The sequence below is a fragment of the Arvicanthis niloticus genome, unplaced genomic scaffold, assembly GCF_011762505.2.
Source record: "Arvicanthis niloticus isolate mArvNil1 unplaced genomic scaffold, mArvNil1.pat.X pat_scaffold_273_arrow_ctg1, whole genome shotgun sequence".
In the NCBI taxonomy this organism is placed as follows: Eukaryota; Metazoa; Chordata; class Mammalia; order Rodentia; family Muridae; genus Arvicanthis; species Arvicanthis niloticus.
The window spans coordinates 3493-75581 of record NW_023045935.1 but is presented as its reverse complement, the minus strand read 5'-3'; the positions used below and the strand labels follow the sequence as shown (position 1 = coordinate 75581).

At 50.7% G+C, this 72089-nt stretch overlaps 2 protein-coding genes and 1 pseudogene across 5 annotated transcripts; 2 read left to right on the top strand and 1 right to left on the bottom strand.

Annotated features, from left to right (window-relative positions):
- Positions 1-31048: 31048 nt before the first annotated feature.
- Positions 31049-42020, top strand: LOC117701845 (F-box/WD repeat-containing protein 4-like). Its single transcript, XM_034493263.2, has 4 exons — positions 31049-31226; positions 40505-40645; positions 41027-41168; positions 41357-42020. Exons 2-4 carry the CDS (start codon positions 40566-40568, stop codon positions 41474-41476), a joined length of 342 nt encoding a protein of 113 aa, XP_034349154.2. The 5' UTR covers positions 31049-31226; positions 40505-40565; the 3' UTR covers positions 41477-42020.
- A 525-nt stretch (positions 42021-42545) lies between these two features.
- LOC117701847 (protein DPCD) lies at positions 42546-59708 on the bottom strand. Of its 3 annotated transcripts, none has more exons than XM_034493264.2 (6): positions 59552-59708; positions 55519-55599; positions 48213-48337; positions 47678-47811; positions 43221-43323; positions 42546-42832 (listed from the first exon to the last, which is right to left on the bottom strand). In XM_034493264.2, exons 1-6 carry the CDS (start codon positions 59613-59615, stop codon positions 42728-42730), a joined length of 612 nt encoding a protein of 203 aa, XP_034349155.1. In that variant the 5' UTR covers positions 59616-59708; the 3' UTR covers positions 42546-42727. The 3 variants fall into 3 exon arrangements, with proteins under 3 accessions (XP_034349155.1, XP_034349156.1, XP_076562417.1); XM_034493265.2 differs by having other exon boundaries at positions 48224-48337; positions 59552-59624; XM_076706302.1 differs by lacking the exons at positions 55519-55599; positions 59552-59708 and adding an exon at positions 55452-55465 and having other exon boundaries at positions 48224-48337.
- Positions 59709-59795: 87 nt separating this feature from the next.
- On the top strand, positions 59796-66867 carry LOC117701846 (DNA polymerase lambda-like; annotated as a pseudogene). The gene is made up of 9 exons (XR_013070270.1): positions 59796-60104; positions 60518-60656; positions 61391-61685; positions 61843-62002; positions 62292-62607; positions 63523-63696; positions 64384-64512; positions 65903-66071; positions 66420-66867. The product of XR_013070270.1 is annotated as a DNA polymerase lambda-like (transcript).
- The last annotated feature ends 5222 nt before the right edge of the window (positions 66868-72089 follow it).

The window sequence follows — 72089 nt, the reverse complement described above, 5'->3', positions numbered from 1 at the left end:
ACAGACACACTACAGGAAAGCACAGGCACACTACAGGAAAGCACAGACACACTACAGGAAAGCACAGGCACACTACAGGAAAGCACAGACACACTGCAGGAAAGCACAGGCACACTACAGGAAAGCACAGGCACACTGCAGGAAAGCACAGACACACTACAGGAAAGCACAGACACACTACAGGAAAGCACAGGCACACTACAGGAAAGCACAGGCACACTGCAGGAAAGCACAGACACACTACAGGAAAGCACAGACACACTACAGGAAAGCACAGACACACTACAGGAAAGCACAGGCACACTACAGGAAAGCACAGGCACACTACCACACTACAGGAAAGCACAGGCACACTGCAGGAAAGCACAGACACACTACAGGAAAGCACAGACACACTACAGGAAAGCACAGACACACTACAGGAAAGCACAGGCACACTACAGGAAAGCACAGGCACACTACCACACTACAGGAAAGCACAGGCACACTACAGGAAAGCACAGACACACTACCACACTACAGGAAAGCACAGACACACTACAGGAAAGCACAGACACACTGCAGGAAAGCACAGGCACACTGCAGGAAAGCACAGGCACACTACAGGAAAGCACAGACACACTACAGGAAAGCACAGGCACACTACCACACTACAGGAAAGCACAGGCACACTACAGAAAAGCACAGGCACACTGCAGGAAAGCACAGACACACTACAGGAAAGCACAGACACACTACAGGAAAGCACAGACACACTACAGGAAAGCACAGGCACACTACAGGAAAGCACAGGCACACTACCACACTACAGGAAAGCACAGGCACACTGCAGGAAAGCACAGACACACTACAGGAAAGCACAGACACACTACAGGAAAGCACAGACACACTACAGGAAAGCACAGGCACACTACAGGAAAGCACAGACACACTACCACACTACAGGAAAGCACAGGCACACTACAGGAAAGCACAGACACACTACAGGAAAGCACAGACACACTGCAGGAAAGCACATGCACACTACAGGAAAGCACAGGCACACTACAGGAAAGCACAGGCACACTACAGGAAAGCACAGACACACTACAGGAAAGCACAGGCACACTGCAGGAAAGCACAGGCACACTGCAGGAAAGCACAGGCACACTACAGGAAAGCACAGGCACACTGCAGGAAAGCACAGACACACTACAGGAAAGCACAGGCACACTACAGGAAAGCACAGACACACTACAGGAAAGCACAGGCACACTACAGGAAAGCACAGGCACACTGCAGGAAAGCACAGGCACACTACAGGAAAGCACAGGCACACTACAGGAAAGCACAGGCACACTACAGGAAAGCACAGACACACTACAGGAAAGCACAGGCACACTACAGGAAAGCACAGGCACACTACAGGAAAGCACAGACACACTACAGGAAAGCACAGGCACACTGCAGGAAAGCACAGACACACTGCAGGAAAGCACAGGCACACTACAGGAAAGCACAGGCACACTACAGGAAAGCACAGACACACTACAGGAAAGCACAGGCACACTACAGGAAAGCACAGGCACACTGCAGGAAAGCACAGGCACACTGCAGGAAAGCACAGGCACACTACAGGAAAGCACAGGCACACTACAGGAAAGCACAGACACACTACAGGAAAGCACAGGCACACTACAGGAAAGCACAGACACACTGCAGGAAAGCACAGACACACTACAGGAAAGCACAGGCACACTACAGGAAAGCACAGACACACTACAGGAAAGCACAGGCACACTACAGGAAAGCACAGACACACTGCAGGAAAGCACAGGCACACTACAGGAAAGCACAGGCACACTGCAGGAAAGCACAGGCACACTACAGGAAAGCACAGGCACACTACAGGAAAGCACAGGCACACTACAGGAAAGCACAGGCACACTACAGGAAAGCACAGGCACACTACAGGAAAGCACAGGCACACCACAGGAAAGCACAGACACACCGCAGGAAAGCACAGACACACTACAGGAAAGCACAGGCACACTACAGGAAAGCACAGACACACTACAGGAAAGCACAGGCACACTACAGGAAAGCACAGGCACACTACAGGAAAGCACAGGCACACTGCAGGAAAGCACAGGCACACTACAGGAAAGCACAGGCACACTGCAGGAAAGCACAGGCACACTGCAGGAAAGCACAGGCACACTGCAGGAAAGCACAGGCACACTACAGGAAAGCACAGGCACACTGCAGGAAAGCACAGGCACACTGCAGGAAAGCACAGGCACACTGCAGGAAAGCACAGGCACACTGCAGGAAAGCACAGGCACACTGCAGGAAAGCACAGGCACGCTACAGGAAAGCACAGGCACGCTACAGGAAAGCACAGACACACTACAGGAAAGCACAGACACACTGCAGGAAAGCACAGGCACACTACAGGAAAGCACAGACACACTACCACACTACAGGAAAGCACAGGCACACTACAGGAAAGCACAGACACACTACAGGAAAGCACAGACACACTGCAGGAAAGCACAGGCACACTACAGGAAAGCACAGGCACACTACCACACTACAGGAAAGCACAGACACACTGCAGGAAAGCACAGGCACACTGCAGGAAAGCACAGGCACACTGCAGGAAAGCACAGGCACACTACAGGAAAGCACAGACACACTACAGGAAAGCACAGGCACACTGCAGGAAAGCACAGGCACACTACAGGAAAGCACAGACACACTACAGGAAAGCACAGACACACTACAGGAAAGCACAGGCACACTGCAGGAAAGCACAGGCACACTGCAGGAAAGCACAGACACACTGCAGGAAAGCACAGGCACACTACAGGAAAGCACAGGCACACTACAGGAAAGCACAGACACACTACCACACTACAGGAAAGCACAGGCACACTACAGGAAAGCACAGGCACACTGCAGGAAAGCACAGGCACACTACAGGAAAGCACAGACACACTACCACACTACAGGAAAGCACAGGCACACTACAGGAAAGCACAGGCACACTACAGGAAAGCACAGACACACTACCACACTACAGGAAAGCACAGACACACTACAGGAAAGCACAGGCACACTGCAGGAAAGCACAGGCACACTACAGGAAAGCACAGACACGCTACAGGAAAGCACAGGCACACTACAGGAAAGCACAGACACACTGCAGGAAAGCACAGGCACACTACAGGAAAGCACAGACACACTACCACACTACAGGAAAGCACAGGCACACTACAGGAAAGCACAGACACACTACAGGAAAGCACAGACACACTGCAGGAAAGCACAGGCACACTACAGGAAAGCACAGGCACACTGCAGGAAAGCACAGGCACACTGCAGGAAAGCACAGACACACTGCAGGAAAGCACAGGCACACTACAGGAAAGCACAGGCACACTACAGGAAAGCACAGACACACTACCACACTACAGGAAAGCACAGGCACACTGCAGGAAAGCACAGGCACACTACAGGAAAGCACAGACACACTACCACACTACAGGAAAGCACAGGCACACTACAGGAAAGCACAGGCACACTACAGGAAAGCACAGACACACTACCACACTACAGGAAAGCACAGACACACTACAGGAAAGCACAGGCACACTGCAGGAAAGCACAGGCACACTACAGGAAAGCACAGACACACTACCACACTACAGGAAAGCACAGGCACACTACCACACTACAGGAAAGCACAGGCACACTACAGGAAAGCACAGGCACACTACAGGAAAGCACAGACACGCTACAGGAAAGCACAGGCACACTACAGGAAAGCACAGACACACTGCAGGAAAGCACAGGCACACTACAGGAAAGCACAGGCACACTACAGGAAAGCACAGGCACACTACAGGAAAGCACAGGCACACTACAGGAAAGCACAGACACACTACAGGAAAGCACAGGCACACTGCAGGAAAGCACAGGCACACTGCAGGAAAGCACAGGCACACTACAGGAAAGCACAGGCACACTACAGGAAAGCACAGGCACACTGCAGGAAAGCACAGGCACACTGCAGGAAAGCACAGGCACACTACAGGAAAGCACAGGCACACTACAGGAAAGCACAGGCACGCTACAGGAAAGCACAGGCACGCTACAGGAAAGCACAGACACACTACAGGAAAGCACAGACACACTGCAGGAAAGCACAGGCACACTACAGGAAAGCACAGACACACTACCACACTACAGGAAAGCACAGGCACACTACAGGAAAGCACAGACACACTACAGGAAAGCACAGACACACTGCAGGAAAGCACAGGCACACTACAGGAAAGCACAGGCACACTGCAGGAAAGCACAGGCACACTGCAGGAAAGCACAGACACACTGCAGGAAAGCACAGGCACACTACAGGAAAGCACAGGCACACTACAGGAAAGCACAGACACACTACCACACTACAGGAAAGCACAGGCACACTACAGGAAAGCACAGGCACACTGCAGGAAAGCACAGGCACACTACAGGAAAGCACAGACACACTACCACACTACAGGAAAGCACAGGCACACTACAGGAAAGCACAGGCACACTACAGGAAAGCACAGACACACTACCACACTACAGGAAAGCACAGACACACTACAGGAAAGCACAGGCACACTGCAGGAAAGCACAGGCACACTACAGGAAAGCACAGACACGCTACAGGAAAGCACAGGCACACTACAGGAAAGCACAGACACACTGCAGGAAAGCACAGGCACACTACAGGAAAGCACAGACACACTACCACACTACAGGAAAGCACAGGCACACTACAGGAAAGCACAGACACACTACAGGAAAGCACAGACACACTGCAGGAAAGCACAGGCACACTACAGGAAAGCACAGGCACACTGCAGGAAAGCACAGGCACACTGCAGGAAAGCACAGACACACTGCAGGAAAGCACAGGCACACTACAGGAAAGCACAGGCACACTACAGGAAAGCACAGACACACTACCACACTACAGGAAAGCACAGGCACACTGCAGGAAAGCACAGGCACACTACAGGAAAGCACAGACACACTACCACACTACAGGAAAGCACAGGCACACTACAGGAAAGCACAGGCACACTACAGGAAAGCACAGACACACTACCACACTACAGGAAAGCACAGACACACTACAGGAAAGCACAGGCACACTGCAGGAAAGCACAGGCACACTACAGGAAAGCACAGACACACTACCACACTACAGGAAAGCACAGGCACACTACAGGAAAGCACAGGCACACTACAGGAAAGCACAGGCACACTGCAGGAAAGCACAGACACACTACAGGAAAGCACAGACACACTGCAGGAAAGCACAGACACACTACAGGAAAGCACAGACACACTACAGGAAAGCACAGGCACACTACAGGAAAGCACAGGCACACTACAGGAAAGCACAGACACACTACAGGAAAGCACAGGCACACTACAGGAAAGCACAGGCACACTACAGGAAAGCACAGGCACACTACAGGAAAGCACAGACACACTGCAGGAAAGCACAGACACACTACAGGAAAGCACAGACACACTACAGGAAAGCACAGGCACACTGCAGGAAAGCACAGGCACACTGCAGGAAAGCACAGGCACACTGCAGGAAAGCACAGACACACTACAGGAAAGCACAGACACACTACAGGAAAGCACAGGCACACTACCACACTACAGGAAAGCACAGGCACACTGCAGGAAAGCACAGACACACTACAGGAAAGCACAGGCACACTACAGGAAAGCACAGACACGCTACAGGAAAGCACAGGCACACTACAGGAAAGCACAGACACACTACCACACTACAGGAAAGCACAGGCACACTACAGAAAAGCACAGGCACACTGCAGGAAAGCACAGGCACACTACAGGAAAGCACAGACACGCTACAGGAAAGCACAGGCACACTGCAGGAAAGCACAGGCACACTGCAGGAAAGCACAGGCACACTACAGGAAAGCACAGGCACACTACCACACTACAGGAAAGCACAGGCACACTACAGAAAAGCACAGGCACACTGCAGGAAAGCACAGACACACTACAGGAAAGCACAGACACACTACAGGAAAGCACAGGCACACTACCACACTACAGGAAAGCACAGGCACACTGCAGGAAAGCACAGACACACTACAGGAAAGCACAGACACACTACAGGAAAGCACAGACACACTACAGGAAAGCACAGGCACACTACAGGAAAGCACAGACACACTACCACACTACAGGAAAGCACAGGCACACTACAGGAAAGCACAGACACACTGCAGGAAAGCACAGGCACACTACAGGAAAGCACAGGCACACTGCAGGAAAGCACAGACACACTACAGGAAAGCACAGGCACACTACAGGAAAGCACAGACACACTACAGGAAAGCACAGGCACACTACAGGAAAGCACAGACACACTGCAGGAAAGCACAGGCACACTACAGGAAAGCACAGGCACACTACAGGAAAGCACAGACACACTACAGGAAAGCAGAGGCACACTACAGGAAAGCACAGGCACACTGCAGGAAAGCACAGGCACACTACAGGAAAGCACAGGCACACTACAGGAAAGCACAGGCACACTACAGGAAAGCACAGACACACTACAGGAAAGCACAGGCACACTACAGGAAAGCACAGACACACTGCAGGAAAGCACAGACACACTACAGGAAAGCACAGGCACACTACAGGAAAGCACAGACACACTACAGGAAAGCACAGGCACACTACAGGAAAGCACAGACACACTGCAGGAAAGCACAGGCACACTACAGGAAAGCACAGGCACACTGCAGGAAAGCACAGGCACACTGCAGGAAAGCACAGACACACTGCAGGAAAGCACAGACACACTACCACACTACAGGAAAGCACAGGCACACTACAGGAAAGCACAGACACACTACCACACTACAGGAAAGCACAGGCACACTACAGGAAAGCACAGACACACTACAGGAAAGCACAGACACACTGCAGGAAAGCACAGGCACACTACAGGAAAGCACAGGCACACTGCAGGAAAGCACAGACACACTACAGGAAAGCACAGGCACACTACAGGAAAGCACAGGCACACTACAGGAAAGCACAGGCACACTACAGGAAAGCACAGACACACTACAGGAAAGCACAGGCACACTACAGGAAAGCACAGACACACTGCAGGAAAGCACAGGCACACTACAGGAAAGCACAGGCACACTACAGGAAAGCACAGACACACTACAGGAAAGCACAGGCACACTGCAGGAAAGCACAGGCACACTGCAGGAAAGCACAGGCACACTACAGGAAAGCACAGGCACACTACAGGAAAGCACAGGCACACTACAGGAAAGCACAGACACACTACAGGAAAGCACAGGCACACTGCAGGAAAGCACAGACACACTGCAGGAAAGCACAGACACACTACAGGAAAGCACAGGCACACTACAGGAAAGCACAGACACACTACAGGAAAGCACAGGCACACTGCAGGAAAGCACAGGCACACTACAGGAAAGCACAGACACACTGCAGGAAAGCACAGGCACACTACAGGAAAGCACAGGCACACTGCAGGAAAGCACAGGCACACTACAGGAAAGCACAGGCACACTGCAGGAAAGCACAGACACACTGCAGGAAAGCACAGACACACTACAGGAAAGCACAGGCACACTGCAGGAAAGCACAGACACACTGCAGGAAAGCACAGGCACACTACAGGAAAGCACAGGCACACTGCAGGAAAGCACAGACACACTACAGGAAAGCACAGGCACACTACAGGAAAGCACAGACACACTACAGGAAAGCACAGGCACACTACAGGAAAGCACAGACACACTACAGGAAAGCACAGGCACACTACAGGAAAGCACAGACACACTGCAGGAAAGCACAGGCACACTACAGGAAAGCACAGACACACTGCAGGAAAGCACAGGCACACTACAGGAAAGCACAGGCACACTGCAGGAAAGCACAGACACACTACAGGAAAGCACAGGCACACTACAGGAAAGCACAGACACACTACAGGAAAGCACAGGCACACTACAGGAAAGCACAGACACACTGCAGGAAAGCACAGGCACACTACAGGAAAGCACAGACACACTGCAGGAAAGCACAGGCACACTACAGGAAAGCACAGGCACACTGCAGGAAAGCACAGACACACTGCAGGAAAGCACAGACACACTACAGGAAAGCACAGGCACACTGCAGGAAAGCACAGACACACTGCAGGAAAGCACAGGCACACTACAGGAAAGCACAGGCACACTGCAGGAAAGCACAGACACACTACAGGAAAGCACAGGCACACTACAGGAAAGCACAGACACACTACAGGAAAGCACAGGCACACTACAGGAAAGCACAGACACACTACAGGAAAGCACAGGCACACTGCAGGAAAGCACAGACACACTGCAGGAAAGCACAGGCACACTACAGGAAAGCACAGGCACACTACAGGAAAGCACAGGCACACTACAGGAAAGCACAGGAACACTACAGGAAAGCACAGGCACACTGCAGGAAAGCACAGGCACACTACAGGAAAGCACAGGCACACTACAGGAAAGCACAGGCACACTACAGGAAAGCACAGACACACTACAGGAAAGCACAGGCACACTACAGGAAAGCACAGACACACTGCAGGAAAGCACAGACACACTACAGGAAAGCACAGGCACACTACAGGAAAGCACAGACACACTACAGGAAAGCACAGGCACACTACAGGAAAGCACAGACACAATGCAGGAAAGCACAGACACACTGCAGGAAAGCACAGGCACACTGCAGGAAAGCACAGGCACACTACAGGAAAGCACAGGCACACTACAGGAAAGCACAGGCACACTACAGGAAAGCACAGGCACACTACAGGAAAGCACAGGCACACTACCACACTACAGGAAAGCACAGGCACACTGCAGGAAAGCACAGACACGCTACAGGAAAGCACAGGCACACTACCACACTACAGGAAAGCACAGGCACACTACCACACTACAGGAAAGCACAGGCACACTACAGGAAAGCACAGGCACACTACAGGAAAGCACAGGCACACTACAGGAAAGCACAGGCACACTACAGGAAAGCACAGACACACTACAGGAAAGCACAGGCACACTACAGGAAAGCACAGGCACACTACAGGAAAGCACAGACACACTACAGGAAAGCACAGGCACACTGCAGGAAAGCACAGGCACACTGCAGGAAAGCACAGGCACACTACAGGAAAGCACAGGCACACTACAGGAAAGCACAGGCACACTACCACACTACAGGAAAGCACAGGCACACTATAGGAAAGCACAGGCACACTGCAGGAAAGCACAGACACACTACCACACTACAGGAAAGCACAGGCACACTATAGGAAAGCACAGGCACACTACAGGAAAGCACAGGCACACTGCAGGAAAGCACAGGCACACTACAGGAAAGCACAGGCACACTACAGGAAAGCACAGGCACACTACCACACTACAGGAAAGCACAGACACACTACAGGAAAGCACAGGCACACTACAGGAAAGCACAGACACACTACAGGAAAGCACAGGCACACTACAGGAAAGCACAGACACAATGCAGGAAAGCACAGACACACTGCAGGAAAGCACAGGCACACTGCAGGAAAGCACAGGCACACTACAGGAAAGCACAGGCACACTACAGGAAAGCACAGGCACACTACAGGAAAGCACAGGCACACTACAGGAAAGCACAGGCACACTACCACACTACAGGAAAGCACAGGCACACTGCAGGAAAGCACAGACACGCTACAGGAAAGCACAGGCACACTACCACACTACAGGAAAGCACAGGCACACTACCACACTACAGGAAAGCACAGGCACACTACAGGAAAGCACAGGCACACTACAGGAAAGCACAGGCACACTACAGGAAAGCACAGGCACACTACAGGAAAGCACAGACACACTACAGGAAAGCACAGGCACACTACAGGAAAGCACAGGCACACTACAGGAAAGCACAGACACACTACAGGAAAGCACAGGCACACTGCAGGAAAGCACAGGCACACTGCAGGAAAGCACAGGCACACTACAGGAAAGCACAGGCACACTACAGGAAAGCACAGACACACTGCAGGAAAGCACAGGCACACTACAGGAAAGCACAGGCACACTACAGGAAAGCACAGGCACACTACAGGAAAGCACAGACACGCTACAGGAAAGCACAGGCACACTACAGGAAAGCACAGGCACACTACAGGAAAGCACAGGCACACTACAGGAAAGCACAGACACGCTACAGTAAAGCACAGGCACACTGCAGGAAAGCACAGGCACACTACAGGAAAGCACAGACACACTACCACACTACAGGAAAGCACAGGCACACTACAGGAAAGCACAGACACACTACAGGAAAGCACAGACACACTGCAGGAAAGCACAGGCACACTACAGGAAAGCACAGGCACACTGCAGGAAAGCACAGACACGCTACAGGAAAGCACAGGCACACTACAGGAAAGCACAGACACGCTACAGGAAAGCACAGGCACACTACAGGAAAGCACAGGCACACTACAGGAAAGCACAGGCACACTACAGGAAAGCACAGACACGCTACAGTAAAGCACAGGCACACTGCAGGAAAGCACAGGCACACTACAGGAAAGCACAGACACACTACCACACTACAGGAAAGCACAGGCACACTACAGGAAAGCACAGACACACTACAGGAAAGCACAGACACACTGCAGGAAAGCACAGGCACACTACAGGAAAGCACAGGCACACTGCAGGAAAGCACAGGCACACTGCAGGAAAGCACAGACACACTGCAGGAAAGCACAGGCACACTACAGGAAAGCACAGGCACACTGCAGGAAAGCACAGGCACACTACAGGAAAGCACAGGCACACTGCAGGAAAGCACAGACACACTGCAGGAAAGCACAGGCACACTACAGGAAAGCACAGGCACACTGCAGGAAAGCACAGGCACACTACAGGAAAGCACAGGCACACTACAGGAAAGCACAGGCACACTGCAGGAAAGCACAGGCACACTGCAGGAAAGCACAGACACACTGCAGGAAAGCACAGACACACTGCAGGAAAGCACAGGCACACTACAGGAAAGCACAGGCACACTACAGGAAAGCACAGGCACACTACAGGAAAGCACAGGCACACTGCAGGAAAGCACAGGCACACTACAGGAAAGCACAGGCACACTACAGGAAAGCACAGACACGCTACAGGAAAGCACAGGCACACTACAGGAAAGCACAGACACACTGCAGGAAAGCACAGACACACTGCAGGAAAGCACAGGCACACTGCAGGAAAGCACAGACACACTACCACACTACAGGAAAGCACAGGCACACTACAGGAAAGCACAGACACACTGCAGGAAAGCACAGGCACACTACAGGAAAGCACAGGCACACTGCAGGAAAGCACAGACACACTGCAGGAAAGCACAGGCACACTGCAGGAAAGCACAGGCACACTACAGGAAAGCACAGGCACACTGCAGGAAAGCACAGACACACTGCAGGAAAGCACAGGCACACTACAGGAAAGCACAGGCACACTGCAGGAAAGCACAGGCACACTACAGGAAAGCACAGGCACACTACAGGAAAGCACAGGCACACTACAGGAAAGCACAGGCACACTACAGGAAAGCACAGACACGCTACAGGAAAGCACAGGCACACTACAGGAAAGCACAGACACACTGCAGGAAAGGACAGGCACACTACAGGAAAGCACAGACACACTACCACACTACAGGAAAGCACAGGCACACTACAGGAAAGCACAGACACACTGCAGGAAAGCACAGGCACACTACAGGAAAGCACAGGCACACTGCAGGAAAGCACAGGCACACTGCAGGAAAGCACAGACACACTGCAGGAAAGCACAGACACACTACAGGAAAGCACAGGCACACTACAGGAAAGCACAGACACACTACAGGAAAGCACAGACACACTACAGGAAAGCACAGACACACTGCAGGAAAGCACAGGCACACTACAGGAAAGCACAGGCACACTGCAGGAAAGCACAGGCACACTGCAGGAAAGCACAGGCACACTACAGGAAAGCACAGGCACACTGCAGGAAAGCACAGGCACACTACAGGAAAGCACAGGCACACTACAGGAAAGCACAGGCACACTGCAGGAAAGCACAGGCACACTGCAGGAAAGCACAGGCACACTACAGGAAAGCACAGGCACACTGCAGGAAAGCACAGGCACACTACAGGAAAGCACAGACACACTGCAGGAAAGCACAGACACACTGCAGGAAAGCACAGACACACTACAGGAAAGCACAGACACACTACAGGAAAGCACAGACACACTACAGGAAAGCACAGACACACTACAGGAAAGCACAGACACACTGCAGGAAAGCACAGACACACTACAGGAAAGCACAGGCACACTACAGGAAAGCACAGGCACACTACAGGAAAGCACAGGCACACTGCAGGAAAGCACAGGCACACTGCAGGAAAGCACAGGCACACTACAGGAAAGCACAGGCACACTACAGGAAAGCACAGACACGCTACAGGAAAGCACAGGCACACTACAGGAAAGCACAGGCACACTACAGGAAAGCACAGGCACACTACAGGAAAGCACAGACACGCTACAGGAAAGCACAGGCACACTACAGGAAAGCACAGACACACTGCAGGAAAGCACAGGCACACTACAGGAAAGCACAGACACACTACCACACTACAGGAAAGCACAGGCACACTACAGGAAAGCACAGACACACTACAGGAAAGCACAGACACACTGCAGGAAAGCACAGGCACACTACAGGAAAGCACAGACACACTGCAGGAAAGCACAGACACACTACAGGAAAGCACAGACACACTACCACACTACAGGAAAGCACAGGCACACTGCAGGAAAGCACAGGCACACTACAGGAAAGCACAGGCACACTGCAGGAAAGCACAGGCACACTACAGGAAAGCACAGGCACACTACAGGAAAGCACAGACACACTACAGGAAAGCACAGGCACACTGCAGGAAAGCACAGACACACTACAGGAAAGCACAGACACACTACCACACTACAGGAAAGCACAGGCACACTGCAGGAAAGCACAGGCACACTACAGGAAAGCACAGGCACACTGCAGGAAAGCACAGACACACTACAGGAAAGCACAGGCACACTACAGGAAAGCACAGGCACACTGCAGGAAAGCACAGACACACTACAGGAAAGCACAGGCACACTACAGGAAAGCACAGCCACACTGCAGGAAAGCACAGGCACACTACAGGAAAGCACAGGCACACTACAGGAAAGCACAGGCACACTGCAGGAAAGCACAGGCACACTACAGGAAAGCACAGGCACACTGCAGGAAAGCACAGGCACACTACAGGAAAGCACAGACACACTACAGGAAAGCACAGACACACTACCACACTACAGGAAAGCACAGACACACTACAGGAAAGCACAGACACACTACCACACTACAGGAAAGCACAGGCACACTACAGGAAAGCACAGACACACTACAGGAAAGCACAGACACACTACCACACTACAGGAAAGCACAGACACACTACAGGAAAGCACAGGCACACTGCAGGAAAGCACAGGCACACTACAGGAAAGCACAGACACACTACCACACTACAGGAAAGCACAGGCACACTACAGGAAAGCACAGACACACTACCACACTACAGGAAAGCACAGACACACTACAGGAAAGCACAGGCACACTGCAGGAAAGCACAGGCACACTACAGGAAAGCACAGACACACTACCACACTACAGGAAAGCACAGGCACACTACAGGAAAGCACAGGCACACTACAGGAAAGCACAGACACACTACCACACTACAGGAAAGCACAGGCACACTACAGGAAAGCACAGACACACTACAGGAAAGCACAGACACACTACCACACTACAGGAAAGCACAGGCACACTACAGGAAAGCACAGACACACTACAGGAAAGCACAGACACACTGCAGGAAAGCACAGGCACACTACAGGAAAGCACAGGCACACTGCAGGAAAGCACAGGCACACTGCAGGAAAGCACAGACACACTGCAGGAAAGCACAGGCACACTACAGGAAAGCACAGGCACACTGCAGGAAAGCACAGGCACACTACAGGAAAGCACAGGCACACTACCACACTACAGGAAAGCACAGGCACACTACAGGAAAGCACAGGCACACTACCACACTACAGGAAAGCACAGACACACTACCACACTACAGGAAAGCACAGGCACACTACAGGAAAGCACAGGCACACTACAGGAAAGCACAGGCACACTACAGGAAAGCACAGGCACACTACAGGAAAGCACAGGCACACTACAGGAAAGCACAGACACACTGCAGGAAAGCACAGACACACTACAGGAAAGCACAGACACACTGCAGGAAAGCACAGGCACACTACAGGAAAGCACAGGCACACTGCAGGAAAGCACAGGCACACTACAGGAAAGCACAGGCACACTGCAGGAAAGCACAGACACACTGCAGGAAAGCACAGGCACACTGCAGGAAAGCACAGGCACACTACAGGAAAGCACAGGCACACTACAGGAAAGCACAGACACGCTACAGGAAAGCACAGGCACACTACATGAAAGCACAGACACGCTACAGGAAAGCACAGGCACACTACAGGAAAGCACAGACACACTACAGGAAAGCACAGGCACACTACAGGAAAGCACAGACACGCTACAGGAAAGCACAGGCACACTACAGGAAAGCACAGACACACTGCAGGAAAGCACAGGCACACTACAGGAAAGCACAGACACACTACCACACTACAGGAAAGCACAGGCACACTACAGGAAAGCACAGACACACTGCAGGAAAGCACAGGCACACTACAGGAAAGCACAGGCACACTGCAGGAAAGCACAGGCACACTGCAGGAAAGCACAGACACACTGCAGGAAAGCACAGACACACTACAGGAAAGCACAGGCACACTACAGGAAAGCACAGACACACTACAGGAAAGCACAGACACACTACAGGAAAGCACAGACACACTGCAGGAAAGCACAGACACACTACAGGAAAGCACAGGCACACTACAGGAAAGCACAGGCACACTGCAGGAAAGCACAGGCACACTGCAGGAAAGCACAGGCACACTACAGGAAAGCACAGGCACACTGCAGGAAAGCACAGGCACACTACAGGAAAGCACAGGCACACTACAGGAAAGCACAGGCACACTACAGGAAAGCACAGGCACACTGCAGGAAAGCACAGGCACACTACAGGAAAGCACAGACACACTGCAGGAAAGCACAGACACACTGCAGGAAAGCACAGACACACTACAGGAAAGCACAGACACACTACAGGAAAGCACAGACACACTACAGGAAAGCACAGACACACTACAGGAAAGCACAGACACACTGCAGGAAAGCACAGACACACTACAGGAAAGCACAGGCACACTACAGGAAAGCACAGACACACTACAGGAAAGCACAGGCACACTACAGGAAAGCACAGGCACACTGCAGGAAAGCACAGGCACACTGCAGGAAAGCACAGGCACACTACAGGAAAGCACAGGCACACTACAGGAAAGCACAGACACGCTACAGGAAAGCACAGGCACACTACAGGAAAGCACAGGCACACTACAGGAAAGCACAGGCACACTACAGGAAAGCACAGACACGCTACAGGAAAGCACAGGCACACTACAGGAAAGCACAGACACACTGCAGGAAAGCACAGGCACACTACAGGAAAGCACAGACACACTACCACACTACAGGAAAGCACAGGCACACTACAGGAAAGCACAGACACACTACAGGAAAGCACAGACACACTGCAGGAAAGCACAGGCACACTACAGGAAAGCACAGACACACTGCAGGAAAGCACAGACACACTACAGGAAAGCACAGACACACTACCACACTACAGGAAAGCACAGGCACACTGCAGGAAAGCACAGGCACACTACAGGAAAGCACAGGCACACTGCAGGAAAGCACAGGCACACTACAGGAAAGCACAGGCACACTACAGGAAAGCACAGACACACTACAGGAAAGCACAGGCACACTGCAGGAAAGCACAGACACACTACAGGAAAGCACAGACACACTACAGGAAAGCACAGGCACACTACCACACTACAGGAAAGCACAGACACACTGCAGGAAAGCACAGGCACACTGCAGGAAAGCACAGACACACTACAGGAAAGCACAGACACACTACAGGAAAGCACAGACACACTACAGGAAAGCACAGACACACTACAGGAAAGCACAGACACACTACAGGAAAGCACAGACACACTACAGGAAAGCACAGGCACACTGCAGGAAAGCACAGACACACTACAGGAAAGCACAGGCACACTACAGGAAAGCACAGGCACACTGCAGGAAAGCACAGACACACTACAGGAAAGCACAGGCACACTACAGGAAAGCACAGCCACACTGCAGGAAAGCACAGGCACACTACAGGAAAGCACAGGCACACTACAGGAAAGCACAGGCACACTGCAGGAAAGCACAGGCACACTACAGGAAAGCACAGGCACACTGCAGGAAAGCACAGGCACACTACAGGAAAGCACAGACACACTACAGGAAAGCACAGACACACTACCACACTACAGGAAAGCACAGACACACTACAGGAAAGCACAGACACACTACCACACTACAGGAAAGCACAGGCACACTACAGGAAAGCACAGACACACTACAGGAAAGCACAGACACACTACCACACTACAGGAAAGCACAGACACACTACAGGAAAGCACAGGCACACTGCAGGAAAGCACAGGCACACTACAGGAAAGCACAGACACACTACCACACTACAGGAAAGCACAGGCACACTACAGGAAAGCACAGACACACTACCACACTACAGGAAAGCACAGACACACTACAGGAAAGCACAGGCACACTGCAGGAAAGCACAGGCACACTACAGGAAAGCACAGACACACTACCACACTACAGGAAAGCACAGGCACACTACAGGAAAGCACAGGCACACTACAGGAAAGCACAGACACACTACCACACTACAGGAAAGCACAGGCACACTACAGGAAAGCACAGACACACTACAGGAAAGCACAGACACACTACCACACTACAGGAAAGCACAGGCACACTACAGGAAAGCACAGGCACACTACAGGAAAGCACAGGCACACTACAGGAAAGCACAGACACACTACCACACTACAGGAAAGCACAGGCACACTACAGGAAAGCACAGACACACTACAGGAAAGCACAGACACACTACCACACTACAGGAAAGCACAGGCACACTACAGGAAAGCACAGGCACACTACAGGAAAGCACAGACACACTACAGGAAAGCACAGGCACACTACAGGAAAGCACAGGCACACTACAGGAAAGCACAGGCACACTACAGGAAAGCACAGACACACTGCAGGAAAGCACAGGCACACTACAGGAAAGCACAGACACACTACCACACTACAGGAAAGCACAGACACACTACAGGAAAGCACAGGCACACTGCAGGAAAGCACAGGCACACTACAGGAAAGCACAGACACACTACCACACTACAGGAAAGCACAGGCACACTACAGGAAAGCACAGGCACACTACAGGAAAGCACAGACACACTACCACACTACAGGAAAGCACAGGCACACTACAGGAAAGCACAGACACACTACAGGAAAGCACAGACACACTACCACACTACAGGAAAGCACAGACACACTACAGGAAAGCACAGGCACACTGCAGGAAAGCACAGGCACACTACAGGAAAGCACAGACACACTACCACACTACAGGAAAGCACAGGCACACTACAGGAAAGCACAGGCACACTACAGGAAAGCACAGGCACACTACAGGAAAGCACAGACACACTGCAGGAAAGCACAGGCACACTACAGGAAAGCACAGACACACTACCACACTACAGGAAAGCACAGACACACTACAGGAAAGCACAGGCACACTGCAGGAAAGCACAGGCACACTACAGGAAAGCACAGACACACTACCACACTACAGGAAAGCACAGGCACACTACAGGAAAGCACAGGCACACTACAGGAAAGCACAGACACACTACCACACTACAGGAAAGCACAGGCACACTACAGGAAAGCACAGACACACTACAGGAAAGCACAGACACACTACCACACTACAGGAAAGCACAGACACACTACAGGAAAGCACAGGCACACTGCAGGAAAGCACAGGCACACTACAGGAAAGCACAGACACACTACCACACTACAGGAAAGCACAGGCACACTACAGGAAAGCACAGGCACACTGCAGGAAAGCACAGGCACACTACAGGAAAGCACAGGCACACTGCAGGAAAGCACAGGCACACTGCAGGAAAGCACAGGCACACTGCAGGAAAGCACAGGCACACTACAGGAAAGCACAGGCACACTGCAGGAAAGCACAGGCACACTGCAGGAAAGCACAGGCACACTGCAGGAAAGCACAGGCACACTGCAGGAAAGCACAGGCACACTGCAGGAAAGCACAGGCACACTACAGGAAAGCACAGGCACACTACAGGAAAGCACAGACACACTACAGGAAAGCACAGGCACACTGCAGGAAAGCACAGGCACACTACAGGAAAGCACAGGCACACTGCAGGAAAGCACAGGCACACTACAGGAAAGCACAGACACACTACAGGAAAGCACAGGCACACTACAGGAAAGCACAGGCACACTACAGGAAAGCACAGGCACACTACAGGAAAGCACAGACACACTACAGGAAAGCACAGGCACACTGCAGGAAAGCACAGGCACACTACAGGAAAGCACAGGCACACTGCAGGAAAGCACAGGCACACTACAGGAAAGCACAGACACACTACCACACTACAGGAAAGCACAGACACACTACAGGAAAGCACAGACACACTGCAGGAAAGCACAGGCACACTGCAGGAAAGCACAGACACACTACAGGAAAGCACAGACACACTACAGGAAAGCACAGGCACACTGCAGGAAAGCACAGACACACTACAGGAAAGCACAGGCACACTACAGGAAAGCACAGCCACACTGCAGGAAAGCACAGACACACTACCACACTACAGGAAAGCACAGGCACACTACCACACTACAGGAAAGCACAGGCACACTGCAGGAAAGCACAGGCACACTGCAGGAAAGCACAGGCACACTGCAGGAAAGCACAGACACTCTACAGGAAAGCACAGACACACTACCACACTACAGGAAAGCACAGGCACACTGCAGGAAAGCACAGGCACACTACAGGAAAGCACAGACACACTACCACACTACAGGAAAGCACAGGCACACTGCAGGAAAGCACAGGCACACTGCAGGAAAGCACAGGCACACTACAGGAAAGCACAGGCACACTGCAGGAAAGCACAGACACACTACCACACTACAGGAAAGCACAGGCACACTGCAGGAAAGCACAGGCACACTGCAGGAAAGCACAGACACACTACAGGAAAGCACAGACACACTACCACACTACAGGAAAGCACAGGCACACTGCAGGAAAGCACAGGCACACTACAGGAAAGCACAGGCACACTGCAGGAAAGCACAGACACACTACCACACTACAGGAAAGCACAGGCACACTACAGGAAAGCACAGGCACACTGCAGGAAAGCACAGGCACACTACAGGAAAGCACAGGCACACTGCAGGAAAGCACAGGCACACTGCAGGAAAGCACAGGCACACTACAGGAAAGCACAGGCACACTGCAGGAAAGCACAGACACACTACCACACTACAGGAAAGCACAGGCACACTACAGGAAAGCACAGGCACACTGCAGGAAAGCACAGATACACTACCACACTACAGGAAAGCACAGGCACACTGCAGGAAAGCACAGGCACACTGCAGGAAAGCACAGACACACTACAGGAAAGCACAGACACACTACAGGAAAGCACAGGCACACTGCAGGAAAGCACAGACACACTACAGGAAAGCACAGACACACTACCACACTACAGGAAAGCACAGGCACACTGCAGGAAAGCACAGGCACACTGCAGGAAAGCACAGACACACTACCACACTACAGGAAAGCACAGGCACACTGCAGGAAAGCACAGGCACACTGCAGGAAAGCACAGACACACTACAGGAAAGCACAGACACACTACAGGAAAGCACAGGCACACTGCAGGAAAGCACAGACACACTACAGGAAAGCACAGACACACTACCACACTACAGGAAAGCACAGGCACACTGCAGGAAAGCACAGGCACACTGCAGGAAAGCACAGGCACACTACAGGAAAGCACAGGCACACTACAGGAAAGCACAGGCACACTGCAGGAAAGCACAGGCACACTACCACACTACAGGAAAGCACAGACACACTACAGGAAAGCACAGGCACACTGCAGGAAAGCACAGGCACACTACAGGAAAGCACAGACACACTACAGGAAAGCACAGGCACACTACAGGAAAGCACAGGCACACTACAGGAAAGCACAGGCACACTACAGGAAAGCACAGACACACTATAGGAAAGCACAGACACACTACAGGAAAGCACAGACACACTACAGGAAAGCACAGGCACACTACAGGAAAGCACAGACACACTACAGGAAAGCACAGACACACTACAGGAAAGCACAGGCACACTACCACACTACAGGAAAGCACAGACACACTACAGGAAAGCACAGGCACACTGCAGGAAAGCACAGGCACACTACAGGAAAGCACAGACACACTACAGGAAAGCACAGGCACACTACAGGAAAGCACAGGCACACTACAGGAAAGCACAGACACACTACAGGAAAGCACAGACACACTACAGGAAAGCACAGGCACACTACCACACTACAGGAAAGCACAGACACACTACAGGAAAGCACAGGCACACTGCAGGAAAGCACAGGCACACTACAGGAAAGCACAGACACACTACAGGAAAGCACAGGCACACTACAGGAAAGCACAGACACACTACAGGAAAGCACAGGCACACTACAGGAAAGCACAGGCACACTACAGGAAAGCACAGACACACTACAGGAAAGCACAGACACACTACAGGAAAGCACAGGCACACTGCAGGAAAGCACAGGCACACTACAGGAAAGCACAGACACACTACCACACTACAGGAAAGCACAGACACACTACAGGAAAGCACAGGCACACTACAGGAAAGCACAGGCACACTACAGGAAAGCACAGACACACTACAGGAAAGCACAGACACACTACAGGAAAGCACAGGCACACTGCAGGAAAGCACAGACACACTACCACACTACAGGAAAGCACAGGCACACTACAGGAAAGCACAGACACACTACAGGAAAGCACAGGCACACTGCAGGAAAGCACAGGCACACTACAGGAAAGCACAGGCACACTACAGGAAAGCACAGGCACACTACAGGAAAGCACAGACACACTACAGGAAAGCACAGGCACACTACCACACTACAGGAAAGCACAGACACACTACAGGAAAGCACAGGCACACTACAGGAAAGCACAGGCACACTACAGGAAAGCACAGACACACTACAGGAAAGCACAGGCACACTGCAGGAAAGCACAGACACACTACAGGAAAGCACAGACACACTACAGGAAAGCACAGGCACACTGCAGGAAAGCACAAACACACTACAGGAAAGCACAGACACACTACAGGAAAGCACAGGCACACTACAGGAAAGCACAGACACACTACAGGAAAGCACAGACACACTACAGGAAAGTACAGGCACACTGCAGGAAAGCACAGACACACTACAGGAAAGCACAGGCACACTACAGGAAAGCACAGGCACACTACAGGAAAGCACAGGCACACTACAGGAAAGCACAGGCACACTACAGGAAAGCACAGACACACTACAGGAAAGCACAGGCACACTACCACACTACAGGAAAGCACAGACACACTACAGGAAAGCACAGACACACTACAGGAAAGCACAGGCACACTACAGGAAAGCACAGGCACACTACAGGAAAGCACAGGCACACTACAGGAAAGCACAGACACACTACAGGAAAGCACAGGCACACTACAGGAAAGCACAGACACACTACAGGAAAGCACAGGCACACTACCACACTACAGGAAAGCACAGACACACTACAGGAAAGCACAGGCACACTACCACACTACAGGAAAGCACAGACACACTACAGGAAAGCACAGACACACTACAGGAAAGCACAGGCACACTACAGGAAAGCACAGGCACACTACAGGAAAGCACAGGCACACTACAGGAAAGCACAGACACACTACAGGAAAGCACAGGCACACTACAGGAAAGCACAGGCACACTACAGGAAAGCACAGACACACTACAGGAAAGCACAGGCACACTACAGGAAAGCACAGACACACTACAGGAAAGCACAGGCACACTACCACACTACAGGAAAGCACAGACACACTACAGGAAAGCACAGGCACACTACCACACTACAGGAAAGCACAGACACACTACAGGAAAGCACAGACACACTACAGGAAAGCACAGGCACACTACAGGAAAGCACAGGCACACTACAGGAAAGCACAGACACACTACAGGAAAGCACAGGCACACTACCACACTACAGGAAAGCACAGACACACTACAGGAAAGCACAGGCACACTACCACACTACAGGAAAGCACAGACACACTACAGGAAAGCACAGACACACTACAGGAAAGCACAGGCACACTACAGGAAAGCACAGGCACACTGCAGGAAAGCACAGGCACACTACAGGAAAGCACAGACACACTACAGGAAAGCACAGACACACTACAGGAAAGTACAGGCACACTACAGGAAAGCACAGGCACACTGCAGGAAAGCACAGGCACACTACAGGAAAGCACAGGCACACTGCAGGAAAGCACAGGCACACTACAGGAAAGCACAGACACACTACAGGAAAGCACAGACACACTACAGGAAAGCACAGGCACACTACAGGAAAGCACAGGCACACTACAGGAAAGCACAGGCACACTGCAGGAAAGCACAGACACACTACCACACTACAGGAAAGCACAGACACACTACAGGAAAGCACAGGCACACTACCACACTACAGGAAAGCACAGACACACTACAGGAAAGCACAGGCACACTACAGGAAAGCACAGGCACACTGCAGGAAAGCACAGACACACTACAGGAAAGCACAGACACACTACAGGAAAGCACAGGCACACTGCAGGAAAGCACAGGCACACTACAGGAAAGCACAGACACACTACAGGAAAGCACAGACACACTACAGGAAAGCACAGACACACTACAGGAAAGTACAGGCACACTGCAGGAAAGCACAGACACACTACAGGAAAGGACAGGCACACTGCAGGAAAGCACAGGCACACTACAGGAAAGCACAGGCACACTACAGGAAAGCACAGACACACTACAGGAAAGCACAGACACACTACAGGAAAGTACAGGCACACTGCAGGAAAGCACAGGCACACTGCAGGAAAGCACAGGCACACTACAGGAAAGCACAGGCACACTGCAGGAAAGCACAGGCACACTACAGGAAAGCACAAGCACACTACAGGAAAGCACAGACACACTACAGGAAAGCACAGGCACACTACAGGAAAGCACAGGCACACTGCAGGAAAGCTGGAATCAGCAGGCCGTGCTCACTGTGCTGGAGTGGCATCAACCAAGCAGCTGCATAGAACCCCATACACTGTGTACAATAAGGAGGCCTCTGCAGGAAATTCAGGCTTCAAGTATCTAAGAGGAGGAAGAGGCTGTGCTCGGTGCCTTCTGTATACTGTCAGCTCTCACGTGGAACAGGGGAAAGCTTCCCAGTTCTTGTGGGCATTGTTAACTATACACATCCATTCAAGGCTTCCTGTACTTCCCACATGCACAGGCATCTCTTTTTAAGCCTGTACCACTTCCAAAGCCAGCCACAGAAAGAGTCTCTGTCCAGTCCAGCATGGAACTGTGGCCATGCGGTTCATGTGATATTCAGAAACACATTTAGTGTAATGTCTTACCAATAAGCAAACCATCTTTCAGGCAATTTGAAGTGAATGTTTTTCTTATCATCTTTCTCATAAGTCTCAGGGGGGTTTTTTGTAGAATTTTTTTTACTTTAAAAATTGTGTGTGTGTGTGTGTGTGTGTGTATGTGTGTGTGTGTATCTATCCATGCATATGAGTGCAGATGCCCTTGGAAGCCAACAGAGAAATATTGGATTATCTCTCATTTCTTGTTTGCTTTGTGCATGTTGTCTTATCTGTCCTGGAACAAGCTCTATAGAATAGGCTGGCTTCAAACTCACAGAGATTTCTACTTGCCTAATACCTCATGGTGGAATGTCAATTTCAACACATGCTCCCTCTGTGAGATAGTCAGACCACGCCTAAAATTGGTTTTCAAGAGGTTATATACATCCAAGATCATCCAGAAATGAGGTGGCCACTTTATCTAGAGCTGCCCTTCTACACATCATCCTGCCCTCATTCGCATGGCTAGAGAGGAGTGAGCCAATGTGAGTTTAACTGGGACAGTTGCTCCAGACCTCAGTAGCAGTGGGCGGCAGGAGTCAGTCTTGCCTCCTGCTAGCCAGGGCCGAGTTGAGAGAAGAGGCAGATGGAGCAACCCTAGACATGACCTGTTTTGTTTTGTTTTTGAGGCTGTATATCCCTATCTGATCTGGGATTTGCTATGTAGACCAGGCTGACCTCAAACTGAGAGATCTAGCCACCTCTCCCTACGAAGTGCTAGGATTAAAGGTGTGCATTGCCACGCCCATCTCTCTAGGGCTTTCTGTCTGCCTTTGGTATCGGTCAGTCCTGATGCTCCAGCTAAGGTGCATGGAGGCTGCTGCTGGCAGATACTGTCCACCTGATCTTGGCTATGAAGCTTGGGCAAGAGCATCTAGGTGTTGTTTCTTCTTACAAAAGCTAATGTGTTTTCCCTTTTAAATTTGTTTGTTTCTGAGGTAGGGCCTCACTACATAGCTCTGGCTGTCCTGGAACTCACTACTTAGACCAGGCTGGTCTTGAACTCAGCTATCAGCTTGCCTCTGCTTCCCGAGTGCTGAGATTAAAGGTGTGAGCCACCACTCCCAGCTGTGTTTTTCTCTTTTAAAAGCTACACTTGTTAAAGAATCTCTGAACTCATAACGAAGACTTGGGAAGAATGTGCATCACTGCACTGCCCAAGCGCAGTCTCCTTATCGGTGGCTCTCTCAAGCAGTGCCATTTGTACCCTGTTTTCTCTCACCAGCTTCAACCTGTACTCTGAGGGAGAGTGTCTGACTCATGATTTTGGTCTTGATCCCTTGAAGGCAAAGCAGGTCCTTTTCTAATCAACCAACCATCCGTGGAGTTGGCTAAGCCTCTTCTTTAAAAAATTATTCTTCTTGTTGTTATTATTGTGTATGTCTGTGTGTAAGTGTGCAAATGTCATTGTGTGTGTCTGTGTGTAGAGGTCAGAAGACAACCTTCAGGAGTCGCCTCTCTCCCCCTACTGCGTTCAGCAGGATCTCCGTTATTTTTTCTGTTCTGTAGACTTCAGACTGGCCGGCCTGTGAGCATCTCTGTGATTCTCCTGTCTCTGCCTCGCCATAGGAATGCTGGGATTAGAGATGTGGGCCACTGCATCCAGATTTTCAGTTGGTTCCAGGGATGGAACTCGGGTTGTCAGGCATGCACAGCCATCTTGCTAGCCCAAACTGGCTGAACTTGTGAGTTTTTCTGTCTTCATTCTTCTTTTGAAGTAGTTATTCCAGTTTCTGTATGAAATAGAACTTATGTTTATTGCCTTAAATTTTACTCAAACCAGACAGACTGTCCTTTTCATTCTATTTCCTCTAGTTTGATGAACAAAGTTGTGTCCTCTTCTTTGGACACCGCCCTTCTCCCTCCTAGACAAGCTACTCTGGACAGGAGACTTGTTAGTGTGCTCCCAGCCTCCACCACAGGCATGATGTGCAGCCATCGATGGATGCTCCCTTAGCTGCAGGCGGGCATGTGTGCTAAAAAGACCCTCACTGACCTCTCCAAACAATCTGTTTCTCTGTCTCCTAGTTGGCCAGGCTTCTCTGTTGGTTGCAGCTCAGGTACCTCATTTTCACCTGTTGCCTGCCTCAGTCTTTCCCCTTCTTGACTTGTGTTAACCTCCGGTGAGCACCTCACTGGTCCCACCTCACTGGCCCTGTCCGTGCAATGCTGTCACCATCCTTCCCGCTTTCCCACCTGAGTGAGTTTGTGTGACCTCCGCACTGTGTTTGTGCTTGGGGATTTACGCTATAATGATGTCATGGTGGAGGTTAGCAGATGGCAGCAAAGCAATGAGACCTGACATGTTCTAATGACTCCCTCCTTCCCACCCTTACTGGCCGAGCCAGCGGAGGGCCAGGGCTTTCCTTGAAGTATTTAGGGAGGGGGCCGGGGGAAATCAGGGGTGGGGCCCAGGTGCCTATGAAGCCTGTGACCTTTGCTGCTATAATATCAGTGTTGCACAAGCAAGGCGGTTCGGGAGCCCACTTGCAGCCCATCAAAAATTGATTTAATTGCAATTTTTCCTCCAATTAGGAGCACTGGAGCCTGACTAATTGGAGTAATAGAGAGTAATAAGGCTCAGATAAAAGCCTTCCTCGGCTCCCTTTGTATCTTGTGTCAGTGTCTGTCAGAGGTCAGAGAGCTTGCGTATTCTATTAGGCAGCCCAGCCTTCATTTGTACAAATTAGTTTACCCAACAGTAATTAAAATGCCAGTGCGGGCTGAAGAGAGCTGAATACACTTGATGGGCATGCTGGTGAATGATGTGACAGCTCTGGTGGCCTCCCTTGCCAAAGTGTGTCAGCCTGGGCTCAGGCTGCTGGGGCCCAGTCCAGCTGGGCGGCTCCAGGCAGCCTCGGGCACAGCTGCTGGGCACAGCCGCTTCTGTTGCCTGTCTGGGCCAGGCTTTCCTCTCCTCTTCCAGGTACGGTCGTTTGTTCAACTTGTTGACTCACCCATACCATCATTCAAGAAGCTTTTGGGATGTCTCTAGATGTTGTACTACATGCTGGGAGCCAAACAAAATCAACTTGAAACATATCTCCCGTGGAAGTTTGTGGGGTGATATAATGGATTCTAGAACTAACAGGGCCAGCTCCAGTACTGCTACGTATTGCTCAACTGAGTAAGAGGCAAACTTTATCACCTCCCCGAGCTTCCTGATCTGGGGGAAGGTGCTACTAATGTACTTACTCATCGCCTGACACATAGTAGGTACTCAATAAATTACAGTTGCTTGGTTTGCTGATACATGCTTGTAATCACTTGGGGAGCTGAATGAGGAGGATTTAGAGTTCAAGGCCGATCTGGGCCACAATCAAAGACCCTGTCTGTAAACAAATAGTAAATGACAGCCATTTCCTTGTGTCTGTGAGGGATTAGATCCAGTACCCATCTCCCAATCAATACCAAAGTCTTCACCTGTTCAAGTCTTCTCCTGAATAAATGCACAGAAGCCAGCAGGTAGTATATACCTGTCATCCCAGCATGGCGGGGTCAGGAGCAGGACACCACAAATTCAATGCCACCCTGAGCTCCACAGTGAGTTCCCAGGCAGCTCTCAGAACCAAACCAAAATAAACGGGCTGAAAGATGACTTCATGATTAAGAAGTACTTGCTGCTTTTGCAGTGGACTGGGATGTGGTTCTCAACCCCCACATAGGACAGTTTATAACAGCCTGTAACTCTAATTCCAGAGCTGTCGTAGTCAGGGTTTCTATCGCTGGGAAGGGACACCATGACCATGGCAACTCTTATAAAGGACAACATTTTATTGGGGGTGGCTTACAGTTCAGGGCTTGTCATGGTGGGAAACATGGTGGCAAGCAGCTTTACAGGCAGACGTAGTGTTGGAGAGGTAGCTAAGAGTTCTGCATGTGGATCCACAAACAGCGGGAAGAGAAGGAGACACACGAGGCTTGAGCTTCTGAGATACAAAGCCTGCCCCCAGTGACACACTTCCTCTAAGAAGGCTGCATCTACATGGCCACACCTTCCAATAGTGCCAGTCCCTATGAGCCTTTAGGGCCATTTTCATTCAGACTTATAAGGGTTAACAACCCTTCTCATCCTCCATTTTTCTGAATTTTCTTTTTATTCTTTGCCTTGCATATAGGATCCCTAACTTCCTAGTGTCTTTCTTGATTGGATGCCTGTGTGTCCAGTTTGTATCTTATGGCTTCTGTGATGTCAGGCTTGCCTAAGGTACATAGTCAGTGGCAAGTTGAGGGTCTGGACAAGGACTGAGAAAGGACAAGAAATTTTAGGCTACTTTCTGGCCAAGGCTTTGTGGTTAAAAAGTATAGCTTATGTGGTCTGAGGGACTTGTTACTCCCCACCCACAGATACCCAGTCCTCTGGACTAGGCACTGCACTAGACTGGAGTACATGGGGAATCTCTTAAGAGAAACCATGGAAGGAATACATGTGTTTCATTTCATCGATGAGAACTTGAACAGGCTTAGCATAGAAACCAGAATAGTGAAAACCTATGGATCACATCAAGCACAGATGTTAGGCTGACCCTAAGCTGGCAAGAGATCAGGACAGACTTTACCTTTGGGAGCAAGGGCTGTGGAGCTTAGAGAGCTGGGGGAGAAACTGCCAGTAGGCAGGACCCCACCTATTGCTCTTTCAAACCTTCTATCTAGACAGTGCTGGGGAGGTGCTGAGTGTTGGTGGCCCTTGGCTGGGTTGACCAGGCTCACTGGCTTTTAGCATCTACCTTCAAATGTGGGTAGTCAATGGCTTTTGCCATGTCCTTCATCATGACCATAGGCACCAGGCAGAAGGCAGGCACAAAGCATGACCCACAGCAGTGGGGAGGTGTTCAAGAGGCATGGGGCTGTGTCTATAGCTAGCTTGACTCCTTGATGCCCAGGCAGTCCCATGGATTAGGCTTGTTGCTGAACCGACCAGTCTGTCTGCAGTCTGTAGTTCACATCACTTTGTGTTATTAAACTCTTAAGTCCTCCTAAGTGCCAGAAAGACATTCTAGCTTCAGAGAACCTAGGCAAGGGGAAAGGATGGCTTTGGGAAAGCTTTTATAGGTGTTCTGCCCAGGTAATTAAGGAGGAGAGGGGCCCTCTTCTTGGTGGCAGATGGTCAGGGCAAGGGGTGGGTGGGTGGGCCAAGCAAAGGACTAGAGTCCCTGGGAAGGGTTTGCATCCTCCTTTGCCCCCACCCCACCTGCTGGGAGGTCAGAGCTGCAGGAGCGGCAGGGATTAACTTCCAGGCTCCGCCCCCATCTTTCTCTATTGATTTACCTTGAGGCTAATTTAGGCCTGTGGCCAAGAAGCCTTGAGAGACTTCCTTTAGAGATGCCTGTGTCTGCGCTGGCGCCCTTTACCTGGCCTCAAGTCCTCAAAAGTCTGGAGAGCCCAATTGCCTGCTCCAATGATTTCCAAGTAGCTATTATGTTTCCAACCCAAGGTAATTGGCTTTACCAGTTATTAATGGATTACACTAAAGAGAAAACTGTAGGAGAAGGGAGGCGAGGGTAACACCTCCTGACTCCGTAGTTTGGTTCCTTGGTGTCCGCTGGCTGCCTGGCACTGCCACTTTATGGTAGAATGGCTGCTGGCAGTCGATGAAGAGGAAGTTGGGGTGCTGTCATATTCCTTGAGGAAGCTTTGACATGAGGCATGAGAGCCTCAGATGTCTTGTCTGGCCTTGCTTGTTTGGAGATGACAGGTGGGCAGTAGTCTACAGTTTTGGTACTTAAACCAGCCAGTGCCTGCCCAGACATTTCCCTCACCAGCAACCTGTAGCTAGCTCCTCACCAGCTGCACTGTCCAGAGCACTGCCTTCCTCAGAACCTTCTCTGTAGAACTCTACCTCCCACTGACAAGCTGGGTACAGATGCTGGGCAGTGCAGGCCAATGAGCTGTTTGCCTATGTGGTTGAGGTATCACTAATGCATCCAGTCTTCCTTCCCCAGTGCAGGACATGTGGGGCCCTGGCCCACCCTCACCCCAGTGCCTTTAACCTTACTGATTGACATTAGGCTTCTTAAGGCTTCCCCTCCCATGCCTCCCAAATGACTGCCAAAGGTCTGCTCTAGCTCGGATGTTCATGCTCTCACCCTAGTATTGTGGCTTATCAGACTGATCCCTCCCACCGAACTTTAGCCTCTGTAGCTTGAAACCACGCAGACTGCCTATGTCGCCCATGCTGAGGGACTCTGGAAACCGCGTGTTCTTTCTCAGTTGCCTGTTGGCAGTGTCCACAGTACCCTTAGAGACTCTTCCCAGCTCATACCTCATTCCTCAGCACGCCTGGCTACTTGGCTCAGCTCCCTGGAAGATACAATATATTCCTGGCGATGTACTTGCTTTCCTATTTGCCCTGTGTTTGTACAACTTTGTCAGAGCCTTCCAATTATTTGGGGTGGAGGATTGAAACAGGCTTTCTCTTTTATGGACTAGCCTGAGTTCTGGCCTCAAACTGAAGATTCACCTGCCTCTGCCTCCTTAGTGGGGATTAAAGCCCCACCATGCCTGGTTTCCCAACTCTTTCCCTTTTGGAATGTCTCCAGTCTCCAGCTGATTGGGGTCTCAATGGTCAGTCCCTGTAGGATGCGCTTAGGAGGTCTTAGAGCACTGAGCTCTCAAGTCTCATGCAGGTACATTCTCATAAGCTCACACTGCCTTGGGCCCAGAGCTGCCCATGCAGAGGTCTGCTGCTTCTGTGGTCAGAGGTGACATGACAAGCTCACCCATGGTTGAAGCCCCACAGCCTCTAGTCAGACAGCCTTGGGAGGATGCATCCCTCTTCACACCAAGTTGTCTTAGAGACTCCTGTGATAGATACTTCCTCATTCTCTCTCAATGTTTCTTTTTCTGGCTTAACCCCGTGATCCCTGGGCAAAGAGCCCAGCATTTCTAATGTGTAGCCATTTCCGCCACAAGTTCTGACAAGCCAGCTCTAACTCTGCTCTCCTTTTGTTTGGCAGTTCCTTTGTGACTGGAACAGCTTGTTGTGGGCACTTCTCACCTCTGAGAATCTGGGACCTCAACAGGTAAGAGATTCGTAAGCCTACAGTGGCATTCAGTGGGGGCAGGGCTGGGGCAGCCGGGCGACAAAAGAAGAGCTAGCTAATCAGCCCCTGCCTCAGTTAGCCTAGTGGTACCAGAGGAGGCAGGAGAAATGCCACCTGCCACCCACCAACAGCTGCAGTGCATTTTGGGGGAGTTATTTGAGGTTAGCTTGAGTAGCCCCCTGAAATCACCTGAGTGATTGGACAAGTCAGTGTTGCCGAGTGAGCGGCAGGTGAGTCTGCTCATGTACAGCTGAAAGTAACCACCTGGATCTAATAGAGCTCTTCTGAGAGGTCCCCGCTGTGTCATTTATTCTCAGATGAGAACTTTTTTTTTTGTTTTTTGTTTTTCGAGACAGGGTTTTTCTGTATAGCCTTGGCTGTCCTGGAACTCACTCTGTAGACCAGGCTGGCCTTGAACTCAGAAATCTGCCTGCCTCTGCCTCCCAAGTGCTGGGATTAAAGGCATGCACCACCACTGCCTGGCCAGATGAGAACTTTTATAACATAAATTTCAACGGTGGCCTTTAGAACCCATAAAATAATTGTGTTGGACGATTAAAACACAATCAGGTTTTCTTCACAATTCTCCAGTCGGCAAGCTTAGTTCACTCTCTGATTATCTGCTAGTCTGTTTTAGTCTGTTTGTTATCTTTTTCAACCAAAAACTTTTCTTTTGAAATAATTGTATATTTATAGGATGTTACAGAGAGATCAGAGGGGTGCTTGTAAAACATTTGTATAACACTGTCAGAAGCAGAGCACTGGCAGTGGAATCCCACGGGCCTTTTTCTGTACCTAGTACCACAGTCAAGATAGAGATGCCTCAGACACTCTTCCCAGTTGGACCTGCATCATCTCTAACACCCACAACCACTTAGATGCTCTCTGCCTCTAATTTTGTTGTTTTGAAGACATTATGTAAATGGAATCATATAGTTTGTTACCTTTTAAGAGTAGCTTTATAATGTCAGACATGGTGGCACAGACCTTTGATCCCAGCATAAGAAAGGCAGAGACAGGCAGATATTTATGAGTTTAAGACCAGCCTGGTCTACAGAGTGAGTTCGAAGCTAGCCAAAGCTACATAGTAAGACTTTGTCTCAGAAAAAAAAAACAAAAAACAAAACAAAACAAACAATTAAAAGATTAGTTTAGCCGGGCAGTGGTGGCACATGCCTTTAATCCCAGCACTTGGGAGGCAGAGGCAGGCGGATTTCTGAGTTCAAGGCCAGCCTGGTCTACAGAGTGAGTTCCAGGACAGCCAGGACTACACAGAGAAACCCTGTCTCAAAAAACAAAACAAACAAACAAAAAACAACAACAACAAAAAAAAAATTAGTTTAAAAAAACCCAGCATATTGCAATGAGACCTATAGACATGTCAGTATCTCGTTCCTTTGTATTTCTGAGTGTAGTCCATAATAGTCCATAGATGCACCAAAGTTTCTTTCTCCATTGGAGAATTCACCCACTAAGGGACATATGAGTTGTTATGACCATTTATGCATAGGTTTAAAGTGGCCATGCACTTTTATTTCTCTGGGCCAAATACCAAGGAAAACAATTGCTTAGACTTTTTTTTTTTTTACTTACAAACAAACTTTTTTCTTAAAGCACATCTTTATTATTTTGCATTTCCACTAGCAGAGTACCAGGTATCTGGTTTTCTTTATATCTTGACCAATGTTTTGATATTGTTGCTATTTTGTATTTTAGCTATTCTAGTGTGATATTATGATTTTTAATTTGATTTTTGATAGCTAATGATGAGTTATGCTCACATGCTCACTTGTCATCTGTATGTCCTGTTTAGCAAAATGCCCATGTAATGCCCATGCCCCGTTACACTGCTTTTCTAATGTTGAGTTTTGAGCTTTCTATATATTTTTTTAAGATTTATTTATTTTATACATATGAGTACTGAGGTCTCCGGTTGCCCTGGAACCTAATGAGTTGTTGTCACTGTATTCTCTGGCCAGCTTCTGGGTTCTGCCTGTGACAGGGCCACCCTGGTATCATATGGTATTGCCTCTTCTCTAGCCCCAGACTGCCCTCATCACCCACGGGAGGAGCCAGACCTTGTGCAAACGTCTGCCCTGTATCCAGAACTGTGATCAGCTTAGAGAACTGAGTAGAACAGGGGGTGAGGAGATGCCCTGGTGGGAGGAAACGGATGGCCAGGACAGCTCTGAGCTGTCTTTCCTAAAGAAGCCCAAGCAGATAATAAAGCCATGTAGAAAACAGGATTAAGGTAATGAACAGGCAGGACCAAGTTTGATCTTTCAATAACACCAAAGCCTGACTGACAGGCAATCTGCAAGGTGGAGAGGTATTGCCGGCAGGACGCTGGCTGGGCGGAATGCGGCACTGGCTGGATGCTTTGCTTTTAACCTGTCACCACCGAAACCTGAGCACAGCCTGAATTTTCTTTTATGTGTGTGCTGACTTGCGGGGGGGGGCGGGGGGAGGGAGCTCTCAGCATCTGGGCTACCCTTAGGTGATGGTGGGGGCTGGGACACCCAAGGTACAGCTATCCCACTGGGTGCCAGTTCTGTCCCCTTTAGAGCTATTGCCACATTCATCTCTCAGGTACCCATCCCTGTATTCAGAATGACCAACAATCCTTTCAGGGTACCCAGGGGCTAAGCAGGGAAGAGGGATGAGGAAGGTGCTAGCCGGAGCTTGCCTGTTGTATCTCCTTTTCAGCCTTTTCCTCTATTGGAACACTAAGTTAAGCCCCAAAAGAGGGGATTTCCAATGAGGAAGATGGGACCTCTTCACAGCTGCAAGGTACACAGGACTCAATTTCTGATAGTCTCCAGGCCCAGTATTCAATTTTCAACTGCCAACAACTCCTGGTGACAGCCAACTACTGAAGTAGTCTTGTTAGGCTCTGAGGAACTGTGCCTAAGCCATCCCTATTCTTTAGCTAGAGGCCTGGAGAAATCAGAGTGTACTTTGTGTCTTCTGTCTGCATTTCAACAAGGCTAGTCCCCGGGTGCACACACCTCTAGCTACTGGAGGGTGGAGTAGGTCTGAGGGGTCTGACGTCACCTTCCCCAGAGTCTGCTGTTACTATAGGACTTGCATTTTCTACCGAGGGGCATTTGAGCTGCATCTAGCACTGGTCCTAAGAGCAGAGCACTCTGGGTCCCCTGTGGCTGTGACAGGTAAGCTACAGGATGGAGAAGCCCGTGACTCCAGACCTGAAGGTGTCACAGGGGGTCCAACCCTTCGCCCTAAGCCATCCCGGGGACTGTGAGGTACGAAAGCAGGTAGGGGGCTTTTGGTGACTTCACTGTTCTAAAGGCATTGAACTCTCTGGGTAGTCCACCTTGCTGATGTGTGTTCACATGTCCCTACACAAACCCTTTACCTCTCTGTCCTCTGATGCCGGGGCCACCACTGTTCTCTGTTAATGCTTTCATTTCTGTGCTGAAGGTACTAAATCTCTTCTCTTCAGGAAAAGGGCAGAGTGGGTTTCCCACCTACTTAGACTTTGCTCAGGGCAGCTCTGCCTAAGGAAATCTCCCATGTCAGCACTCGTACTGTCCCCCCATGAAGCTTTCCCTGATCTGTCCCCATGGCCTCTTCTATGGAGTCCTAAGTTAGCATACTTGTAAGGGCTACCTGCCCCGCCCCAGGTATGCTGGGAACATAGCTTCAGGTTGTGCTAAGGACAGGATATGAACAGAAGGCTAACGACAGAATGGCAGGGTCACATGGATAGAGGTGGAAACTATGGTTAGCCCAGGCTGGTGTGCTGAGGACATCACGCCTGCCCGGTTCCACCCAGATGTGGCTTTGTCTGCCCTGGCCTTCTTCCTCTCCCCCGCCCCTGTGCAGGGGCCTGGCCTTCAGTCAGGGTGATTACGGGACTGCCCCTCTTGAAAGTACCTGCCTTCTCCTTTGAAAGTATTACTGACAGCTTTTTCATTCTCTCTTTTCTTTACTTCTTTAAGGAACCCTGTAATTTCTTATTCTTTCTCCCCCCTTGGTTTTGCTTTCTTGTCCCCTCTGTCCCCCTCAACTCTTTGAAATTGGCTCTCTGCCTGCTGACACCAAACTGATACTTTGCGTTTCACTTCTCCTTCTCCCTTTATGGCAACAGATGTTGAAATTTTGTATCCTTTTATCTGCCCGGCTGCCCTTTCCTGTAATTATGTCGCCTTGTTAGCAGTACAAAGTGGGCTGCCTGGCTGCCTGGCTGCCTGGCCTTTGAGCCATTGTGTCTGAACACGTGTGCTCTGGTGGGTGCTGGAGGGGATGCATGCTCACACACATACATGTGACAGACACTGTGTGCCTTCTCTTCATATCTGATGTGGCAGGGATGAAAAACCTGAGTATCACCTCTTTATCCTCCGCGGTTTCATTTGGAGTCTGGGCCCAGTGCTCAGTGGGCAGAGAGAGGCTTCTCACTGAGCCTGACAACTTGAGTTTGAGCCCTAGAACCTACATGACGAGATAACTGAGTCCTTTAAATTGCCCCGACTTCTATACATACACTGTGGCACCCGCAACCTTTCAAAAAGACATTTGAATTGTTTTTTTTAATTTGGGATATATTCCCGTGAATCTCTTGTTCCCATTGAGGACCAGACCCTTAGGCACTCATGAGGGACAGAGGCCTGCAAAGCACAAGTGAGGGCCTGAAGCTGGACCTCATGTCTACTGGGGCAGGCTGACTGTGGGACCGGACAGATGATAGCTAAGGCACTGTGTGTGGGAGAGAAGGGTGGGAAAAGCCACCAGCAAGAGTATATGGTAGAGCAGGCAGGCCCATTCTGCGGTCTCGACTTCTGTTTACCAGCTGCAGCCTGAGCCTTGGCTTATTCATCTGTAAAGTGGGGTTAAGAGACCCCAGGCCAATGTAAGGACTCCATGAACCAGAGTATATGAAGCACTCAGTGTGGTGCCTCCCAGACACAGGGACTCAACCATGTGGGCTGCTATCAAGGTCCAGCTACTCTGCCACCAAAAGCCTACACAGGCATCTCCATCCCCTCATGGCACCACCAGGCTGCTCTTGCAGCTCAGCCCGTCTCCTGGACTGCTTTCGTGGTGTGTAACTTGAAGGTATTCCCTTTATTCATAACCTGAGGCAGATCTGAGACTACGACCCTGCCCCAGAGCACACCTGCAGGCCCCTGCGGCCGGGGTGCCAGAGACTGGGACGTGTCCCCTCCCTCACCCTGCCAAGCCTCATCACCTCTGTCACTGCCTGTCACAGTCCTGTTACTAACTAAAGAACCACTCATTCCCCACACCCAAAATGCCAATTTTCCTCATAGAAAGTTCTTTTTTTCTGTTAGTTGAGTATGAATTTAGACTTTATTCCTCGTTGGACTGAACACTCACTGGAAGGAGGGACAGTGTGTCCTTTATAACACAGCTCACATTCTGTGATTTCTGTTAAAGCATGAGACTTTGCATATAGTAGGTGCTCAATTAATTGTTTTTTTTTTTTTTTTTTTTTTTTTTTTTTTCCGGTTTTTCAAGACAGGGTTTCTCTGTATAGCCCTGGCTGTCCTGGAACTCACTCTGTAGACCAGGCCAGCCTTGAACTCAGAAATCTGCCTGCCTCTGCCTCCCAAGTGCTGGGATTAAAGGTGTGCGCCACCACTGCCCGGTGCTCAATTAATTGTTAAGGGAGAAGAAAAGAGGGAACATTACTTTCTTTAATGATCCCTGGGCCTGATGAAACTTCCTGGCCATTTGCCCTTGGAGAGAGGAAGTAAATGCTTGTCATGCTGCTGTCTTTTCCCCAGAACCACTGTTCTGGCTCGGGGTAGCACAGGCCGGATGAGGAGTCCTGACATGCAAAGGGAAGCACAACATCCAGGACAGGCTCCAGGGAGCACCGTCAGACATGAGGATCTTAGAAGTAGCACGCATTGTTGTGGGCCGGGAGCCTCAGAGTATCTCTAGGACAAGAGGCCTGTAGCGAGTGTGTAGACCAGGGGTGAGTGTGAGGTGGGCTCCCTGGAAGGTGGTGTTGGCGGCAGCAGCAGTACACACCTTTAATCCCAGCAGAGGCAAGTGGATCTCTGAGTTAGACCTGGCTGGTCTACAGACTCTCTCTCTCCCTCCCTCCCCCTTCCTCTCTCTCTCTGTCTCTCTGTCTCTGTCTCTGTCTCTGTCTCTGTCTCTGTCTCTCTCTCTCTCTCTCTCTCTCTCTCTCTCTCTCTCTCTCACACACACACACACACACACACACACACACACACACACCAGTGAAACACAGCATGGTGTTTAGACTCTGCAGGGTCCAGGCTAGAGGGGAGGGAAATGCCTCTGTCCACTGGCTAATGGTAATACATTATTTCTCTTTCTCCTGGTCAGCAGGGTGAGTCGGGACCAGACCACCTGATTTCTGTTTTGAGAGACTCCCCAGGGATATGGTCTCACTTGGCTTGCTTTTTCCTGCCCAGGTACCAGAGCCTCACGGAGATGGCTGCAGACTGTGCCAGGGGAGCAGGGCTTCTTTAGCACGGACTTGGCCTGTGTCATTCCTCAGGCTCACCCTGAGGCCGTCCCATCTGTCTTTATCTTTCCCTGGGTAGAAAGAGAATTGCTGGAGTCAGGCTCTGGAGGCTAGGGTGTGGGGGTCCCCAGCCTGCAGCAGCTCCTGGAGGCTTTGTCTACAAGAGCTGGAGAAGGGCTTTTTTGTCTGACTCTATAGTGACAAGCCCAGTTTGTGCTCCTGTCTTGGCCTGGGGCTCTGAGCTGCGGCCCTATTCCCACACAAGTTGTGGGACAGCCAAGGCTCTGCACACACCACCCCCCTGCCCCCACAGTGAGAAGCTGAGAAGCATTCTTAACATTCTTTCCAGAGAAAAGGGGTGAAATGTCTGAATTTGGGGGTCACCACGTTATACAAATTGCAATCTAATCGTTTTTACAAGAACACACTTGCAGCAAGAACAGCAGCACAGGAGGGGACGAGGACAGACTGGAGGGCCATTGTCGACCAACCGGCCTCTCCCTCAGTACAACAGCCACGCTACAGTTTTCTACGTAAATTGGGCCTGGGGTGGGAACCTGAAGGGCCCATGGTGCCATTTCTGTTTGTTTTCCCAAATCAAAGCCCCAGCAGGGCTCCTGCGGCTCCGCTGGGCCACTATTAGAAGAGACAGGCCATTTCCCAGAGCCTGGTGTGTCAGTTGATGCTCCGAACTTAACCTTGCAGCACTTTACAACAGAGCTTTGAGGAGCCTGAGCCTCAAGGCCAAAGAAAGTGTATCTTTTTATTGTGGTTTAAAGTGTGTGTGGCCACTTGAGAGTCCTAGAGAAAGAAGCAGAAACTTTTCAGGCTAGGCCAAGGGTCTCCTCCAGACCCCTCGGGCTGTGCTGTATTGGGCCTTCTTGGGTAGTGAACAGGATCCAGGTTAGTGGTTCAGTCTGGATGCGCCCCCATCTTGTTTGCTGACCCCACCAGCAGTGGGTGCCCAGGTCTCATTCTCTCAGAATCCCAGCAACGGGGTGGGCAGATGGGGCTCCACTGGACTCCACCCCTACCCTGAGTCTTTCATCTTCTATTTCAAACAAACATGAAATTACTTCCACAGATTAAAGGGGAGAGTTCCTCAATCACTCCTTACAGCCTTCCTAATGGAGTGGGCAGGCCCACAATCTGGAAAGGGAGAATTGTGCAGGACAGCAGCTCCCACCTGGTGTACACAAACCCAAGTGTACCCTGAGATAGACTCCTCCCACCTCCCATGGCTGTCGTGGTTGGTGGTTGGTCTAGAAAGGCAGGGCCTCTCTGGGAGCAAGGCCCAGGGTCTATCTCAGACACTGACCTGGGGAGAAAAGGTCTGCCACCCCAGTCCCTGGAAGACAGTCTGGTTTTTTGTTCTGTTTTAGTTGTGTGCTGTTTTTTCAAGATAGGGTTTCTCTGTGTAAGAGTCGAACTCACTTTGTAGCCCAGGCTAGCCTTGAACTCACAGAGATTCACCTGCCTCTGCCCCTTGAGTGCTGGGATCAAAGGCGTGTGCCACCACCACTCTGTGACAAGCCTATCCCCAGGCCAACAATGGGCCACTGCATACATCAAGAATATCCCTGGGAAGGTGGCTGGGCACAGACGTGCCAATCTGGGACATAACCATTCAGTGTACGCAGTAGTGATCCTTAGATGCCTTCCGTGTTCACAGTGAAGAGCACGTAGGTAAAGAGAGTCCCAGCCTCCTCCTTCAATACTTTGCGAGATGGTGGCTTTTGGGGGAGTAGGCTGGGTAAGAGTCTGAGTGGTGGGGACAGCATGGTCTCCATTTAGATACATGGCTGGCAGCCTCGCTTGCTTCAAGTCCTTTGCTATGACTGCTCAGGCCTCTTACCTGAGCATCCCTGTGATGTGTCCATGGCCTCCATTCTCCTGTCATACCATGAAGGAGGGCCTTGAAAAGGAGACTGAGGCATTGGGCCTAGAGGGTGCCTCTCGTCCGTCATCCCCCAGACATTCTGCAGAAGTTCAATACATCCACCCATCCCCTGGCCACAGGATTAGCTGCTGCACTTGATGTTGAGGGGCAGTTGCTAGGGCCAAGGGGCCCCCCTACGTGGTTGCTAGGGGTCTGGCATGGGGTGAGAGGTCTGCCCACTGCCGCGGTCACGGAGGGAATTACACAGTCACAAAGAAATTGTTCTTCTTAGTAATCTGTTCTCGGCCACCGGGTGGGGTCCGGGTGGGGGAGCAGGCTGGAGCCCAGCAGGCTGGGGGCTGTGATCATAGAGGCGTGTTAGCCCTGGGCTGGGGGCCAGAGATCGAGAACACCAGGGACCAGCACACTAAGCTGCTTTCTCAGCTATTTCTGTCCCTGGACACAAAGGTGTTTACTTGTTTTAACATTTCCTAGGACTCTCCTTTCTCCCTTTGTGTGGTCTTTATCCCCAATAAGGTTTGAGCCCCAGATTACAGGCAGGAATTAAGGCACTGGACTCAGACAGCTCAGAACTGCATGACCTGCCAGATCAAGGAGTATAAAGTAACCAAGTGTGTGCTTCTGAGGGGGGCCGACCCCTTCAGCAAGACCCATTCATTGCCCCAGAGGGAGCAGGCAGCCGGCCTGCAGGTGTGATGGAAGAGGGCTGCTGCATTTGCCCCACTGAGGCTTCAGCTAGGGGCTGGGATACTGGGGGAGGGGTGAGGCTGCTATTTGGAGGTCCAGTGGCCCAGCATATCTTCCCTCAGCCCTCTTCTTGCAGGGGTGCCAAGGTGCACAGCCTTTCACGTCTGCCCTTGTTTCTTCCAGTGGGCAGCTGGTCACACACCTGGGCAGTGACTTTCCCCCAGGGGCTGGGGTGCTGGATGTCATGTATGAGTCCCCTTCGACACTGCTGTCCTGCGGTTATGACACCTATGTTCGTTATTGGGACCTCCGTACAAGTACCCGGTGAGTGTGCTGGACGGGGCGGACACTTTAGTCCTGAGTCAGCCCAGGGCACAGAGACTCCATGTCAGCAAGGCCATATCAAGGTCAGATTCCCTATCCTTAGGCAGCCTGCGCTGGTCACTGGCCTGGGAGACTGAAAAGGCAGGCGTTTCTCGGTGCCTCTACACTAGGTCTTCTGTCAGGTAGTCTCCAGGGAAACCATAGATGGGATGCGCTGCCTCTGTGGCCCAAGGCTCCAGTGGGTCTGCTTGTTAAGGAATCTGGTGAGTCAGGCCTCACATTACTTGAGCCCATTAGGGCTCCCTAACCTGTCTCTATCCCTGGAGAAGCTGGGCTGGAGGGCTTCCCAACCCCTCTGTATCACTCTCTCTTCCTGGACAGGAAATGTGTCATGGAGTGGGAGGAGCCTCACGACAGTACCTTCTACTGCCTACAGACAGATGGCAACCACCTGCTGGCCACAGGCTCCTCCTACTATGGTCTCGTGCGGCTGTGGGACCGGCGCCAGCGGGCTTGCCTGCATGTAAGTGTCCCACCCAGTGTATGCCTCTGAGATGTCAAGACTCACTGTGGGTTGGTTGTATCTGAAAGCAGGTGACGCGGCCAAGGGTGTACCTAAAGCGGGCTTCGAGCTTCTACCTCACTGGTCTGAAGTCCTGAGTTGGGGTGCCCCATCTCCTACTGAGTTCTCCCTCCCATGCTCCCTTGCAGGCCTTCCCCCTGACGTCGACTCCACTCAGCAGTCCTGTGTACTGCCTGCGCTTCACCACCAGGCATCTCTATGCAGCGCTGTCCTACAACCTCCACGGCCTAGACTTTCAAAACCCGTGACAGACCTCCCCTGCCTATGGGCTGGGCAAGCCAGCTACTCAGGGACCTCTCTTGCCTGGCAGGTGAAGTGATACCTCACTCCTCTTCCCAGCCCTGCTAAGCTCCTAGGTCTCTGGCCACTAAGCCCTGGCACCTGAAGCACTGAGTCCTGGACACTGGGGCTGACTCTGACACAGGCCCTCCTGTGCTCTTAGGAGAATGTACCTGAACTTAGGTGTTTACAGTGGGGTCAAGCCTGCCCCCAGCCCTGCACAGCACCACTGCAGCCTACAGAGTGGCGAGGGCTCTCACCATCTCAGACAGACAGAGCTGTGCAGGAGCCAGAGCCTCTGCTGGTCCCAGCCTCCTCCTCAGTCAGATTGTAACTTTCCAACACCTTGGAGCTGGGGGCTTGTATCTGAGTACTGGTCTGGTTTTGCTTTGAACTAAGAAAGGACAAAGGAAACCTGTCAGTTTGGGGTTCTGGGCTAGCTGCTCCCCAGGCCAGCTGTGAGAAACGTTACCATTTTAATTTTTATAAAAATAAAATTTAATTGTTCACAAATCTGGTTCTTTGGTGGTTAGGTCATTCTAAGAGGCTCCATCCAGAAAGGCAGAATATCACATTTAAATTCAGGAATGTGTACAGGGGGAGGGCAAAAACATGGCCTGTGTCCCCAAGAACAAAAAGGTTTCTTCTACCTCTTCGGGGTGTAGACAAGGAACTGTTGGAGGCCTCTAGGATGCTGAGCTATGGTGACCTTTCACTTCTGTCCCACCATACACACGCCTTTGACAATACTGTAATTATGTTCTTTTAACTATAGTGTCTTAACGTTCTGTGCTGTTTCCAAGATAGCTGAATTTTTAAACTTCCCTTTTACCCACACTTGCCTCAGAGGAGTTTTTCCTGAGCCACTCGCATAAGGCCAGCCAGCACATGGGAGATTACAAGATGCCCAGCCCTGTTCCCACTCTTCTGCCCCTTTAGCTGGAAGGCTTGTGTGGGAGGCCCCCAGGATGGGAAGGCGGGCTGGGGCATCCAGGGAAGGGCGAGATACACAGGAGTAGAGAAAAGGGCAGTGAGTCCTTCCAGAGCAACTGCACATGACTTTACTGAGGAATAAATCCACAGGTGGAAGCAAACTGTGCCCCAAGAGCCAGCTCTGTGGACTCTGTAGTTCTTAGAAGAGAGGAGGCTGCCTGCACCACAAAACCCAAGCCCGGAAGTCTCCTGGGTTCCTCCACACTGGAGTGCAAGGCTCAGGACAGCTACTGTGTCTTACAGTCCCCGTCACTGCTGTGGGCCGTCTTTACCTTCTTTAACTCCTTCTGTAGCTCTGACTCAGCTGCCATGACCTCCTTCGGCTTCTGATACTGTGGAGGGAACCAGGGAGAAAACATAACTCAGTTACTAGCCTCTCCCTCCCACACTCACTCTGGTTCTCCATGACCCTCCGTGTACATGAAGACCTTGGTGTATAGGTCTGAAGGACTTGCTCAGCTCCTGTGGCTGGGGAAGAGCAGGCCCAAGGGGACAACCTAAGGCTTGTGGTTACCACCACTGCCCCACTTCACTGCCACCCTGTGAGCTTTGGGGGTATGGTTCCCTCTCGGTCTCCACCCCCACCCCCACCCCCATATCCCCAGATGACTAGATGTCTGTTCTCCAACAAGCACACCAAAGGTTTGGGATGCTTGAATTCAGGGAAGTGGGTGAGGGATGAGAAACCTCTTCTTGATGCCAAATCTGAGCGAATCTTACAGAGATTATCAGGGTGCAGTTGGCGTGGGCAAAGCTCAGTGCAGAATCATCCAGAGGAAGCTGGTGTCTGTCTAAGTCAGGGATGGAGAACTTCTTGTAGTATCTGTGGGGATACAAGAGGCTACTGGGGAACCAGTATGGTGACCCCGACACTTGGGAGACACTAGGTTCCCCACAGAGTGCCCCCATTTTCTCTACAGCTCGAGAGGAAACAGGGAAACCCACAGGAAAGGCCTGTTTTGAGTTTGAGTTTCTTAAAGGATGCTAGTGGCCTCATAGCCAAAGGTGAGCAGAGCCAGGGAGAGTTCTGAGGTTAGCCCGGGGGCCAGAGAGACTCACCATGCAGGGCTGGAACTCCCAATGACACAAAAAGCACCCCAAGTGGTTTTTAGTGGGGCCTTCTTAGAGGGACCACTAAAACCAGAGAGGAAAGCACAGCACAAAGAGCTTTCTCCCTGAGGGGGCTGAGGCGCTGCCTGCCTCCCTGCTCAGTTGTCAGTGTTGTAGGAGGCTGGGGTCGGAGATTTCCTCACACACCTGATGCTCATTAGACCAGGGCCTAAGGAAAGGCCCTTCCCCTCAAACAGCCTCACTTGGCCATCTCCTTGGTGTCTGGGTGGGCTGGGCACTGGCCAGGGACTGCTGGAGCCTTCACCTGGACAAGGAGTCCTTTACTGCAGAGGGAGAGGCTGTGTGGGCTGAGGAGGGAAATCTTAGGCAGGTATAACAAACTCAAGAGATGGGCCCAGAGAGAATGGCTTTTAATACTTCAGAGGGTCCTGGCCCTTGTGGTGACAGCTACACTGAGTCCACTTCAAAAGCCCTGATGCCCCGAGGACTCAGAGAGTTGACATCAATGCAGCACTTCTGGCCGGTCCTCCCTGCCCAAATCCCTCAGTTCAGAAGAGGCTGGGGGTGGGGGGGAAGCTCTCTTCCCAGGTTCCCCTCTCCCCACTAAGGTGCTGGGACCCAATGCAGGAAAAGAATGTTTACTTAAAGACTGACAGTTCAAAAGGAGTGGGGGCTGGGGACCCTAATGTAAGGCAAGTGGCTTTCCTTTCCAAAGCTCTGCCCCAGGGAAAGGCGATCCATCTGCCTGCAACAGGGTGGAATGCCTGCTTCATCCTCTTCCTAGCCAACAGGCCGAGTGAGGGCTTTTCCTGGGGCCCTGGTCTGGCCAGCAAAGGTGGCAGACGCTGATAATAGCAGGGGGTCAAAGGTTAAACAGCAGAGATTAGGTGAACACAAAGGCCGGTTAGGAAGTGTTAACATCTTCCTTGCAAATATACACAGAGAGCAGAACCGGCAGAGAAGTTCCTCCCACACCCACATCCAGGCAGGGCCAATGGAGGAGAAGCAGCCCAGGGTTTGTCTCCACCCTGACCTCCCCCCCCCCCCCCCAGGGCAACTTCAGGATCTTAGGGAACTTAAGGAGTGTGGTTTGCTCCTTTCCTTACCCTACCTCTGCCAGTCTAGGAAACTGAGGCAGCCCGTGCCTGGAGCACAGGCCTGAGAGGCCGAGGTTTGTTTACTGGGTGAGGTTAAACACCTTTTCCCTCGAGTCTCCTGCCACGTGGTACCTTCATGAGCTTCCACTCACCCACTCAGGATTTGCTCCTACAGTGACTGAACTTGAATGGTCACCAGTATCTGGCTGAGAGGAACCCACTGTGCTTCTGACACAGTCCCAGTACCTTCCCATCCTGCCTGCTCTGTCTGTATCCCCTGCACAATTCCCCGAGACCCTTCATAGGTGCCTTCGCAGGCTCAGTGAACATCCCTGAGGGAGAGCTGAGGCAGGAGCAGGACGCTGTGGAGAATTCCGTGAGCCCTGCCCCACACTTCCTCAGCCTGCACGCTGGGCTTGGCAGGTAACCAGAGAGGTCTCCAGCCCTCCCGTCCCTTCTGTCACTCCTAGAGTCACAATGAACAGGTCCACACTCAAGTTATCTGACCACTGAGTCCTGCCTTCTGGTGATGCTTACTGATAGAACCTGTGCTTACTGTATCATCACAGTGTGGTTAGCCAGCTCTCTTCAGATCCGTGCTTTGGCACCTTGGCCGTCTGTCGTACAGGAGCAGGCATGTATCTGATATCGTCAAATTCCCCAAACAATCCTTGAGGTAGTATAAACACCATTCTCCTAAGTGAGAAGTTGGCCTAAATACTACAGTTGACACATGGCAGAGACTAGCTATAAACCAGCATCTTCCTAGTCCAGCACACAGCCATCTTTTCACTTAACGGCTGCCAGCTTCCGGGATGAGGTCTGGAACCTTCTTTACACCAATGTTCTTATCGGGACCAGATGGTACCACACCAGAATCATGTAGAAAGAAGTAGTTTCTTCCTTCCCCAGCCCATCGCATTAATACCAAGGCTGAGGACTAACTACCACAAGGCCCTGGAATCACTTCTTTAAACAAAGTGGCTAACCACATTCTCCAGGGTCAGGCAGATACCAGCAAGGCAACTGTGCAGCTTTGGCTGGGAACCACATGCTGGAATATTAAAACGAGGTGAAGAAAAGTGCCATGGTGGGGTGCAGTGAGGATGCCCAGGTACAGGTCACGTGGTGCCCACTTCTTCCGTGCCTCTACATTCATTAATATGCTGCATGTATGCCGTGAAGGATATGATCAGGAAAGAGATTTTTAAAGTATTCTGAAAAAAATTAGACCTTGCACATATAAAACACTCTTGTGTTTTGTTTGATTGTTGAAAGTACAGGTACAGACTGTATTTCTCCACGTAGAAGGCAGGTCCATCCAGGAAAGGCTGTTTGCCTGTGGCACCCTCTCTGGCTTCCTATCTGATGGACCTGCAGGGGGCAGGGCTGAGCCTGGTTAGGACTCAGAATCTCAGTTTCAAAGTGAGCACAAAAATACCATTTTTCCCCCTTTGTGGGAAGCCCTCCTCCCAGGGTACCACTCCCATCCTACCTTGCTTCCACTAGCATCTCAACAATGTCCCCAATCCCCACCACTGGGTGCTAGAATGCCCTGCTAGCTACGGAGCCCCTGGCCAATAGCGCCACCTACGGTATATACGGTATATGTGTGCAGGAGATGGGGCCCAGAGGATCTGCTCAGATGAATTTTTGGTGAGCCAGCTTAGCCTTTCCTTTAGCACTCGCTTGTAATCACATTTCTGCCTGATATCTGTATTCGACAGTGACCTCTGGGGGACAAAAAGGAGGCAGCAGCCAGCTTTACAAAGTGCTAAGCTGCAGATTCAAGTGCTATCAGAAGCACTTTTGTTCCCAGTTTGGACCCAGGGCTTCTTCCGCCAGGGAATGCTTGCTGAAGCATGGAGTTTGTTTTCTACAGGCAATTTCTCTGTTGTCTGAAATTGCTAAATTCCACTTCAGGCACTGACTCCTGTTAATGATGAGAACAATAACGGGAATAAACGGCCTTTTATCTTAGGACTTCAGTGCACTTTATAAACGTAAACCCTTATTATTATGACTTTATATTTATAGACAAGGTCCACTACAGGGGCTGCTGGCTGCACATACAGCAATAATCCTGAAATTAATTCATTCATCTCTACCCTTTCCCTTGTCCCTTTAACCCTGCCAAAGTGATAGGGTGTGGGGTGCTAAGAGGAGGACAGGACCCAGGGCTGCGCTGGAGGTGGGGGGAGTTCCCCTGCTTCCCTGTAGGCAGGCCTCTCAGGGGGACTGTACCACACCACCTGAAGGGGGGGGCAGGGAGCTCTCCTGCAAAGTGGCAAATGATATAGCAGCACCATGGGGCTAGGCTCTGTACCCAAGCAGCAAGCTGGGTAGTTTTGCAGCTTGTGGTTGAGAAGATAAAACAAAACCAAAAAAAAACCTCCCAAAATGAAGCCCCAGGTTAGAGTTGGCCACATCCTCTTTTTAGCTCAGGCTGAACCGATTCACTCCTAGGCTCTCTTTCATGAGCTAGAGCGGCAGAATCGCAAATGTGATCCCACCTCCTCTCAAACCTTACCACCCAGCAGACCACAGAGAGGATCTGAAACAGAATTTCAGAGATTTCTGGGAGCCAAACATCTGGCCACTTTCTCTCAGTAAGGGAGGGACAGGGGTTACTCCTGCACTGTTTGATACTTTAAAGTCTCAAATTGCCACCAAGGCAGGTGTACCTTCCAGGACATGACTCCCTGCCTATGCAGTGCTGTCATCAAGCCAAGTTCACCAGATCAAGGACATAACCACCTTAGAGTAAAGGTACCAGAGACCACAAGCAATGGCTATGTGATCACTTAAACCCTCATTCACTCAACAGTCAGCTGAGCACCAGTATATGCCGCGGATGGAATTAGAAACTGGCTGAGTTCTGCTGCCTCGGCGGGGCTACTGCGCAGTTACCTGGTCCACTCTGAGCACTGCCTCCCAGATCCAGAGCAGCCAGAGAGCTCGCTCCGCTCCACCCACACACAGTAAACCGGTGCCCACCACCCGACTCACTTTTTGTTTGTCGTTCTAACAATGATGCAGCGCTCCTTCTGGGCCACAGACACACTATACACATCCTTTGGGTAGGGGAGATTTCGAATCCGCCACTGGAAACTTGTTTTGGTGTCCTTGCGCATGAAGATGGGCTATGAAAAGCAAATCAACCCAGGTTGTCCTTGGACTCACTGTGCAGTAAGATGACCTTGAACTTAACGGTTCTTGGGCCTCCACCTCCTCCAGTGCTGGGATTATAGGCATGTGGTATGATGCCCAGTTTATCAAGGACCATTCAGGGGGAAAGGTACAGAAGGTTGGCTCCCCCCCTCCCCAGGCTCTTCCCAGAGCCAGACAAGAAGCCCCTCTGCTCTTCTCATGGCTCCCCACCTGAGGCAGGTTGCAATTGCTGTGCCATACCCTTTGGATGCTCACACAAACCTAATGTGGCTAGGTGGGCATGGTGGATAGAAGGTGAACAAATTATGGACCCTGCCCTAGGGGTCAGGAGTCTCTTCCCACTCCCCATTAGACCCCGGACAAACAGACATACATTGGCATTACTTTCCTTGATGAGCTCGGGTCCCAGGCTCCCAGCTCCTGAAGGCACTGGCTCCCCCACTTCAAGCTGCCACTGGCCCATGGCTCCCAGGGCATTTTTGACACGCCACTTTCTCACTGCAGAGAGAAACAAGCAATGGATTAACGCTCTCTGCTGCCAAAGCTGACAAGACATTGGATAACTGGAACAGGAGAAGCCCAGGCTTTGGTCTCAATGCTGGGCCTTGTGTATCTGAGCCAGGAATCAACACATAACTTGGGAAATCAAATGGGGCAGTACAGCAGCAGGTAACCTGCAAAGTCCATTTCAAAGGCAGGCATACAACTGGAACGGGAATGAAGCTCTGATGGGAATCATGGGGCATGGCACCCAACCGAAGGCAAAGAGGCTACAAAGGCCATTTCTGGAAATGGGAAATCCGGGTCTTCAGATGGAAGTCTAGCTGTGCTTTGATGATGTTTCTTGGGACATGGACTTACAGCCCAGGCTGTTTCCAAACTATTCCTTGTGTCTTGGCCTCAAATGCTTGGATTTCAGAGTTTGCCTGCACACCGGCACCCCCACAACCCCACACCCACCTTTGGGTGCATTTTCCCCCTCTAGAAAACCATATGAAGGAAAAATGAATTGAGTGGATGGAGGCTGTTTGTCCAGATTTGTCTCATGATTCAGAAAGTCTAAATAAAGGCATTTACTTACTTCAGGTACACCTGCCTTAAAACAACTACAAACAACAAAACCCTGACAGCACAAAAGTTGTATTTAAATGTAGTCTCGAGCTGGAGTGTAACTCACGGTCAGTTTTCCCAAGCACTAGGCTTGACCTCTAGCATCGCAATGAACACAAAGTCTCAGGCACACACTGTATTTTGTTAGACTTATATATTTTTGTTTTATGGGCTTGTTCTGCATTTTAAATGGACTGTAAGTGAATTACTCTTAATATAAATGTAAATAGTGAATTAATCTGACAACTGTATTTCTTTACCTTATGCTAGTCCTCAAGAACTGCACAGAGAAACCAAGATTTATTTCAAGCTGTACCTCAATTCCTGAGCAGTTAACCGATCTACTTTAACCTCCTACACTAATCTGGCTCCTCCCAGCCCCACCCACGATACGATATGTGCATGAGTTCTCTCTGGACCCCTTCCTCATGGCTCCAAATCCTCCATCTTCTGCGCTGATCTGAATCTCCCTCTTTCCTTTCTATCTTTCCTCTGGTTGGCAGACATCCCCACCCTATTCTCTCTTCTGCCCCGCCTTTGGGTGATCAGGGAATAAAGGGTACGAACTGTTTACACAAACTTGAGACTGGAGATTCTTGACATAAGTATTACAATCCTGTGTCCAGATTGAAATAAGACCTGAGGGCAGAGAAATCAGCATTTGAATAACCCGAGGGTAGTGCACACAAACTGGGTACACTGGGTACACAAACTGGTACACTGGGTAGTTACAAAGTGCACACAAACATCCGCTTACAATGGACTAATTATAAATGTGGCATTTTTTTTGTAAAATAATAGATCCTTACATTTATAACTTGATAATGCAAATAATAATCTTTACTTTGCCATGTTTTATAATTCAGGTATCTCTGAAAGGGTTCTTTTGTTGTTGTTGTTGATGCTTTTAGCCCTGCCCTATATCCCCGTTAGGTTTGTTTTATGATGAAAACTAGTAGTTTCACCTTCTGGTGATCTTCCTGGCATGGGTGCTGGGCTTAGAGACCTGCTACCAGGTCAAGTTTTTGTTGTTGCTGTCTTTTAAAATAAGGCACAGAATGGAAAGCATAGATCCAGACAGGAGTTCTGTCGGCAGCACTGGGAAATGAGCCCCACCTGTGCTGGTGGCTGCTGTGGCACCTGCCAGTGGCAGAGGCTCTCTGCTGGGGAGGGGAGTGCCCTCCACCCTTCCTTCCCGTTCTATTGAGAAGCCTGGGGCTGCCGAGTTTGGGCATCCTAGGCAAGAGCTGAGCATTCGGTGCTGAAATCCTGCCGCCTCCTGCAGCTGCTCTAGGAGCTGACCGACTCTGAAAGGCCTGGTGGGGTACCACAGCTGTTTCCGGGGTGGGTCTCTTTTCAGGGTGGGGCAGAAGGGTGGCAGCACGGGGCCTGGGGGCTTTTCATCAGCAAGGGCAATCCTGCACATGCTCACCACTGTGAGCACAAAAAGCGAACATAGAAGCGTGATGTAAAATTAGAACTTTCCCTTGAATATGGGCTTTTTATAAGGTCTGCTGCATTCTGCAGTGTGGTTTTATTACATCTTAGGGCCAAGATTCTCCCTAGAAACACATTTGCAAGTTTATAATGAAAATTAATAAGGAAGAGTAAAACTTGGAAATATGCTTTCTAGGCAACTTCTTACACCCACAAATACTTCCTTAAGCGAATGGACTGTGACCAGGAGTATATGCAAACCTAGCCACCGTGGTACCTCAGCCAACTGGAAGCCAGCCTCTAGGGTCTCTGTCACAGTTACAAACAAGTGATAGATGCCTCCTAGGAGCAGCGCACCGTGACAAGATGATGAAATCAACTCCCTACGAGAGCAAAGATCGCCCCTGGATCCTCAAACCATGTATAAAATGCCGTGCAGGCTGGGGTGCAGCTTAGTGGCAGAGCCTGAGCCTAGCATGACTGAGACCATGGGCTGGATCCTCAGCACTCAGAAGGTAAAGAGCAGGGAAGCCCAGCAACAGTATACATAGAAAAATGAGGCAGGAAAGTACTTTTCCCCCAGACATGCCGACAGCAGTGTTGGGACGGCTCACATGGCGAGCACAGATACCCCAGCATCACTTGGTGTTTTAAGAGAGGGTCTCACTATGCAACTCTGACAGTCCTAGAACTCACTATGTAGACCAGGCAGGCTGTGAACTCACAGATTCGCCTGCCTCTGTCTCCCAAGTCCTGAGATTAAAGGTGTGTGCCACTACCACCTGGCCGAGACTATCAGACAAGGCCTCATGTCGGCCTGGCATCGCTGTATGGCAGAGCACAGTCATCACGGGCCTAAGGAGGATTCGTCTAGTCTAACAGCTTTATTTTTGTTTGTTTATTGAGGAGAAGGCATTTCTTCCTCACCTGCCCCCTTCACCTCCACTCTCCAGGGGACCGAGGAGAATTACTGAGGAACAGTGAAAGCTACTTGCAAAAGCAACAGTTAGGATTCAGGTCTACAAATCACAATGACACACACACACACACACACTTAGGCTGGTAGGATGGAGGCTATAGGCTATCCTGGGCTAGATAACAAAATCCTGTCTTAAAACAGACAAAGATAATTTGGGTCTTATCACCCCATGTCCAGAATCCAATCATCAATAAAGAAGTGAGCTAGTCTCCGAGTATTCTAAGCAGAGGTGACATCCTGACAGCTTTCCTCAGTCACTGCTTTGTCTTTTCTTGTTTTTATTGAGACATGGTCTCTATGTAGTCTTGGTTGTCCCAGAACATGCTATTTAGACAAGGATAGCCTCAAATTCACAGTGACCCTTCTGCCTCGGCCTCCTGGGTGCTGAGATTAAAGGTGTGCATCACCATGTCCGGCTTCTGTTTCTCTATCTAAAGGCCAGGCTTGGTTAGCTGAAGGGCAATATGATGAGTTTTTATGTACCTGGGCTAGAAAAGCAAGATGCCCTGTCATCATGGGCTCTGTTACACTTATTGTCCTGGGAACATCACCAGTATGGCCCTTAGAGGCGAGAATCACTGCAGGACTTCCCACCCGGTCCAACTCTTTAAGGAAGACCAACTCCATCTTCCTCAGAAACATGCCCTAGAAGGAAAAAGCACAGACCTGCTGGCTGTCTTCTCTCTTAACTCCAATGCTACTTGGGGTCATGGGAGCTTGGTGTTCTTGGCCATCTCACTTTCTGTAAAACACCCTGGGAAATTATATTTGTGTAAGAATGTAACACGTAGGTAGGTTTCAAGCGGCAAGATCCAATGAAAGATTCTGAAGTCCTTACTTTTCTAATGCATGTGGGCATGTGTGCACACGTGCAAACACAGTCTTGACAGACAGTCTTGGGCTTTCTGGTCCCCTCTTTGTTCTTGTACTCAAGGTCAGCTCCTGCGGCAACAGAGGACTGCTCCACCTGCTGTCATCCTGATTTGATTATATGCTAAACCCAAACTGGCGTGTACAAGGCAGCTAGCTCCCTGGGATGCTGCTCTCTCTTCTGGGCTGAGTCACCCAGTTTTTGGAAAGGAGACTTCCAATGACCCTGTAAGGGTTTGATGGGAGAATGGATGAAGGAGACAATGCCAGGGGGGCTTTTCCCAAGTCAGCAGGAAGCAGGCTGACGCCCCAGACTGCTGAAAGCAGCCCCATCTTTCAGGTGGGCTGGAAAGTGGAGGTCCTAAAGGCCTCTTTCCCCAAAGCTCCAAGGCCTGGCCCACTTCCAATACGGATAATTACATTCCCCTTTCCTAAATACTCCCTGCAGCTTAAACTGGATGCAGGATTCTTCTTTTCTGCCCTAAAACACTGCAACACTGCTCTGTGGCTATTAAACAGCTGCCTGGCCCATCCCTGAGGAGGCTGAAGGGAATCGAGTGGGTCATTTATAAAGGCGCTCAAGTGCCTGGGGATGAAAGTACTCAATATCCTCCGAATGCAGCCTGTGGTGGTTAGGCTGGCGGTCAAATACCAAAGCAGATTAAGAGGTAATCCAAATGTAATCGCTGGGGGACGGTCTGCCCTTCAGCCTGGCCCCCTGGACATGCTGTGTTCTTCTGGGGGTTGGTTTGATGTTCCGATCATTGTTACAAGGCCCTTCAGCTCTTTTCTCTATGAATACATACAGCGCTCATTGTGGAGTGGGGGGGTGGGGGTGGGAATGAACAGCCCCGGGAGGGGAGAAAAAAAGATGACACTAACATGCTTATTAACACCGACTGGAGGAACTTTGTCCCAGACAGATGCACACCTACTGGCAAGTCCTCCTCTCTAAATTACTTTCTGAGCTTTTTTTTTTTTCCTAATAGAAAACCTGTTTGACCAATTATCAAATTTGTATATTAGCTGGGGAAAAAATGGAAACCATTTCACTTTCTGCCACGAAAACCATATCCGTATTTTACTTCATAGTATGCACAAGCAGAAAGCTAGTTCCAGCAGAGATTATATTTATACATTAATAACCAGGCATTGTGGCATGTGCCTGCAGTCCCAGCTACTTGGGAAATGAGGCCAGAGGACCACTTGAACCCACAAGTTTGAGGCTAACACAGGCAATGGACAGAGATCCTATCTTAAAAGCAAAGAAAGAAAGAAAAGAAAGAAAGAAAGAAACACTAATATTGGAGAGTATTTTGCAAGGTAGCTGGGTGGAACCTAGGGGAGGTAAAAGGAAGAACTAGGTCTCAGAGATGGGTTTGCCCACACACATCTTGACCTCAGCTCTAGAAGGCTCATTTGGGGGGGCTGGCCCAGCCTGGGGTGCACAGTGAGTCCCAGGCTGCATCCCGGGCTTCGAAGGAGAACCACATCTTGAGAAAAGAAAGCAAACCAAAGAGAGCAGGATTTAAAGTCTCCAGCTCTCAGATACCATACAGCTTTTGGATTTTCAACATGGCGCTCGCCTCCTCTGAGCTTCCTCCCTCAACTGTGAAATGGGGGACAACAGTGCCTATGTCGTCGTCGTCCGGGGGCTTTAATGAAGATGTAATTCATGTAAAGTCCCTGGAATAATGCCCAGTTAACGTGTAAATGTCATTATTAGGTAAAGCAGCCAAATGGTGAACCAAGTCCCTCCTCCATTGTTGCTGATAAAGAAAAGGAACTTTGAAGGTCTAGCCCAGGCTGCCGCCTCCAGAACTGAAGGTGATGTGGGACAGCAGAGCAGGCAGCCTTGGTCTTCATTTTAATATCACACCTAAGTGCGGCGAGGGCTGGGTTTGTCTGTGTGTTTTTATAGCCTCTGCAGCTTTATTTGCTGTGTGGAACACAGAAGTGATGTGCAGGCCTGAGCAGGAGCTGTGGCTGGACAGGCAGGTGACGGTGACGGTGGCTAGCTCACGTGACCTCTGCTTTCATAAGTTCTCCCATGTCAGGCATTCCAAGGCTGTCCCCCCCCCACTACCACCCCCGGGAGCACTATAAATTACAATGCATTGTGAGGATATTACTACTGTATTGGTTTCCAGCGAATCAGTGTCATATGCTAAACACATCAAGATTTTTAATAGCGCCAGACTAAACCAATTGGGACTGGAGCCCAAGCAGCTCATAATAAGTTGGGATCAACACCTTCACTGCAACTGAGCATGCGCAGGGCACACACACATCTTAAGACTGGAGACTGAGAGAATATGCAAACCAGCATAACCCACGTTGTCAGCTGGAGACATTTATGAGCTGTCAGGAAAAGGGAAAAAGAAATTCCCTCAACAATACTACCTGTCGATCAGACCCAGGGAGAAATGAAAGTATAGAATAAAGACATGAAAATATCCCAGCCTGTGATTCCGTCATTGGTCTTAGCATTTCAGGTGCAACTTAATAAAGAGACCAGCTCTCATGGCAGACAGCTTTAGGCCCTGGGTCACAGAGCTGGTCACCAGCTCTGGGAAGTCAGTTACCGCTGCTGTTTGTGCCTGGGAACCGCTCGGGCAAATCAAATAATCCCCCCGAAATCCGAGCCGAGCAAGAGCCTACTTATGAGCCTACTCTTAAGGAGGGGAACCTGCAGGAACAAAAGCAGTGGAGCCGAAACCCACCACTCCTCCCCAGTTCTCATCGTTCTTCAAGATGAGGGTAATATTTAATATGGTGTCACGGTATCATCTAGGAGGCAAGGTCAGAAGCTGCCACCTCTGATGCTTGCCCTTGTGGTGTGGCTTCAGGAAGCAAAAGAAGGAGCAGGCATAAAGCTTGAAGTGCATGCCTTGCTTTACTCCCACCCCCTTCTACACAGCCTCCTCCGTGATAAGCTTTTCCAGTTGTTTCTAATAACACTAGTCCTGACTGAGAGGCTCACTGGCTCTCTCTCTCATTTACCTGGAGGTGGGGAACAGGCTATTTCAGGTAAAGGATGCCCACCCCGCTTCTGATGTTCATACCCTTCTCAGGGACAGTCTTGCCCCGAAGGACCTCCGTCTCCTTACTCTGCACACTGCATGCTGACATCACACCTCAAGCCTGAGGCCAAAGGCATTCAAATTATCTCAGTCACCCCCAAGAGCTGCTGAGGCCTGGGGTCCCAGCACTTACCAAGGAGTTCACTCCTTAGTCAGCTCTAAGAACTGCTGATCCCCTCCCCCCAGAGTCCCACACTTACCAAGGAGTTCACTGGTCTTCTCATCATATTCTTCCGCCATTTCCTTCCCGTCTGGGAACAAATAGTGCACCATCCTCTTCCCTGCACACCGAGAGGAGAGCACCTTACTTCAAGCCTTCCTTTGTCTTACCCCCTGCAGACTGAGATGTCCGCCCCGCCACCCCCCATACACCGTGAAACAGCAACAGCCCCAAGAACGTCTACCAGAGTTGACTTGTGGCCACCACGGCTTTATGTGTGCCTCAGGCTCCCTTCCTTTCTCTGAACATGTCTGCTCACAGCAGAGCTTCTTCCCACCAGCACAGTGTTGCAAGCATCTGAGACAAATGTCTTTCTGTACTACTACAACCAGGGCTCCACACTGATGTGAGCTGGGTCCCCTGACAGCCACCTTCTCCCAGCCATGTCACTCAGCCATTGTCTACACATCTCTAGGCCATTCCGGGGTAGAGCCCAGACACCATCATCGTGTGTTTTCTGCCCCACACATGCTTGGTTTATGATTTTTATGTCTCTTGTGTGAGTCTTTGGTTATTGCTTGTCTCTTCTATTGGATGGGGGTGGGTGGTGTCCATGGTTTCCCGAGATCAGCCACTGGACCTGGTTATAACAGGAACTCAGATGCTCACCGCAAGAATGAAAAAACATTAATGTACCATCCACTAAAAGATAAGGGAACTCAAGGGAGTCTCCTAGCCCACAAGCACTTGCTCAAGGGCAGACCTGTGTAATTTCTTCTTTTTCTTACAGGCAGGTAAATAGATACAGGTAGCCTCCTTGGGAAGACTGACAAAGGGTCTTTATAGCCAGTGGACATGTAACCTCCGTCAGCTTCAAGAACGAGAGCCCTACGGTGGCTTTCTCCCGAGTAACTCGCTTTTCTACCACACAATTCCCCTGAGTCATTGCTAACTGGTATTTCAGGCAACTTACCCCAAATTTGCAAGACCTCTTGGTAGGCCCTAGGTTTCAGCACCCTTAATAATCTGGTTCACAGCTAGGAGTGCTCTGCAGGCATGACGAATTGAGTTTGAATCCTCAGCACGCTACATAAATAGCTAGTGCATGCCTGTAACCCCAGCTTTGGAGGGCAGAAACAGGCAGGTCTCCAAAGCCAAAATTGAGCTGCCCCTTCAGTGAGAGACTGCCCCAGGCCGAGAGTAACAGAGGACTAAAGTCAAAGCCTGGCCTTCACACACGTGACGCCTGCTAAGACCTCTGTGTACGTACGCACTCACACAGAAGCATCATACAGATACACCATACCCCCCAATACTGCCTTATGACCAAGAGCAACAGAAGCAGACTTCATATGCACTTACATATCATGTTCAAAGCAGTATTATTCACAACAACCAAAGGCAGGAGCTACCCAAGTACCCAAGTACCCATCCGTAGACGGATGAACACAGAGCAGAGGGTATACACACACTGGAACAGCTTGAAAACAGAAGGATGATGTTGGCAGAGGATGCAGTCAGCTTGCCATTCAAGTCTAAGGACCTGACTGATCCCAGGATCCATATACAAAGTCTGGGGCAGTGACATGTGCATATAATCCCACGACTGGGGAGTTGGAGAGAAGAGGCTCCTGTGGCTCTCTCACTGAACAGCCAGCCAAGCCTCAACAGTAAACCCTAGGTCCCTGTAAGTAAGAGATGCTTTCTCAAAACAAGGTGAAGCCCAGCAAGACCTGGTGAAAGGGGTTGTCACCAAGCCCAGTAACCTGACTGATCCCAGAACTCACATGGTGGAGAGAAAGAACCAATTCCCACAAGTTGTCCTCTGATCTCCACATATATGCTACGGCAGGTGTGTGCATACACACACGCACGCGCACGCGCACACACACACACACAAGTTAATGTTAAAAATTAATGTTAAAAAAGTAAAAACCATCATGGGCAATTGTGAGGAAAGGCACCCTAGTCTGACCTCTGGCCTCCACATAAGCTCACAAAAAAAAAAAAAAAAAAATTAAAAAGGAAATTTTGACACATGTTATGACATCGATGAACTCTGAAAACCTTTTGCTTTGTGAAATAATTAAATATTATTTGATTCCATTTACATGAAGCTCTTAGATTAATCAATTTAACTGAAAAAACAAAGTAGCTAGGGGCTGGGGAAGAGTTGTGTTTTCTGGGTGCAAAGTATTGATTTTTGAGAACGAAACTTTTGGAGCTGGATACTGGTGACAGGTGAAAACAGTGAGACTGTCCTTAGTGACCCCTAAGTGCATAACCTAAAATGGTTGAGATAGTACATTTTATACTGTGTATATGCATATATATATATATATGTATATATATGTATATATATACACGTATATATATATCACAAAAAATGGGTCAAGCATGACGGTACATGAATTTTATCCTAACACTAGGGAGGCAGAGGCTGGAGAACCTTCAAGGCCAGCCTGATCTACAGAGCACATGTTAGACCAGCCAGGACTACACAGTGAGACTCTGTCTCAAAATAAAAGACCACTATCTTGTAAAATGTATCCCAAAGCTGCAACACATCCCAGTCAGTCTGGGACAGTCTCCATTTTCTTCTTTTTCCTTTTACAGCCTATTTTCCCTGTATCTGGCCCCAGACGCCGTGCAGGCAGTACCTGAATGGTGCCTGCTTAACACCGTGCTGTGCACACTCACATTTACACACGCTCACACTTCTTTTGCCTCTATGTGTGATTCATTCCTCTACACGCCCTCACTCCTTCATCCCCACTTACCAAACAACTATTAAAAATTCCTTAGGGGCTAGAAATATCACCTCTTGTGTTTGGTGATTATCCAAAGAGAAAATTATTTTCATCTCCACACTTTCTTAGCATTTCACAGACTATCTCAATTCTTCCTGTCTGTCTGTCTGTCTGTCTGTCTGTCTTCCTTCCTTTTAAACTAGTCTCCTGCCTTAACCTTCTGAGTGCAAAGATAGCAGGCATGGGCTACCTTTGCCTTTCTAAGATTCCAACCTTGATTTAACACAAGCTGCTGTTTAGTTATATATTTTTCTTGATCATTTTATGATTGAGACCACAAACCATGGTTGGTTTTGTTTGTCTGTGTTGTTGTTGTTTGTTTGTTTTTCTATCTGTTCTAGCACAGAATTTGGCACATGGTAATGGGCTCCCTCCCTAAATGCTGTAGGTAGGAGCAAATGAAACCTGATTTTAATTTCCACAAACTCCAGGCATCTGTCTATGGATGTTAAGTCCCTAGCTGTTAGCTTTAAAGCCTCAGGAATTCAGACCTAAGTCACCCTGGCTGCCAAGTGAGTCCATGAAAGACTTCTGGGGTGCAGGGGACTTAAACTGGCCAGTTGCAGGATGAAAAAAGCTGACATCTCAGATCCTAGTTATTTAGACCTTAATCTTTGCTCTATCTCCCCTAAAGATCAGGGAACAATTTGAAATTCATATCATAAACAAAACACAGTTGGAAAGGACCTTAGAAACAACAGTGGCAGCCCACCCACTTCATTTTATAATTGAAGAAAAATGGGGTCCTAACAATTTAAGAGGCCATGGTGAATCGATGGCAAAGTTGACCTAAAACCCTGCTGTCTCTCCTTTCTATGCCACTGGGCTGCCATTATCAATAGAACCCCCAAACTGAGGTGCATGGGGTCCCAGGTCGTGAATTATACCCGATTATCTGCAAAACCCGGGTTTGATCTAAAACTTAGTTCCTGGATTTCAGTTTCCTCATCAGTAAAATGGGGTGGAGAATTAGCCTCTTGGTACAGCCCCGAGGAACGATGATGAATGCAAAGTGAATTATTGGGAAATACCAACAAAACTCTGGGGGGGATGGTATAAGGAACTCTTGAGGTGGGTGACCAAGACTTGAGTTCCACTCGGGTCATCTCCCTGGGCCTGTTTTCCTCCACAAAAGCAGGAAGCTGGCATGGCTGCTGCGACAGTTCCAGCTCTGCCCACCCAGGCTGAGGCCCTCCCTGGAGGAGCGGGCGCATAGATCCCGTCCTGGTGGGGGTTGGGGTAAAACGAAGGGGCTCGAGTTACCATCCTGCAGCAGCGCCGTCTTCTCGGCTGACCGCAAAAGCTCCAGCCAGCTAGTCACCGCCATCTTCCCTCCGCCCAGCAACGCGCCTGGCCACTGCCATGGCAACTACGGGACCCATGATCACTTCCGGATGACCCGGGAAGTATTCTGGGAACTGATTTTTTTTTTTTTTTTTTTTCCAGTTCCCCACCCCCCAGTCCGCTTTCATTGGCTCCCATGGTAAGTTTATTTCTCTTTGCCGGGAGATTCTGTCCTACTTTGGACCGGTCCTGGAGCCGGGTGGGATGGAGATGTTCCGACTCCCAGGAGCAGCTTTCTGCCCCAGCTGGGAGTCCCTGGTTCACGCCAGCTGCTCCGGTCTTGCCCACCTCCAGCTGTGAGGGCACCCTACACCAGCTGCGGCTGAACGCCACCTCCCTGCAGCTGCGGGGCTCAGACCCGCGCGATGAGGCTGCGACAGGGGCAGGTGCACAGCGTGCCCACAACTTTCCCAGAAGCCTCACTCCCCAGATTTTCTTCTGCGAATGTACATTAGGGCTAGAGAAAGATGATGTGAGTGAGGTTTATGTGACTTGTCCTTTAGACTCCAATTCACTGGGGAGATGAAGACGCTCCTGAAGATGTAGTCACGTTTCCTAGCCTGTTATCATTTTGGAAAAGCCTCTTGGAAGTGGAAACAGAGGCCGACTCTGCGCTGTATTCCCCACCCCCCCAATGTTGTTTCCTTTGGGTCAACACCTCCCCTACACCATAGTAATCCCAACCTTTCCCCGGCTTCCCTCAGTACTGTTCCGGTTGAAAGGCTGGTGGTGTGTGTGGTACTCGGATTAAATCACTTAAGTTTAACTGGGGTTTCCGAGACCTCTGAGAAAGGGGTCTGTTCCCCCCAAATCCCATCTCTATGCCAAATAATCAAGGGGTGGCTCTCACTCCTGGATTTCTGTATGACATCTATCCTTAAACAGAAAGGTCAGGAGCCAGCACACTTCGATGGACCCCCAGGGCATCTTGAAGGCATTTCCCAAGCGAAAGAAAATTCATGCAGATCCATCATCAAAAGCACTTGCCAAAGATTCCCAGAAGGGGATGCGAGAGAAGCTGGAGGTAAGCCAGTCCACCATTCAGAACTTCATATATTGGAATCCCAGCCTTCTGTTTTCAGTCAGAATCAGAGAGCAGAAGCGGCCTTACCTGTGTAGGGGCCACGGTCTCTTTGTACCTACCTTGGTTTCTGTCCTTTTCTCTTGTTCAGAGTCTCATTGTAACCTTGACCTTGCCTTATAGCTGAGAATGACCTTAAGCTCCCGATCCTCCTGCCTCAACCTCCCGATCCTCCTGCCTCAACCTCCCAAGTGCCAGGCTTACAGGTGTGCAGCACCACGTCCAGCTGGCCCTGTGTCTTTTGATTTTGTTTTTGTTTTTTCTGAGACAGGGTTTCTCTCCCCTGTAATACTCCTGGCTGTCCTGGAACACGCTCTGTAGACCAGGCTGGCTTCAAACTCGAAAAGCACAACAAAACAACAAAAAAAGTTTGCTGCGTGTCTGTGGTAGAATTCCTTGAAGGCATTTTGTTCTCTGGATCGCAGGAAAAGGAAGGGAGGTGACTTCAAACTGTTCATTATATCTAAAACCTTCTCAGCTCACTGACATACAGCCTGTAATCCCAGCACTTGGAGCAGAAGGCAGAAGAAATCAAAAGTTCAAGGTTCTCCTCTGTTACATAGTGGGTTTGAGACCAGCCTGGGCTACATGAGACCCTGTCTCAAATAATAGCGCAATATAATAATGACGATGATGATGATAGTATTACCATAATTATTTGAATGCCCTCTCTACAGGCTGGCTGGGCTCCCTGAGGGCCCACATTATGCCCACTGGCATTGGACGAGCCCGGGCTGAACTCTTTGAGAAGCAGATTATTCAGCATGGCGGCCAGGTGTGCCCTGCCCAGGCCCCAGGAGTCACTCACATTGTGGTGGATGAAGGCATGGACTATGAACGGGCTCTCCGGCTCCTCAAGCTGTCCCAGCTACCCCCTGGTGCTCAGCTGGTGAAGTCAGCCTGGCTGAGCCTGTGCCTGCAGGAGGGAACACTGGCAGACACAGACGGATTCAGCCTTTCCATTCCCAACAGGCAGGCCACTCTTCTTTCTCAGGTGTTGGTTGATAATTTCTACTTTTTAAATTGGACATACTTGGAAACCAAGGTTTCAGTGTAGAGAAAGATTGGGGACAGAGGCAGGTGAAACTTTTAATATCCTAACTGCCTGTGACCTCCCCCTGCCCTCTAGGTCCTTGGACGAACCAGAGCCCAGCAAGTCAGGCCAAGATGCTCCTGCTCCTGGCACCCAAGGGGTTCTACCCAGGACAACCCTCTCTCTTTCCCCTCCTCACACCAGAGCTATATCTCCTCCCCAAAGGCAGAAAAAGCCACCAAGAACCCAAGCCCAGGTGAGGAGCCTCCCAGCTCAGGGTGCTGATCACAGAAGTGGAAGGCCCTGGAGGTTATACAGAAAATTCTAGGTCTCTCTTGATTATGCACCTGTCCATCTCTTCCCAACATCTATCAGTCCTGTATTCACCAAGTCATATCTGCCATACGCCATTGGGAAACCCATGGCTGGGCTCGGGAGGAAGCCCTGTGGAGACTCTTCATCGAGGGAAAGCAGGAGAAGCCTACCCACCAGACCACCCTCTCTTCTGAGGAGGGCACAGATTTATTGCCTTCTTCTATTTGCAGCTCAGCTCAGAGGATGAAGCCAGCGATGGGGAAGAGCCCCAGGTTAGCTCAGCAGATCTGCAAGCCTTGATCACTGGGCACTACCCCGCTCCCCCTGAGGAAGATGGTGGGCCTGACCCAGCCCCAAAAGCTCTGGATAAGTGGGTCTGTGCACAGCCCTCGAGCCAGAAGGCAACCAACTACAACCTGCACATCACAGAGAAGCTGGAAGTGTTGGCTAAAGCTACACCGTCCAGGGAGACAAGTGGAGGGCCTGGGCTATGCCAAGGCTATCAATGCCCTCAAGAGCTTCCACAAGCCTGTCAGCTCCTACCAGGTACGTGGCGATGGGGAGAGGTTGCCTCTTTACTCAGTACTGGTTAATGGCAGCACTAGTCATTAACTAGTGGTTAACTGTAGTCACCAATGGGCGTCAGATTTAGTGGTTAAGATTTTATAATGGCTGGGATTTACACATAGAGATAAACTGATAAAAGAAAAGGGGATGTTGGTGGAATGGACCAGCAAAATCGTTACGATTAGAAAATGAGTGCTTAGGGGTTTATTACACTGTTTCCTCTGTGTCTGAGTATTTTTATATGATGAGTTTAAAGCCAGGCCTGGTGTACATGTGTTAGACTCTGGAGCCCATTGATTGTGGACTCTAGACAGTTACTCTGTCAGTTTTTCAGTCACTTGAAAGGAATTAACAACTGTAGGCCATTCACAGCGATTTTGTAAGGTTGGAAGATGGTCCCAGTAGCACAGAATGACACACAGTGAGCCCCTATCAGGCAGTGTGGTGCAGTGAGCCCCCATCAGGCAGTGTGGTGCAGTGAGCCCCCAGTCAGGCAGTGTGGTGCAGTGAGCCCTCAGGGGATGTAGGTGCACACTTGTGATATGGTGGTAGTGATGATAGCACTGTCGTTTCCTCTACCTCTTTTTGTGGTTATTTTGTTTTATTTTTTCTTCTTTTGGAGACAGAGTCTCTCTCTCTACATAGCCCTGACTGGTCTGGAACTCACAGACTGCAGCCGGTGCTTCTGCCTCCGCCTCCAGGAGTTCTGGGATTTAAGGCATGCCTGGCCATTTTCTCTACTTATTGCTGGTCTCTGGGAACCAAAGGACAAGTTCTGTATGGTTGCTGGGCTGGCTTTTGAGGAGATATTCTGCTGAAGGAGTCAGATTCCCCTCTCCTGGCTCTCCCTTCCTAGCCTCTTCCTCATCCTCCTCTGTGCTACTTCCTCCCTAGGAGGCCTGTAGCATCCCAGGAATTGGCAAGCGGATGGCAGAGAAGGTCATGGAGATCCTGGAGAGTGGGCATCTGCGGAAGCTAGACCACATCAGTGACAGTGTGCCAGTCTTGGAGCTCTTCTCCAACATCTGGGGAGCTGGGACGAAGACTGCCCAGATGTGGTACCATCAGGTCGTACCCAGCCCATCTACCACTTCAGTATTGCTGTTACAGAGCCTCTGCCCACACCCCTTCCTGTTTCCCTCAGGAACCGGGGTCCCTGTTTTCCCACCCTGGGTCCTCATAGGAGTGAAATCCAACTACAAGGACATCAGAGTTCACATTGGTCCCCCTCCTGTCCCCAGAACAGCCACATGACTTAGTGTCCTTGACCTGTGGACAGAAACAATAAGTACATTACTCTGTCCCACATACCAACAAGGGATTTTCTATTGTTTTTGTTTTTATTTGTTTGTGGGTTTTTTGTTTGTTTGTTTTTTGAAACTATATCTCACTATGTAGCCAGGGCTAACCTAGAACTTGCTATGTAGACCAGGCTAGCCTTGATCTGCCTGGTTTCAGCAAGGGACTTTCTAAGGAGCCTAGGCTTTGGACTGCATGTCTAGAACAGTGGCTCTCAAACTTGGCCATGCCAAGAATGATCTTGGGAGTTAGTGAGAGTGAAGCTCAGACCCATTCTAGACCAAGGAATGAGGGACCAGCATCCCCAGATCATGACATGTCCCACTGAATAGAGACTGGACTTGGTTGGTCCTGCCTTATGTCTTCCCTGACAGCAGCTGTGACAGCCACCTGTGACTTCTGGTCTGTTTATTAGTCCCAGGTCCTCATACCTCTTTTCTGGCTGCTTTTCTCCAGGGCTTCCGAAACCTAGACGATGTCCGAAGCCTGGGCTCCCTGACCGCTCAGCAGGCCATTGGCTTGAAGCACTACGATGACTTCCTGGACCGCATGCCCAGGGAGGAGGCTGCAGAGATTGAGCAGACGGTAGGCACAGCTCAAGCTGAGAGCTCCTGAAGCCCTAGCTGGGCAACCCTGCAGGCCGTGGACGTTAAGAGGTCAACAGAGGTTGTATATACCAGAGCTATAGGCCCAGAGAACCCCAGGTGGGGTGGGTACTGCAATAGCAGCCCTATGGTCTCAGGGTCAGAGAGCATGAGCACCGGGCACTGGTAGCCTAGCATGGGGCAGGCACAGCCTCAAGGCCTGAGTATGTGGTTCAGAGGTTACTGAGCATGCCCAAGACTCTGCTTCCACTCTCAGTGTCACAGAAAGGAAAAAAACCCAAAAAACATCTAGTTGGCCAAGTTAAAGGTTCAGCTTAGGGCTAGGGGCTAAGTCTGTAAGTCCATGTGCAGTGTTGAGTCAAGAGAGACAGGGTATACCAGATGTCTGTTGTTTGTTCAGCTGGCGTCGGGATCAGGCTGGTGTGTGGGCAAGGGTCTTGGTGAGTGGTAGACAATCAGCCTGTTAGCAGAAGGATCTGAGAGACCTAATGAGGGAGAATAAGCCTCCACCGGCTCCCACAGATGGAACTAAGGGACCAGTGCTGGAGGATAGACCCATCTCTCCATCCAAGCTGCAGGGCCAATGCTGACACTCAGCTACAGTGTCCAGGCACAGAGAATGCCAGGTCGGCCACCAGCTCCCAGCCCATTGGAAGAGACCGGTGTCCCCACTGCAGCCTGCCCACAAGTAGGCTCCTGCTCTAGGGATTCTGGGGGGATTGCTCACCTAGGCAGCCTCTTCCCATTCTCCTGGGAGACCCAAGAAGGGATCAAAGGGATTAGCAGAACTACTTGTCAGGGAATTGGGGTATCCTGGTTGTGAACATCCAGGGCCCCTCAAAGCTCAGTGTCCTCCAATGGGGGCGGGATACATCTCCATACGAAAGACCTCCACAGTGTCTGGTGGAGGCTTACTCTTCCTCATTTAGCTCTCAGATCCTTCGCTCACAGGCCAGCCGGACCCCTCCTGTTCTCCCCGTCCCATGGGTGCAGTGGTATTTTGTGCTTCATTTTCTCCAGCCCGGTTGGAGGCTCTCTGGCAGCCACCTGCTCAGGCCTGAACTGAGCTCCCACTGCCAGCAGCTCCAGGTTCCTAGGCTGCTTGAGCTGCACGGGCATGGCCTATATTGGTGGTGGACTTTCACAGGCCTGGCCACTGGATGTGGGTTGGAGCCAGAACCCAAGGAGTGTCCACTACTCTTAAACAGAGACCTTCTTGCTGAGGCAGAACCAATGTCCTCGGGCCTCTCCAGTGCCCCAGTGCATCCCCTCAGCTTAGTATGAATCCTGGGGATAGGACTGGGACAAAAGGCCATATGCTGCCCTGGGAGAGGCCCTCAGCCTTTCGCTTTCTCCCTGCTCTTCCCCAGGTCCGGATATCAGCCCAGGCCTTCAACCCTGGGCTGCTGTGTGTGGCCTGTGGCTCTTACCGCCGGGGGAAGATGACCTGCGGGGATGTGGACGTGCTCATTACTCACCCCGATGGCCGGTCCCACCAGGGCATCTTCAGCCGCCTCCTTGACAGCCTTCGGCAGCAAGGTATCCACTCTGTCTTTGGGTGAGCAGGCTAGAAGTGGGCAGCCACCTCTCAGTTGTCACCTCCAAGTCCTCAATTTGAGACATGCTGTGGGGGAAGGGCTTTGCAAGAATCCTCCCTCTCCTGGGGCCAAAGACAATAAAACAGGTGCCCAACATCCCTGCAGGTGGGGGTCTCACCTGGTGAAACTGTCCACTTTCCACAGATGAGGAACTGGGTCCAGAGGGGCGGGGTCTCTCAACTCGACACATAAATAACCATAGAGTAAGCTGGGAGTAAAGAATCTTAGGCAACCTTAGTCAGTCAGGCCTGGCTCCTTGCCCTACCAGACATTTCTTGTATTGGGCCAGGGTTCCTCACAGATGACTTGGTGAGCCAGGAGGAGAATGGCCAGCAGCAGAAGTACCTGGGTGTGTGCCGGCTCCAGGGGCCGGCCAGCGCCACCGGCGACTGGACATCATCGTGGTGCCCTACAGCGAGTTGCCTGTGCCCTGCTCTACTTCACTGGGTCTGCCCACTTCAACCGGTCCATGAGAGCTCTGGCCAAGACCAAGGGCATGAGCCTGTCGGAACATGCCCTTAGTGCAGCTGTGGTCCGGAACAGCCAAGGCGTCAAGGTGGGGCCTGGACAGGTGCTGCCCACCCCCACAGAGAAGGACGTCTTCAAGCTCTTAGGCCTGCCTACCGAGAGCCCGCTGAACGGGACTGGTGACCTAAGACGTGGGCAAGGGAAACCATGCTGGTTGTGAGCTGCCTCATCCAGCCATCTACCACCTTGCTTCGTCAGTCACCGCCTGCCTTTAGGTGAGCCTAGCCAGGAGCTTTGGGCCTGCAGGAGAAAATCTGATTCAGAGAGCCTGCAAGCTCGCTCCTGGACAGATTATGCTGCCGTACCCTCTGCTCCCCTCTGCTCCTGGTGACAGGTTTTTACACGGCCCCTTCCCTGTTCAAGCAGAGCAGGTGGCTGGCTTCAAGCCGGTTTCCTGTACTGAAGGCCCAAGCTTCCCTTTCTACCCCAAGACCGATGTAGATGTGGGGGGTCAGGAGAGGCTGCGGGAGAGAGGGAAGCAGCTGTGGGTTCAGCACCTTCCTAGAGCCCTCACAGTAGAAAGCCATGTGGATTCTTTTACCTACTCACTTCCTGTGCAGCTGGAGCTGCTGGGGGTGGCCTGCCCAGACTGTGAGGGTGGCTTCTCAGGGCCCTGGAGTCTAATAAAGTGCTTCTGACATTCAAACTTGCCTGCTCTCTGTGAGCTGTTCCAAACCCACCTGTTGTCCTCCGTTCCAGCAGAACAAAGATGGGAGGGGCTCATGTCGGAAACCCACTAACTGCCTTCTATTCAGGCCTGGGGAGTCCATACAAGGGCCCCTCTCAGTCCTCCCTGTGGCCCTAAGATGGGACTATTGTGGGACTTGAGCAAAGGTGACAGTTTGTAAGAAAACGGTAAGAGACACCACCGCAGATGGAACGGGGAATGCAGGATGTTTACCTGGTAGCGGAGGGGGCAGGATTGGTAAGGAGATGGCCAACTAAGAGGGGTCAGGAGAGGTTAGGACCAGTTATTAGCCATTTTGTAGAGAGGATGCTGGGGTTTGGGGAGATCTGGTTCCACGATTTGATTGATGGCCCAATGTGAGTGAGTCCGAAGTGTACAGCATGCTTCTGAGTTGGGTAATGCAGGACAGGGGAGAGCAGGCAGAAGTGGGGAATCTATCTGGAAAGAGGTTTAAAAACGATGGACCCAATGTTGGCATTTTGTTTAGACTCTACCCCACAGTTACCTGGCAACAGCCAGGTATGCCTGACTCACTATAAAAGGGGCTGCTTGCCCCCCTCCTCTCTCTTAACTCTCTTGCTCCTGCTCCCCCCCCTCTCCCCATTCTCTCCCTTCCACGTGCTCATGGCCAGCCTCTACTCCTCTACTCTCTCTCTCTGTCTCTGTCTCTCTCTCTGTCTCTGTCTCTGTCTCTCTGTCTGTCTGTCTGTCTCTCTCTCTCTCTGCCTTTCTCTGTCTCTACCCTCTCAACTTCCCTCCCCATGCCCTGAATAAACTATTCTATACTGTACCATTGCATGGCTGGTCCCTCAGGAGGAAGGGATGCCTCAGCATGGGCCCGCAGAGGCACCTCCTTCCCCCACACCGGACTGCACCTCCACCAAACATATTCCTTCTCTCTTTATTTTTTATAAAACATAACACCCATAATCAGAAGGCTTCCTGGAGAAACCCCAGGACCCCACTGGGAGGTTGTAACATAGAACATGAGGCAGGCTTAAGTTCAGATACTCTAACTTTAGTTTATAGATTATGAAAGGAGTGTGTGTGTGTGGTGTCTATAGAAGGGTGTGTGTGTATAGAAGGGTGTGTGTATATAGAAGGGTGTGTGTGTGTATAGAAGGGTGTGTGTGTATAGAAGGGTGGGTGTGTGTGTCTATAGAAGAGTGTGTGTGTATAGAAAGGTATGTGTGTCTATAGAAGGGTGTGTGTGTGTGTGTGTTTCTGTAGAACCCCAGGGTTGCCTGTTGCCTCCTTGATCCCAGTCCTGGCCTCTCTCTGGGCAGTGGCACACTCCTATAATTGCAGATGCTCAGAAAGCAGGAAAGTCATAAGTTCTGGGTCAGCCTGGGCTATGTAGGAAGTTCAAGGTATCTCAAAGAGAATAAAGCGAGCGGTTCTGGACACTAGCATCTTGAGATCAGACCTCTAGCTTGAGCCCATATCCCTGACACCAAAGCTGGAGGACGTCCCCTGCACGAGCCATGCTGGGGAAAGCTACTGCACCCCTTACCAAACTGAGAAGTAGCTATATCGAAGGACCCAAAGCCTCTGTGAGATATCCATCTTTCTGCAGACTTCCTTTTCTGCATAGAGTGGCTTCCTTTTGTTTGTTTGGGTTTTGTTGTATCTGTCTATCTCTGTCTCTGTCTGTCTGTCTGTCTGCTTGTCTGTCTGTTTTTCAAGACAGGGTTTCTCTGTATAGCTCTGACTGTCCTGGAACTGGTTCTATAGACTAGGCTGGCCTGGAACTCAGAAATCCACCTGCCTCTGCCTCCCAAGTGCTGGGATTAAAGGCGTGCGCCACCACTGCCCACTTTAGCTTATGGTTCTTTTAAGCCTCCAAGTCTACAATTTTCCCCAACAGTGGAGCACCAGTGTTGTGCACTTCTTGGTCTCTCCTCTACATGGGTGAGTGGGCCCTGCCACAAGTCAGGAGACCTAGGACTTGTTGCTGTGGAAAAGGGAGGCCCCAGCCCTCTTTTGGGCTGCTGTGGGCCTCTCTTCAGCTGCTCTTTGACACTTTGTGCCCACGACACAAGTGCTCTTAGGACGGTTATGACCCAGCCCTGCCAGACAGTAACTTTGTGCTCACCTAGGGCCTGGGTGACAATGTGGGTCATGGCTATAACCTTACTGTGAACCAAACTTGTACGGGGACTCTGACTGCTAGACTAGAACAGGCGGGGGCATCGGCCAGGCATCCACAGACCATACCTGGAGGGGCATGCCAGGGTCTGTTGTGCTCAGCTTCTCCAGAATCATGGGATTTCTGCCCCTTTGGTAGGAATGGGACTCCTCTTGTTTACAAGGGAAACAACTTGGAAACTGTTCCCAGCTTCACGGCAGGGGAGGGACATATTCCTGTTTTCTGAGAGGGAGCTGGGAAGAAGCTCCAGCTCCAGGCTGCAAACAGAAAGCAGCTGCCTAAGCCTGGAGTTGGCTCCAGTGTGGTCCTGTGTCCACGATGCCCTCCAGCCAATTTCCCAGAATCCCCGAGTCACTGGGCAGCCCTGCTTCCAAGCTCTGGAACTGGGGAGCGCTCCTAGCTAAGGCCCCAAGAAAACATTAGTCTGAGACTGGGCCAGGTCTTACCTACCTCATCCTTCAGTCTCAGCCGTGCTCCCATGGAAGAGCCTCCCTGAAGAAGGCCCTGGGCCCCAAGACAAGGAGATGCCCCAGGGGGTGATGGACTGCTGGGTGGACCCTGAGAAAGCCACCAGAAGATGAATTGAATTGATAAACTATCCCTTCTCCAGTGGCTGTGGAGTCTCTGTGCAGAACCTGCTAGACGCAGGCATAGCCCTGACTGAATAAGCCTGTCACCTCAGACAGTGCCCTCCCTTGCCTGCTCCAGGAGCCTCTGCCCAGCCATCAGTGTTATGAGTGCAGGTTCCCTTGGTGTGCACTGGTGTTTGACTGACCGTGTGGTCTCTCATTTGTGTGCCTACCACACATTTCTGGGCCCTGTGGTGTGGTATAAGTATCACTGTCTCTAGTTAGCCTCCGGGTACAGGCCCCATGTCACCAAGGGCTCAGGCAGGTGCATGGGCTGGAAGGGGACCCTGGTGATGCTGGTCAGGGACTAGGAAGGTAGGAGAATCCTGGCTGGACTCAGAGCTCTGGGGCCATGTGTCCGTGGAGGAGGCCGCAGGGCGGACCGCTTGCGTCAGCCTTGAGCGGCCATCAATAGCGCGCGGTTAATTAATTTGATGGGAACAGCAGGGACCGCCGTTTGCATTTAGTGAAGTTCCAGGAACTTCCAACCCCATCTTCATAATTGGCCTCATAAATTGTAAGAAAGAGAGAGATCAGCAAAGCAGGAGGGAGGAGGGGCCGCCCGTCCGTCCTTATTTAATTTTATTGCTGAAATTCATCTTTTTAGCTTCCTCCGCCTGAATCGGCTCTCCCTGCCGGATTTGCCTAATCATGATAAATTAATATTCATTTCCCACCTCTTACCCAGCTCCCGCGCTTGGATGAAGTTGGGAGGGTCTCCTTCCAGCCCCTCTGCCTTGATGGGAGATGACCCCCAAAGTGGGGCTTGTGTGCTGCACTGAAATTGGCCCTTGGGGAGAGCAGAAGAGAGCCTGGGAGAAAGATGGGGTTGTATTCCTTTGAGGAGGGGGCTGTGCTCCCAAGATTGATAGGAACTCACAGGCCTCAGGAAGCTGACATTAGCTACAAGTGCCCAGCCAGGGCTGGGTAAGACGGACAGGGGGCTGCTGGAGACCTGGAGGTTGAGCCACACAGGCAGACAGGGTAAGCAGAGGAGGTGGGACTAGAACTTGGAGAGAGCTGAGAGGTGAGGGTGAAACACAGAGTCGGTCACACACTGATCCTTGTCCCACTCCCTCAGCTAGAGATGAGCTGCCTTGCCAGGATGGACCCATGGTGGTCTGAGGCTTCCTGTGGGTACCGTTGGCCTCTGACCAGTCTTTCTTAGCACAGTTAGCACAGTTAGCTGTGCTGTGCTGTGCTGTGCTGTGCTGGGCTGGGCTGGGCTGGGCTGGGCTGGGCTGGGCTGGGCTGGGCTGGGCTGGGCTGGGCTGGGCTGGCTGGGCTGGGCTGGGCTGGGCTGGCTGGCTGGGTGGGCTGGGCTGGGCTGGGCTGGGCTGTGCTGGGCTGTGCTGGGCTGTGCTGGGCTGTGCTGGGCTGGCTGGGCTGGCTGGGCTGGGCTGGGCTGGCTGGGCTGGGCTGGGCTGGGCTACGTGGTTGTGGAAGCTTCCATTCAGCTTCAGTTAGGGCTGCTGCACGGAGGCTGAGCTAGGACCAACACCACCCTGAACCTCCCTTGATGGAGGCTCCATCTAAAGGCTTACAATTCCCTCCACTGTTCAAATCCTCTTCTGTAAGACACAAGCTCTGTCCGTTTCATCCAGCCTCACTTACAAGGGAGGAAACTGAAGATCAGACATGAACAGTGATTGGACCAGTGCCCCACATAGATCAGGAGGGCTGGAACTAGGAATGAAGGATGTGGATACCCGAAAGGCTGGGAGTGGTGGGCATGGTTTCTAGGGACCTGGCCTTTTGAGAGTGGATAGAACATTCTGCTCTAAAGTGTGAGCTCTGTGATTCTTCTTCTTCTTCTTCTTCTTCTTCTTCTTCTTCTTCTTCTTCTTCTTCTTCTTCTTCTTCTTCTTTTTAATGATTTTATTTTTATGTGTGTTTGTGAGGTGCTATATGGGTGTTGGGAATTGAACCTGCATCTCCTGGAAGAATAACCAGTGCTTTTAACTG

Excerpts from the sequence above, each read along its gene's own strand:
- LOC117701845 (XM_034493263.2), top strand. The coding sequence starts at position 40,566 with ATGTATGAGTCCCCTTCGACACTGCTGTCCTGCGGTTATGACACCTAT. Across the intron at positions 40,646-41,026 it reads GACCTCCGTACAAGTACCCG|GAAATGTGTCATGGAGTGGG; the intron begins GTGAGTGTGCTG and ends CTTCCTGGACAG. Across the intron at positions 41,169-41,356 it reads GCCAGCGGGCTTGCCTGCAT|GCCTTCCCCCTGACGTCGAC; the intron begins GTAAGTGTCCCA and ends GCTCCCTTGCAG.
- LOC117701847 (XM_034493264.2), bottom strand. The coding sequence starts at position 59,615 with ATGGCGGTGACTAGCTGGCTGGAGCTTTTGCGGTCAGCCGAGAAGACG. Across the intron at positions 55,600-59,551 it reads GACGGCGCTGCTGCAGGATG|GGAAGAGGATGGTGCACTAT; the intron begins GTAACTCGAGCC and ends CTCGGTGTGCAG. Across the intron at positions 43,324-47,677 it reads GTTAGAACGACAAACAAAAA|ATACTACAAGAAGTTCTCCA; the intron begins GTGAGTCGGGTG and ends GTATCCCCACAG.